Here is a 72,089-nt window from a genome sequence, read left to right as displayed (position 1 = left end):
GTAAGTGCTCACTCCAAATCCAGCTAGAAACACTTTTTTTTTTTTTTTAAACCCCTGTATCTCAATTCCTTTCCCTTAGAATGGACTATTAAGTTCTGACTGAATGGAGAGAATAAGGTACCGGCAACGGGAAGATTTAAAACTTGTAAATATGATCTTCTGTTACCTTTCTTCAGTAAACAATAAAAATGGCTAATCTTAAAAGTGATTGTGACATAACAGGGCATTAGACCACCGCCTCCTAAAAAAAGGGAATATTTTCTCATACTTGGAGTTTGTGGATTCAGGACAGTCTGTTTGGTGCTAACCTGTGAAATAACGTGGATGGCATGCATGAAATGGCTCTAGACCTCATCTGGACCAGTTTTGTACTGAGAGAAGTTAAGGGCGAGTGTTCACTTTTCTCTCTTTTAATGCAATCAATGCACAAACTATCCACATTCAGGACGAAGATTCGCTTGCATTCACTCACCACGGGAAATGACACCCACCGCTTCCCAGTTTCCATATGTGATACCTGAGTAGGTGAACGCTTTCATTTCAAGTGCTGTCATATATATGTGCCCCTGTGAGCATCTTTTAGGTTGCTGCCACCACATCGGCAAGTTGCCTTCAACGTGTGGTATTTTATCACGTTGCTTCCCCACGGTAAATTCCAATTCTTCCCTGGCTTGGCTGTGACCACCTGTTCTCCCACACCTGTTTCGATTTATAAACCATATGCTGCAGTCACAGCTGAGAACCGCTGTAGACATGATGTGATTTCTCATAAATATTTCATAAATCCAAAGTTTCCTGCACTTCAAAATAATTTGCAGGCGCTGATTTTACCGAAAACTTCACAGAGACTGGCATGCACTCTTTATTATCATCATCGTTATGTAGGCAAAGAAAGATGAAGTTTATAGCCTTATAAAATAACTTGCCTCAGTACCAGGATACCGCTACGTCGTATTTATGCTTTTCAACCAATGCAACGGCAGCCTATGGTAAAATAATTCAAGTGCAGTAATTGGTCTGAAAACTACATATGCTCAGGAAGTCTAGGGAAACAGATGTTTTCACACTGCGTTTCCTACATGGAATAAGAGACACGCTTCGCAAAACGAAGATTCACCAGAAAATCGATGTATGGTAATTGACATGATGTTTTCATTATTTTGAGAATTTAAACCAAGTGAATTTTTACAAATCATAATTTTCAAGTAACAGAAACCTAAAATCAAATGTGCTTAAATAAATTAAAAAAAAAAACAAAAAACAAGAAAATACCTGGCAAGTAACTGAACAGACAGGCGATAGATCTGTTGAATTATAAGCTTGGATTGATTCAGGAATAAAAGAATTGTGCCCAGCATTCTATTTTTTCTATCTCCACTTCTCTGCTCAGTTTCTACAGCATAGTTCTAAGTTTATACTTAGAAAATGGATGCTGTTAGTTCCTCAGAATTCACTCTTTTCCTATGCAAGTCAAGTGGAAAGCGTTTCTCATGGTAGCACCATAAAAGTAACAAACAACAATAAAAGCCAAGACAACAGCAAAGAAGAAAACTCCTTTCTCTTCAGAAGTCTCAAAAAACATTTCTTCTCCTGGGGCACCTGGGTGGCTCAGTCGGTTAAGTGTCTGACTCTTGATTTCTGCTCAGGTCATACCCTCATGGTTCCTAAGATCAAGCCCCATTTCTGACTCTGGGCCGACAGCATGGGGCCTGCTTGGGATTCTTTCTCTGCCCTCCCCAGCTCATTATCTCTCTCTCTTTCTCAAAATAAATAAACAAGCATTAAGAAAAAGAAACATTTTGTCTCATTTTATTGATTATAATCAAAATGATTACTTACAAAATAAATATTTTGAATTGAGGACTGGGGTATGTTAAGCCAATCAGGACCTAGCTCTAGGAATTAATCCCTCTGAGACTCGATTGTTGATAATAGGGAAAGTGTGAATTCCCCAGTAGAGGATTAGGATACTTTTGTAGGGAGAGAAAAGGTGGATATGAAAGAAGTCCATTTGTTTCGGGGTGCCTGGGTGGCTCAGTCGGTTGAGTGCTGGACTTTGGCTCAGGTCATGATCTCGTGGTCTGTGGGTTCGAACCCCGTATTGGCTCTGTGCTGACACCTTGGAGCCTGGAGCCTGCTTCAGGATTCTGTGTCTGCCTCTCTTTCTGCCCCTCCTCTGCTCTCTTTGTCTCTTTCTTTCAAAAACAAATACACATTAAAAAAAAAGAAGTCAATTTGTTTGTGCATCTGTCTGTCTCTATGCATAGGTATAGATATATACATATACACACACACACAATATTGAGATGATTCTGTATTATTCTTTCTTGTTCTGTAGACTTGGGATTTTACCAATGAATGCTTTTCCATGTCAATAAATAGTTTATAAAAATGTTATACTTCCATATGAAGAGAAGACCAGGTTTTATTCTAAGTTGACTGGTCTTCCATTTTATGCATAAATAATATAGAACATTTTAATCTTACCCTAGAATTTTTTGAAGAGAGCAGCCCAAGAGTTTTCTTAATGTTTCTTAATGAAAAAGGACTTGATCAGAGTCGGTGTAATGGCAATTCAGCACTTTCATTTTCCCTTTATTGTAGTATTTCTTTAGTGTATAAATTCCTCTTTTGTGGCAGAAATGTAATTGATGTTATTTCTTTCTGATTTAGTGCTCTATTTGCTTTATTTCTTTATTTGCTCACTATTTTTTTTTAACTATTGAATCAATCCAGGCCTGAAATTAGACAGCTCTGCCTCTTGTCTGTTCAATTAGTAAGGCAGGCAATTTTCTTTTATTTCAGCCAGTTGGATTTGAGGGTTCTGTTACTTGCAAATCATGATTTGTAAAACTTCACCTTATTTACATTCTCAACCATGAAAAACCTGTACTTTGAATAACGCTTATCACTCTGGCAAGGGTATGCCAGAAGCCTGGTATGCAAGCTTTGAGTCTTTTGGCAGATAAGAATCATCATGGAATATTGGTTTTGGATCGTTTCCCCAGAGATCATCTGAGGGTGGGGGGTGGGGAGCCATATCTAACTCCTTGCAGGCTATGTGTGGCCTTGCTAATTCCTTTACTCATTTACATATCACCTATGGCTGCTTTCACACTACAAAGGCAGAGTTGACTAGTTGTCACAGAGAACATATGGCTTGCAAACTCAAAAATATTTACTGACTGGTTCTTTTCAGAAAATGTGCGCCAACACCTGATCTAGACTATGGGTGGCAAATAGACTTCCTGTTGCTTGAGTACTGATGTAAACTGTTTTGTTGAGGGCTATTTGGAGAACAGGGGGGGAACCCCGTGAAGGTCTGCTCATGTCTGCTAGAAGTGTCCGAAGGGCCAGGGTTTGCACTTATGTTGCTGTTAGCAATCACCCTCCGTATAAACATAAAGGAGAAAACTTTTGCATGAAACCAATTGTGTTCTGAGATGGAGAATTTGTTTCTATCCATCACTAACTGTGCGTCTTTGGGTAAATCCTCTAACTTCTTGGTCATTGTTTTTCCTCTATGGGGCACATGTGTGGTTCAGTCAGTGAAGCGTCTGATTTTGGCTCAGGTCGTGAGCTCACGGTTCGGTTCGAGTTCCAGCCCCGCATCGGGCTCTGTGCTGACAGCTCAGAGCCTGGAGCCTGCTTCGGATTCTGTGTCTCCCTTTCTCTTTACCCCTGCCCCACTCTTGCTCTGTCTCTCTCTCTCTCTCTCAAAAATAAGCGTTAAAAAAAAAAAGGAACACAGGTCTTTAAAAATATTTCTCCTCTGTAAACGAAAAAAATGTAACGATGCTTATACATATATATGTATACATACATATTTAGAATCACAGTATATATAATACATAGGCATAGCATAATTATAGAATATGTGTGTGTGTGTGTGTGTGTGTGTGTGTGTGTGTGATTCTAGCCTAAAGGTATATATAGACATGTACATTTTAAAGCTTCTTGAATAACAACAAAAGAACAATAATAGGACATCTGTATTACCAATGACAATGATTGAATAACACTAGTCAGAATGACGCTAAAACATTCAGAATGGATAGAATTTCTCTTCTTTAAATGTATTTGCTTACGTGGGAGTATGAGGGTTGATCATCAACATTTATCAAGTACTTAATTCAGCTCAGGTAGTATGATGGGCACTTAACCTATGTTGGCAAATTCAACTTTCTTATTAGTCTGTATGTTAGGTACTATTATGGTTCTCATTTGGCCTATTTAAACCCACGTGGTCTGGTGCTAAAGCCTCGGGTCTCCACTCTGCAATTACTACCTCATGAAGAGTCGCAGCCTATCTAGGGTTTCTTTGCCGATAAAGAACGTCCAAGTGGTGCTAGACGGGACGCTGTCATTAATATACAAAACAGGCACGCCAACAAGAGCCTGTACCAAGTTTCCTCACATTTTGGGGGGGTCCAAGAAGTATGCATCTCCACGAAATACCATCTTCCCTTCCTGATTTCCCATGCCTGCATAAAGGAAATAGGCATGGGAATTTCCAACCCAGGACTTGAGATGGATCCAAGCCCAAATGCCTTAAGAGGCAGGATGATGAAACTGGCTCCTACACTGACCTGGAAAGTTTCTACTTACATTGGAACGAGGAGTTGAAAGTGATGGCGATGAGCCTAATGTACTACTTTTCACCTGATAACGTGCGATGCAGTAAGGAACGGAATTTGGAACGGGAGGAATTTGGAAGGTCCCCAGTCAGTAAGATGGTAGGAGCAGGGAGAAAATATTTTAGAGAAAAAATAATACCATAACTGTATTTCAAACATTTCATAGCTTTTCTATTTATGACACTCCCATTCCACTGTTACCCACCATGTTGTACAAAATATGTGTTTATCCCAATGTCCCCCTGCAGTCTGTACTATTATACTCCTACAAGAGCCTGCTCATTTGTCTTAAGCACTCTTGACCTTAAATTTCTTCAATTAGGGGCGCCTGGGTGGCTCAGTCGGTTAAGCATCCGACTTCGGCTCAAGTCATGATCTCACGGTCCGTGGGTTCGGGCCCCGCGTCGGGCTCTGTGCTGACAGCTCAGAGCCTGGAGCCTGTTTCAGATTCTGTGTCTCCCTCTCTCGCCGCCCCTCCCCTGTTCATGCTCTGTCTCTCTCTGTCTCAAAAATAAATAAACATTAAAAAAAAATTTTTTTTTAATTTCTTCAATTAATATTTTTCCCCTCAACTTTTTAAAAAAAATGTTTATTCAATTTTTACATTAAAATTTTTTTTCACAACATTTATTTATTTTTGAGACACAGAGAGAGAGAGAGAGAGAGAGAGCAGGGGAGGGTCAGAGAGAGAGGGAGGCACAGAATCCAAAGCAGGCTTCAGGCTCTGAGCTGTCAGCACAGAGCCCAACACAGGGCTCTAACCCACGAACCATGAGATCATGACCTGAGCCGAAGTCGGTCACTTAACCAACTGAGCCACCCAGGCGCCCCTGTTTATTCATTTTTGAAAGAGAGAAAGAGAGAGTGCTTGTAAGTGGGACAGGGGCAGAGAGAAGAGGACAGAGGATCCAAAGCAGTCTCTTCGTTGACAGCAGTGAGCCCTATGCAGGGGTTGAACTCAGGAACCACGAGATCATGACCTAAGCCGAAGTCGGGCACTCAACCGACTGAGCCACCCAGGTGCCCCTGCCCTAAACTTTTTTTTTTTTAATTTTTTTTTAACGTTTATTTATTTTTGAGACAGAGAGAGACAGAGCATGAATGGGGGAGGGTCAGAAAGAGAGGGAGACACAGAATCTGAAACAGGCTCCAGGCTCTGAGCTGTCAGCACAGAGCCCGACGCGGGGCTCGAACCCACGAATTGTGAGATCGTGACCTGAGCTGAAGTCGGGCACTCAACCGACTGAGCCACCCAGGTGCCCCTGCCCTAAACTTTTTTTTTTTTAATTTTTTTTTAACGTTTATTTATTTTTGAGACAGAGAGAGACAGAGCATGAATGGGGGAGGGTCAGAAAGAGAGGGAGACACAGAATCTGAAACAGGCTCCAGGCTCTGAGCTGTCAGCACAGAGCCCGACGCGGGGCTCGAACCCACGAATTGTGAGATCGTGACCTGAGCTGAAGTCGGATGCTTAGCCGACTGAGCCACCCAGGCGCCCGTGCCCTAAACTTTTAAAATATGCACATTAGGGAAAATTGAGAAGCACAAGAATCAAAGAACACAAAATCATCCATGATTATAAGCAGTCTATATTTTGGTATATCCTTCTAGTCTCTGCTGGTATTTCTATATTTGCAAGCAGTCATTTTGTGTGTGTGCATTTATTCAAAGGAGTATGCATTTTTTTTTAGATAGTGCAGTATCTATCTTTTTTTTTTTAACATCATGGCTATTTATAGTTCAAAGTCTCAAAGCCATGAGTAGTTTGATTATCAAGAATACACTACACTACAACAACCAGGAAATGTAATCCATCCTCTTGTGGGGCAAATACTTCTTAAAAGACAAAATGATATCAGACCTCCAGATGAATGTTGGCTGAGTCACAATTAAAATCCTGTATTCTCTTAATGCTCAACTCAAAATAAGACACAGAACAATAAAGTACAATAAACACAATTCTTCTAGACGATTCTAAAATGTATACTATTAAAATACCAGCAAAAGATACATTACCATTTAATTATCTTAAAATCTATTCCTACGAGGGGCACCTGGGTGGCTCAGTCGGTTAAGCATCTGACTCTTGATGTCGGCCCAGGTCACGATCTCACAGTTCCTGAGACAGAGTCTTGCATCGACAGCAAGGAGCCTGCTTGGGATTCTCTCCCTTCCCCTCCCTCAGCCCTGCTTGCCCTTTCTCTGTCTCAAAACAAATAAAGAAACGTTAAAAAATGTAAAAAAAAAAATCTATTCATATAGTATGGCCGGAAGACATTCACACGTACACCGATGGTTATAATCCAAAAGCAAGTGCCTTTTCCCTCGCACCTCCTTCTGCCTTCCATATCATCACAATAAGCAGCCTTGATGTATGTTGCTCAGAGATGACTTAACAATTCCACCTTCAAGATGGTTCTTTCCTCTTATACATAGCAAAGAGATATTCCCAAGTTGCTTTATTCACTATTTCTACTTTCTATTATACACCGTCATCTCAAACCACTTAAGAAGCTTAGGATATTACAAAATAAAGAGAGAAACTTGCTCACAGTAAACTCAGGCACTTTATAAAAGGTGAACATATAGAAAGAACCATGGTTATAATCTGAAGCGGTTTTCTAGATAAGGGACACACTATCAAAGAGTTCTCCTTTTCACCCTCTCTCTCCTCTTTGCCACTCAGGCCTAAGGAGGGTAAATGATCTCTGTTACGACTATCCCTGTGGTATTGTATTATTTCTTGATCGCTATCCTAAAACCTGCCTTACAACTTTTTAAATCGTTCTTTTATTAAACTCTCTTCATATTACTCAGTTGGAATGTGCCATTTATTTACTAATGCAGATTTGACTGATACCAGCTAAGGATTTCAGGTGGCAGCTGACGTCATGGAGAAAAATCCAGTAGACTGTCAACTTCCTGAGAGCAGACACCATTTATGGCTTGCTAATTAATGTGTCCTTGCGACTTAGCACAAATAGATGTAATATAGAAACACACAACAATATTATTTTTTATTTTTAATTTTTTTAAATTATTTTTGCGAGAGAGAGAGAGAGAAAGAGAGAGAGAGTGGGGGAGGGGCAGAGAGCAAGAGGGAGACACAGAATCTGAACCAGGCTCCAGGCTCTGAGCCATCGGCACAGAGCCCGATGCGGGGCTCGAACCCACAAACTGTGAGATCATGACCTGAGCTGAAGTTAGAAGCTTAACCGGCTGAGCCACCCAGGCGCCCCCACAAGAATATTTTTTAAACTAAAAGAACTATTTGAAGGAAAGAACATGGGTTGAAAAGATGTACAAGAGGATCCTTGAAGACTTGCAATTCTTCCCAGGACTTTTTGATGATGCTAAGACATGCCATTCTGAAATGATTCTGACACGGATGGAGAACCTTTCATCATTATGATCTGATGACACAAATATAGTTGCACTCGGTTGAATCATGTCCCACCTCTTCTACCAGATTGATGTCCACCCAGAACTTCAGAACCTGGAACTTATTTGGAAACAGAATTTTTGCAGTTGTGATTAAGTGGAGGCCAGACAAGATTGGGGTAAGCTTTAACCCAATAATCGCTGTACTTGTATAAGACAGAAGCATGAACACAGAGAGATGCGTAAGGGGAAGGCAATTTGAAAAAAAAAAAAAACACAGAGAACGTTGAATGAAGATGGAGGCAGTGATAAGAGAGACGTGTGTACAAAATAAGAAATACGAGGGTCTACTGGAAACCACCAGAAGCCGGGAGCGAGGTATGGGATTGATTCTTCCTCTGTCTCCTGTTGAGACCATTACTGTAGTTTTTTGACCTCCTGAACTATGAGAGAATAAATTTCTGTTGACTTCAGCTATCCAGTTGGTAGTAATTTTTATTACTTCTCGGACACAAATACAGTAGTTCGTTTATCCTGCAAATATTGATAAGCGTCTAGCACGTGCCAGGTACTAGGCTGGGTGTGGTGGTAAGACGGTGTACAAGACAGAGCAAGTCCCTGTCTTCATGGAACACATATTGGAGTGACAGTGAACAAATGACAGTAAATAAATGTACAAATAAGCAACGAATACCATGTCTGGGAGTGAGAGCAACTACAAAGGAGTAGAGCATGGTAGGATCTAGAGATCACCGAAGTGTACTGTTTTATGGGACATAATCCCAGGCCGTTTTAACTCAGTTGTATTACTTGATGAGAGATTTAATTGAAATGAAGGATCAAAACATGTGAAGACTTGGAAAGTATTCCTGACCAAGAAAACGCAAGTGCAGAAGTTCTGATGTGTGAACAAGCTTGGTGTATTTGAAAAAAAAAAAACAAAAAAACAAAACAATAAACAAAAAACAAAAAACAAGACTAGGGTGTCAATAGGATCATAAACAAGGCAGATGGAATAATGTAAACAAAATAGAATAATGTCACAGAGACCCTCTTAAGACTTAGTAAGGAGTTTTTATTTTATGCTATGAATAATTGGAAACCATTGTAGTTTGTTTGTATACCTGAGGGAGAGTATAAACCACTTAATTCATATTTTAAGAATATCATTCGGGGGGGTGCCTGGGTGGCTCAGTCAAGCGTCCGACTTCGGCTCAGGTCATGATCTCACGGTCCGTGAGTTCGAGCCCCGCGTCGGGCTCTCTGCTGACAGCTCAGAGCCTGGAGCCTGTTTCAGATTTTGTGTCTCCCTCTCTCTCTGGCCCTCCCCTGTTCATGCTCTGTCTCTCTCTGTCTCAAAAATAAATAAGTATTTAAAAAAAAAAAGAATATCATTCTTAAATCATGTGTGAATACTACCAGGCGATGTGGAAGTAGGGAGACTAGTTAGGAAGGCATTACGTTCATTGACACAGGACGACACGATAGCTTGGAAGAGAATTTTGGCGGGGGCGGGGGGGGGGTCATGAAAACAAGCCAAAGTTAAGACAAGTTTTGGTAGAAAAGAAAAGAAAATCTGCTTCTGGACATGAAGATGTGACATGTGGTGTGACAGAAAGACCAGGATCAAGGATGAATCCTAATTATTTGGCCAAAGCAGTTTGTAAGTGACGGTTGATTTACTGAAATGTGAAACAAGAGAAACCACGAGTTCAGTGGCCGAGCTGTGTTTGGAATGCCTACAGCGTATTTAATGGGAAAGGCAAATAGATGATTGGATATTGGAGTCACGATCTTGGGAGTCATTTTTCTATGAAAGCAAGCAAGAGAAATGAGGTAGCAATTACAAGGGCAAAGTGGTATTTCAGGGAGTTAATCATGTGCATATTTTTAACCTGAGAGATATTGTGGTATGTTTGTCTGATAATGGAAAAAGTCCAGGAAATAGGAATACATTTATGCTTAGGAGGGACAGGAAAGCTGTCCTGCAAAAGCGGTCACGGAGGCACGTGGGAAGAATCCAATATGCAAACAAAGGGCAGGACTAGGAGAAGGGTCAGTAGACCTACTTTAGCAGAAGGAAAAGACAGAATAGAATGATATAGACCTAGGCTATTTGGTTCATTTGCTGTTGCTAAATTAAGTAGTTTTTTCCTATTTGCTTCTATTTTCCTTGAAGCCAGGGAAACCTAGAATGAGGAGTGGGGAAGAGGGATTAGAGAGTTGAAAAGAAAACAGTCATTAAAGAACTATGTGGGAGAGTAGAGAATAAAATGCAAAATTAATAATGAAGGTGATTTCATGGTCCAGCAATGCCAGTGGGGTTCTGTGATTTTGTCTGGTTATGCAGCTGCTTAGGCACAAATGAGGAGGGGTTAGCATTGGGTTTTCTTGGATTCAGATTTTGTGAAGTCAGTACAGTGAAAGTTAGGGAATTATGTATGTGTATAAAGTGTGACTGGCTTTGCAATTTAAACTAGTAAAGAGGGGAGTAGGGACACCAGGATGGTGAAGGACAGTTAAAATATGGTATTCAAAAATGGTAGAGTTAATTATTATTATTTTTTTTACATTTATTTATTTTTCAGAGACAGAGAGAGACAGAGCACAAGTTGGGGAGGGGCAGAGAGAGTGAATGAAACACAGAATCTGAAGCAGGCTCCAGGCTCTGAGCGGTCAGCACAGAGCCTGATGCGGGGCTTGAACTCACAAACCGCGAGATCAAGACCTGAGCCGACGTCTTGATGCTTAACGTACTGAGCCAACCAGGCGCCCCTGGTATAGTTAATTATTGAAGGTCTCAGTGGATAAGAATTTTGTTAGACTCATAGATGTTAAAGTAAGTGATCTAGATTAATAAGTTCATTTCAAATCTGCAAAATAAATGTGAAACAAGACAATTAAATTGAATTCAAGCACACACACACACACAAACACACACACACACACACACACACGTTTTGATTAACTGGTAAATTAGGGAAACCTTCAGACACTATTAAAAAAATTCCTCCAAAATTTATAAGTAGAAGTTGGTTTAAAATGAATGTTATTTTCCTGAGGTCTAATTCATTATGTTTTCTTGTTCCTTCTTAATTTAAAATTGTAGCGTATTTGGGAAAAACTGTTCAGCAGCATGAAATGTTTATGTGATATTCGTAAGAAACAATCACTTCTTCACATGCAAGTGAGCTATGATTATTCTAGAATTAAAAGTCCGTATAGTTTTCAATAAATCCCTTGATTTAGTTTTTGTTTACCTGTCACAATGCAGCAGAAGGATTTAATTTTTTATGCAACAATGCTATTTGCATCATGACCAAAGTAGGTAACAAATAACTCTTCCATTCTCAGAAATAAGCCTTTATATTTTGGTTCAGATCTTTTGGAAGTTTTTTTTTCTATTTTCAGACTTATTCTTTCAGTGTTTTAAGAAGAAATTTAAATTGGAAGCCCTAGGCCATAGTGAACATTATAATAAATATTTCTCAATAGAAAGGGATGCTGATTTTCATTGCTTGATGTATATGTCATCATAATATACTATGAGAAATCACATTATTGTGTTTTATCTCTGTGCCATCAATTTTTGCCAGTTAAAGATCAATTCATTATCAAGGACAGCAGACTGGTAGGTTGTGTGTTTTATACCTTCTCTTAACCTAATAATTGATTTATTTCATTGATGGCGGTTTTCTAGACAATTGGGATATCAATATGGGTTTTAAATGCCCTTTTTCATGGTCATATTTTACTTTAGTCCACTCTTTTTTATTTTAAAACTTAAAAATGAAGTTCATAGTTTCTAGTTTTTGTTTTTGTTTTTAAATAATGTAACTCCTTTTCAAAAGGTGGTTGTTGAGGGGTGCCTGGGTGGCTCAGTCGGTTAAGTGTCCAACTCTTGATTTCAGCTCAGGTTATGATCTCATGGGTCATGAGTTTGAGCCCCATGTTGGGCTCTGTGCTGACAGTGCAGGAATTCTCTCTCTCCCTCTCTCTCCCCCACTCCACACACTCAAACTCTCTCTCAAAATAAATAAACTTAAAAAATTGTCAGTCATTGAGACTTTGCATTCTTAGGATGTAGAAAACTGAAAAATAAAAAACAATATTGCTCCCACAAGAATGAGAAAAAGAAGGATAATCTACAGAATCATGTTTTCTTAACCACATCAGAGAAGTGGAGTTGCAAAGAAAAGTACCAAAAGAGGTTAGAACTTCCAATGACAGATGGGACCACAATGATCTCACCTTTGGTAGAGCACAGAGAAAGATGTGCCCATCATACGAGTGGGTAACAAGAAGTCAGCTAAAAATTCAATGCATTCTTAAAAAGGCCAAGTGTGGGTTAGTGATGATTTGGAATAGCAGAAGGGAAGCTCATAATCATTTCCAAGCTTTGCCCCCACAGACCTCTACCAGGAAACCACATTAAAGATGAGAGACAGAGCAACGAGAGCTCTTCTCCACGGAACATGTATGGAAGAAGTGGTTGTGCCGGGCAAAAAGCTTCACCTACATGATGATATAGGCCTCTCTCCCTCTCTTCAATAAAGCAAAAAATGATAAGTCACTGGGGCAGGAGCTGCACGTGCCCCAACCCATAGGGCTTCCGCAGGAATCCAATGCTTCTTGGGTGGAATAATAGCAAAATCCATCTGCCTTTGGCGACCTGCTCCTGAAGAAGGAGGGATAGAAAACCCTAATCAAGACACCAAGATCTATTGCTATTGGGGAAGGGATAGAAACCAAAAAGTCTCTAACCCTGAAATAGAGTCAGGAATTTGTCTGATGAATTCTTACAATGATAACACATAGAAGTCTGTACATATACAGAGAGAGAGAGAGAGAGAGAGAGAGAGAGAGAAAAGAAGAAAGAAGAAGGAGAAGGAAGAGGAAGAGAGAGAATGAGAGAAAGAAAAAATGAAAAAAAAAGAACCTCAGTAGGTGTGGAAAAAGAGCTGAATAAAATCCACATCCATGTATGATAAAAACTGTTACTAAAACAAGAATGGAAGAGTATTTCTTTAACTTGATAAGCAGCATCCTTGAAAAAAACTGTAATTAGTATACTTAATAGTGAAAGAATCATTAATTGCTTCCCCACTTAGATGGGAAGCAAGGTAGAGATTTTTACTCTTGAACTCCCAGTTAGTATTGAACTGGAAGTCTTGGCCAGTGAAATGAGGCAAGATGAAGAAGTAAAAAGCATACAAATTGTTAAGGAATAAATGAAAGTGTTTTCATTCACCGATGGTATGGTTTCTACATAATAATTCCTAAAGAATATATAAATAAAACTATAGAACTCACAAATGGTTTTACCAAGATCTTAGGGTTATAGGTCAAAATTTAGAAAATGACTGGATCTATATACTACTGGAACTGGAGAAGTGGAAATTCAAATAAAAAATCAATGCCAGTTACAACAGCATTAAAATCATGAAATACTTAGTGATGCCTCAGCAGAATACATACAAGAATTGCATGGCAAAAAGTAGAAAATATTGGTGATGGAATTTAAAGAAGGCACAAAGACTTGAAAAAATATAGCATGCTCATGTTTCAACTTGTTATGATCCTAATCCTTCTAAAATGATTCTACCTAGTAAATGCATGGGCATTCAAAATACCGGCAGGCTCTTTATTCCTGGTAGAAATTGGCAAGTTGATTCTAAAGTTTACATGTTAGTGTAAAACATCTAAAACAAACAAATAACTTTTAAAAAATAAGACTGCAGATGACGGACAGACTACTTGATTTTCAAGGATTGAAGTAAGGCTACAGTAATTAAGCCAATGTGTTATTGGAGAAAGATAGACACATAGATCAATGTAACAAAATAGAAAACCCAGAAATAAACCCACACATATATGGCTAGTTAATTGTTTTTTGACTCATTGTCAAGATAATTCAATGAAAAAAGAATAGTCCTTTCTACAGAGACCAATCAGATATCCATATGTAAAAATGACCTTCAACCCATGAAAAATTAACTCAAGATGGGCCATGAATATAAAGGTAAAACTTCAAATTATAAAACTCAAAGAAAGTAATGGAGAAAAATTTTCTAATTTTAGACTAAGGAAGAGTTTACATATAAAATCACAAGCTATGAAATCATACGCTATAAAAGAAAAATGCTAAGTAGAACTTCATGAAAATTGAGTACTTGTGTTCATTGGGAAACGATGTAAAAATTATAAATAAATAAGCCACTGACATAGGTAAGTTTTTTGCAAGCAAACACATATATGATCAAGTACTTCTATCCAGATCACATAAAGAACTTTTAGAAATCAACACCAAAAAACCCCTCAAAACATCAATAGAATATTCTATTAAAGATTTGAATATGCGTTTTATTAAAAAATAGACATAGGTGCAAGCAAACACTTGAAATGATCCTCAATATCAGTATTTGTTGAGGAATTGGAAAATAAAACTGCATATGATATTGGTGTCTGCTATGGGCTGAATTATGCCTCCTTCACTGTTTTCAAAGTTTATTTTTATTTATTTTGAGAAAGAGAGAGCCAGCAGGGGAGGGGCAGAGAGAGAAGGAGACAGGATCCTAAGCAAGCTCCATGCGGTCAGCATAGAGCCTGATGCGAGGCTCGAACCCGTAAACCGTGAGATCAGGACGTAAGCCAAAATCTAGAGTCAGAAGCTTAACTGAGCCACCCAGGTGCCCCTAACCTGAAGACTTATTTTATTTATTTGAATGAATGATTTATTTATTTATTTATTTATTTATTTATTTATATTTTGAGAGAGAGAGAGAGAAAGAGAAGGGAAGGGGCAGAGAGAGAGGGAGAGAGAGAGAGAGAGAGAGAGAGAGAGAGAGAGAGAGAGAATCCCAAGCAGGCTCTGCACTGCCAGAGCAGAGCTCAGCATGTGTTTGGTGGGGGGGAGGGGGGGGGACACTGAACCCACGAACCATGAGATCATGACCTGAGCCGAAATCAAGAGTCAGACGCATAACTGACTGAGCCACCCAGGCGACCCAACCTCCTTCAAATTCCTATGTTGAAGCCTTAATCTCTTAATGCCTCAAAAAATGTATTTGGAGCTAAGGCTTTTTAAAGAGGTGGTTATGTTAAAATGAGGCTTTTAGGATGGGCTCCAGAAGAATCTGACTGGTGTCCTTATAAGAAGAGGACATTTGGACATACAGAGAGACACCTGGGACGTGCATGGACAGAGAAAAAAGCCTTATGAGATGCCAAGCAGAAGGAAGCCATCTGGAAGCTGAGCAGGGTAACCCGAGGAAGAAAACAAACCTGCTGACTCCTCGATCTGGAAACAGCTGGACTCCAGAACCATGAGAAAGTACATTTCTGTTGTTTCAGCCACCATGGTAAAATCAGGGCATTTTACCAGCCCTGGCACACTAATACCACATTTTTCCTTTAATGACAAAAGCAACTTTTAGCCAGGATGTGGAGGAATCAGTATTCACGCATATTGATGGGGGGAAAGCACAATGATACAACCAGATTGGCAATCAGTTTGTCAGTTGCTTACACTATTAAAGGTACACTTTATGGCTCACAAACCCACTTCTAGGTATTTATCCAGTGGGAATGAAAACATATGACTACACGAAGACCTATGCCTGAATCTTTATGGCGTTTTTATTTGTAATGGTCCCAACAAGAAACCATCTAAATGTCTGTTGACTGATGAGCTGATAAACCTGGGGTACGTCCATACTATGAAATACGATGGAGGTACCAAAAAGTGTGGACCATGAATACATGCAAAATCATGGACAAATCTTTTCTTTTTAATGTTTTTAATCTTTATTTATTTTTGAGAGAGAGAGACAGAGCGTGAGCAGGGGAGGGGCAGAGAGAGAGGGAGACCCAGAATCCGAAGCAGGCTCCAGGCCCCGAGCTGTCAGTGCAGAGCCCCACGCGGGGCTCGAACTCCCGAACCGGTGAGATCGTGACCTGAGCCCAAGTCGGACTCTCAACCGACGGAGTCACCCAGGTGCCCCGAAGCATGGACAAATCTTAAAAGTCTTACACGGGGTAAAAGAAGCCTGACAAGAAAGACTACATACTATATGGTTTTGTTCGTATGGCATTCTTGAAATGTAAAACCAGCGTTAGAAATAGAATTTTCAGGTGCTTGAGTTGGGTTGAGGACCTTGACTACAAAGTGGCACAAGGAGGCTTGTGTGTGGGGGGAGGGGTGTAAATATCCTGTATCTTGATTATAGTAGGGATTATGACGGTATACACTTTTCAACACTCTTAAAACTGTACATCTAAAAAAAAGAGTGGTTTTTGCTTTATATAAATTGCACCTTAATACACCTAATATATTTCTTTATTTTAATTTGAGAGAGAGGGAGAAGAGCAAAAGGAGAGAGAGAGACAGACAGACAGACAGACCGAGAATCTTAAGCAGGCTCTATGCCCAGCATGGAGCCCGACGGGGGGCTCAATTCCACAATCTTGGGATCATGACCTGGGCCAAAACCAAGAGTCAGGTGCTGAACCAGCTGAGTCACCCAGGTGCCCCACTCCTGATATGTTTCTAAAGGAAACACTAAATGTAGAGAATAAAATGGGGTAAGAAGACGGTCTGTAAACTTTGATACATTGAATTAAACAATAGCGTAACAAGAACTAACATTATGTTAGTATTAAAGAAACGGTTGTATACTTACTAAAATTCAAGTAATATGTATTTAATACATAATTAAACCTAAACCTTCCATTAGGAACATCATAGGATATAGAAAAAAATGTAAATTAGAGTTCTTGCCTTATATCCATTTATTAAAGGAAACATTCTTGACTGCAAATAGCTACAATAAAATATACTATGTTGGACCTGTTCTCTAAGTGCTATAATATCACTGAGAATAGAGCAATTAGTTCCAATTGAAGATACTGAGAAGGGCTTCATTGACATTTATATTGAACTCTGTAGTTTTCTGGTTTCTTTCTTTTTTTTCTTTTTTTCTTTTTTTTTCTTTTCTTTTTTTTTTTTTTTTTACCAATCTCTTGATATCTGGAAATCTATATTTGCATGATGCAAAATCACAACATATATCCATATAATTTTGTTCATACATAAGGTGTTTAGTGCGTTTGAATTTGCAGGACACTTGTAGCTGTCATTAAACTCTTTCTTTTCCAAAGGTCATCTGTTTCCGTAGTATAAACTGAATTTCAAAGTGAACGTCAACACTGAAATCACTCAAGTAGTGCTCATAAGACTCTGAGTTGACATGTTAGCCGAGATTGATTCTGTTTAGAAAAATGCTAATCTGTATTTTCTTCCGAAGGCTCCATCTATCCATCGATTGTCTTTTCTGTAAGAACATTTCAAGAGAAGCGACAGCATCTCTGTTGTTACAGAGATAAATGAGCAAGAAAAAAATACTTGTTTCCTCATGTACTAGTCGGGCACAGTGGTTCTTGGTCCACGTCGCCTGCACTCCACTATTTCATTTATTAATTAATTAAAGTTAATTAATTCAATACATAGTGAGAATCTACCATGTACTAGGTGTTTTATATATATATATATATATGTTAAATATATATATTTATTATATATATTATATATTATATATAATATTATATAATATATAATATATATAATATATTATATTATATATTAAATATATATTTAATATATTATATATATTTATATTTATAAATTTATAAATTTATATATTTATAAATTTATAAATATATATATTATATATAAATATATAAATATATATAAATTAAAAATAAATATATATATAGCCTTATATAAATATATATATATATATATATATATCTAGCCTTACAATTGCCTTTGAGTAGATATTATGAACTGTGTTTTATAGATGAAGAAACAGACTCACAGAAGTTATATCATCACCATGATCCCATTAATAGAGGATTTGATGAGGGATACAGTATATACTGCTCTTAGGTTGACAGGCGCTCTACTGGAGGGTAGCCTCTGACATCTCAACATCTGTCTTCTGTTTTTTAACTAGACACCAATCTATTCTGGCGAGGGTTTCCAGGTTCAGTGTGAATGCCTACTATAAATGCAGTTATCATGAAATTGGGCAACACATTTGTCCATGAAGCTGCAACTAGCTTTTAAAGATGTGAAACAGTGTAGGGAGAAATCTTGTCTTTGACGTACTGGTTATTAAAAGCGGTATTCTCCAGGGATCAAGGGTAGGGCTCCGCAGGCCCTTCTTTGACTACCTTTTGATATAAAAGCTGTGGAAGAAAGAGCACCTAATGAGATGATCAAGTTTACAGATGAAACTATGGCCTCCTGGGCTGAGAGGAGTGCCAAGCTAATGGGAATAAACTGTGGCAATTGTTGGTGAGGCTGTGTGAATGCTCAGAGCAGGGATAAAGTTGGGAGCAGGCAGGCATAAAGTTTTACTTTTAGTCAAAAAAAATTCAGACCAAAGAGATGAAATTAAGTCCTCTAAGTGGTATATATGCCCTGGGAAAACATTCTTTCATTTGCTCCTGGCCCAGGATATTTTCTCTGAATAAAAGAGAAAATTTGAGTAACCTTAGGCAAAAAACAAAAACAAAACAAAACAAAAAAACAAAAACAAAAAAAAGAAAAAGAAAAAGAAAACTACTCCTTTGCTCTAGAATTCTGCATGCAGTTTTGGGTGTTACACTTTAAGAAAGAGAAGGTCTTGCTAAAGGCAATGGATATGGAAACCAATTTGACAATAAATTATATATAAAAATAATAAAAAAGAAAAATTAAAAAAAATAAAAATAAAAAAAACCCAAAAATAAAAAATAAAGGTAATGGAAACGACCAAAAACTTAGAACAGTTTTGTACCATAAGAGTAGTTAACAAATATAAACATAGACTGTAGAGGCACACTTTTAGACTAAGAACATAATTTTTTTTTCAAGTGGCAAAGTACCATCCCCTTAGTAAAATTCAGCTCATTACTTTCGAATTAAATTCAGATTTTTAAAGTTGTGAATTTTATGTTCAAGAAACATTTGATAGAAAAACACGTAAGTTATTCCAAACATATTCTACCAACACAAGAGCCCATGAAATGGAAAGAAAACAAAACAAAACAAAACAAAAAAACAAAAACAAAAACAAAAAAACAACCAGCATCCATCCAACTTAGAGCTCTCACTTTGTTCTTATGTAGCTCTTTCAAAACAGTGGGATGTAGGATTCTTATTCCTTTTTGGGCGTTTAGGAAATTAACTTTCAGATAGCTTAGCTGTATTTCTTCTCATCAAATAGGGATCCCGGAATATAGCAAAGGCTCAGGCTCCTTCAGTTTCCAAATCCAGTGCTCTTTGTGCCTCTTGGACAGTTCATTAAGCGGAGGGAAATGGGGAGTTTTCAACGCTAAGCGTTCAGGAACCACGCCTGGTCTGTGTGTTATTCAAATAACTGTGGGTCATTTAGCTCATAATAAGGGACGGAGTCCCACACAGTTTTTAATCTGTATTTTTATCACTGCGTTGATGATAAAAGCTTTCTAACTCGAAAATTAACATACTTTTAAGTATTATTTGTATTCGATAATATAGATACCTACTTAAACGGTACTAAGAGTAATTTTTATTTTATTTAAAAAAATTTTTTTTTAACATTTTTATTTATTTTTGAGACAGGGAGAGACAGAGCATGAACAGGGGAGGGTCAGAGAGAGGGAGACACAGAATCCGAAATAGCCTCCAGGCTCCGAGCAGTCAGCACAAAGCCCCACGCGGGGCTCGAACTCACTGACCCTGAGATCGTGACCTGAGCGGAAGTCGGCCGCTTAACCGACTGAGCCACCCAGGCCCCCCAAGAGTAATTTTTATTGCCCTTCTACAAAATGCTTTCGATATATGATTCTCTTTAATCTTCACAGTAATACTATGAGCAAGATATTTTTATTAACTAAAAACCTGAGCGAATACTGTCACTGCTTCCTCTCTAATACCCATCTCTCAGATCTTTATTCTTTTTCATCCCTGCTGCCAATGCTCATCCCTGAATTACTCCCCTATGCTTAGAACACTGCTCCTGCCTGCAGTCCTGCCCCATCCAACCTTCCTCCACATGCTGTCCAGTTATTTTCTTAAATGCAAGTCTACGCTTACTAGAATACCTATTGTCTATGAAGGAAAGTCAGCATTCTTGATTACATACTTCCCCCTTCTTCTCTGCTTATTCATATCTTCATGTAGTCAGTGAATATACGTTATTCTTTGAATTAGACAGGTTGGGAAGGGAAAGGTATTGATTTAACTTTAGACTGATGGAGAGGTAGCACTAATAAAACACATTTTTGTACTTCCTGTTGTGGATTCAGGGTTAAGAATCAGTGGAGCGAGAAAGAGAATGAACATGACTGGAGGCATCAGGTTTTAGCGGATCCATTTGAAGGATGGAAGTATTTTTTTTTTATTTTTTTTATTTTTTTTTATTTATTTATTTATTTATTTATTTTTTTTTTTTTTAAATTTTTTAATATATGAAATTTACTGTCAAATTGGTTTCCATACAACACCCAGTGCTCATCCCAAAAGGTGCCCTCCTCAATACCCATCACCCACCCTGCCCTCCCTCCCACCCCCCATCAACCCTCAATTTGTTCTGAGTTTTTAACAGTCTCTTATGCTTTGGCTCTCTCCCACTCTAACCTCTTTTTTTTTTTTTTTTTTTTTTTTTCCTTCCCCTCCCCCATGGGTTTCTGTTATGTTTCTCAGGATCCACATAAGAGTGAAACCATATGGTATCTGTCTTTCTCTGTATGGCTTATTTCACTTAGCATCACACTCTCCAGTTCCATCCATGTTGCTACAAAAGGCCATATTTCATTTTTTCTCATTGCCACGTAGTATTCCATTGTGTATATAAACCACAATTTCTTTATCCATTCATCAGTTGATGGACATTTAGGCTCTTTCCATAATTTGGCTATTGTTGAGAGTGCCGCTATAAACATTGGGGTACAGGTGCCCCTATGCATCAGTACTCCTGTATCCCTTGGATAAATTCCTAGCAGTGCTATTGCTGGGTCATAGGGTAGGTCTATTTTTAATTTTCTGAGGAACCTCCACACTGCTTTCCAGAGCGGCTGCACCAATTTGCATTCCCACCAACAGTGCAAGAGGGTTCCTGTTTCTCCACATCCTCTCCAGCATCTATAGTCTCCTGATTTCTTCATTTTGGCCACTCTGACTGGCGTGAGGTGGTATCTGAGTGTGGTTTTGATTTGTATTTCCCTGATAAGGAGCGACGTTGAACATCTTTTCATGTGCCTGTTGGCCATCCGGATGTCTTCTTTAGAGAAGTGTCTATTCATGTTTTCTGCCCATTTCTTCACTGGGTTATTTGTTTTTCGGGTGTGGAGTTTGATGAGCTCTTTATAGATTTTGGATACTAGCCCTTTGTCCGATGTGTCATTTGCAAATATCTTTTCCCATTCCGTTGGTTGCCTTTTAGTTTTGTTGGTTGTTTCCTTTGCTGTGCAGAAGCTTTTTATCTTCATAAGGTCCCAGTAATTCACTTTTGCTTTTAATTCCCTTGCCTTTGGGGATGTGCCGAGTAAGAGATTGCTACGGCTGAGGTCAGAGAGGTCTTTTCCTGCTTTCTCCTCTAAGGTTTTGATGGTTTCCTGTCTCACATTCAGGTCCTTTATCCATTTTGAGTTTATTTTTGTGAATGGTGTGAGAAAGTGGTCTAGTTTCAACCTTCTGCATGTTGCTGTCCAGTTCTCCCAGCACCATTTGTTAAAGAGACTGTCTTTTTTCCATTGGATGTTCTTTCCTGCTTTGTCAAAGATGAGTTGGCCATACGTTTGTGGGTCTAGTTCTGGGGTTTCTATTCTATTCCATTGGTCTATGTGTCTGTTTTTATGCCAATACCATGCTGACTTGATGATGACAGCTTTGTAGTAGAGGCTAAAGTCTGGGATTGTGATGCCTCCTGCTTTGGTCTTCTTCTTCAAAATTACTTTGGCTATTCGGGGCCTTTTGTGGTTCCATATGAATTTTAGGATTGCTTGTTCTAGTTTCGAGAAGAATGCTGGTGCAATTTTGATTGGGATTGCATTGAATGTGTAGATAGCTTTGGGTAGTATTGACATTTTGACAATATTTATTCTTCCAATCCATGAGCAGGGAATGTCTTTCCATTTCTTTATATCTTCTTCAATTACCTGCATAAGCTTTCTATAGTTTTCAGCATACAGATCTTTTACATCTTTGGTTAGATTTATTCCTAGGTATTTTATGCTTCTTGGTGCAATTGTGAATGGGATAAGTTTCTTCATTTGTCTTTCTGTTGCTTCATTGTTAGTGTATAAGAATGCAACTGATTTCTGCACATTGATTTTGTATCCTGCAACTTTGCTGAATTCATGTATCAGTTCTAGCAGACTTTTGGTGGAGTCTATCGGATTTTCCATGTATAATATCATGTCATCTGCAAAAAGCGAAAGCTTGACTTCATCTTTGCCAATTTTGATGCCTTTGATTTCCTTTTGTTGTCTGATTGCTGATGCTAGAACTTCCAGCACTATATTAAACAGCAGCGGTGACAGTGGGCATCCCTGTCGTGTTCCTGATCTCAGGGAAAAAGCTCTCAGTTTTTCCCCGTTGAGGATGATGTTAGCTGTGGGCTTTTCATAAATGGCCTTTATGTTCTTTAAGTATGTTCCTTCTATCCCGACTTTCTCAAGGGTTTTTATTAAGAAAGGGTGCTGGATTTTGTCAAAGGCCTTTTCTGCATTGATTGACAGGATCATATGGTTCTTCTCTTTTTTTTGTTAATGTGATGTATCACGTTGATCGATTTGCGAATGTTGAACCAGCCCTGCATCCCAGGAATGAATCCCACTTGGTCATGGTGAATAATTCTTTTTATATGCTGTTGAATTCGATTTGCTAGTATCTTATTAAGAATTTTTGCATCCATATTCATCAGGGATATTGGCCTGTAGTTCTCTTTTTTCACTGGGTCTCTGTCTGGTTTAGGAATCAAAGTAATACTGGCTTCATAGAATGAGTCTGGAAGTTTTCCTTCCCTTTCTATTTCTTGGAATAGCTTGAGAAGGATAGGTATTATCTCTGCTTTAAATGTCTGGTAGAACTCCCCTGGGAAGCCATCTGGTCCTGGACTCTTATTTGTTGGGAGATTTTTGATAACCGATTCAATTTCTTCGCTGGTTATGGGTCTGTTCAAGCTTTCTATTTCCTCCTGATTGAGTTTTGGAAGAGTGTGGGTGTTTAGAAATTTGTCCATTTCTTCCAGGTTGTCCAATTTACTGGCATATAATTTTTCATAGTATTCCCTGATAATTGTTTGTATCTCTGAGGGATTGGTTGTAATCATTCCATTTTCATTCATGATTTTATCTATTTGGGTCATGTCCCTTTTCTTTTTGAGAAGCCTGGCTAGAGGTTTGTCAATTTTGTTTATTTTTTCAAAAAACCAACTCTTGGTTTCGTTGATCTGCTCTACAGTTTTTTTAGATTCTATATTGTTTATTTCTGCTCTGATCTTTATGATTTCTCTTCTTCTGCTGGGTTTAGGCTGCCTTTGCTGTTCTGCTTCTATTTCCTTTAGGTGTGCTGTTAGATTTTGTATTTGGGATTTTTCTTGTTTCTTGAGATAGGCCTGGATTGCAATGTATTTTCCTCTCAGGACTGCCTTCGCTGCATCCCAAAGCATTTGGATTGTTGTATTTTCATTTTCGTTTGTTTCCATGTATATTTTAATTTCTTCTCTAATTGCCTGGTTGACCCACTCATTCGTTAGTAGGGTGTTCTTTAACCTCCATGCTTTTGGAGGTTTTCCAGACTTTTTCCTGTGGTTGATTTCAAGCTTCATAGCATTGTGGTCTGAAAGTATGCATGGTATAATTTCAATTCTTGTAAACTTATGAAGGGCTGTTTTGTGACCCAGTATATGATCTATCTTGGAGAATGTTCCATGTGCACTCGAGAAGAAAGTATATTCTGTTGCTTTGGGATGCAGAGTTCTAAATATATCTGTCAAGTCCATCTGACCCAATGTATCATTCAGGGCCCTTGTTTCTTTATTGACTGTGTGTCTAGATGATCTATCCATTTCTGTAAGTGGGGTGTTAAAGTCCCCTGCAATGACCACATTCTTATCAATAAGGTTGCTTATGTTTATGAGTAATTGTTTTATATATCTGGGGGCTCGGGTATTTGGCGCATAGACATTTATAATAGTTAGCTCTTCCTGGTGGATAGACCCTGTGATTATTATATAATGCCCTTCTTCATCTCTTGTTACAGCCTTTAATTTAAAGTCTAGTTTGTCTGATATAAGTATGGCTACTCCAGCTTTCTTTTGGCTTCCAGGAGCATGATAAATAGTTCTCCATCCCCTCACTCTCAATCTAAAGGTGTCCTCAGATCTAAAATGAGTCTCTTGTAGACAGCAAATAGATGGGTCTTGTTTTTTTATCCATTCTGATACCCTATGTCTTTTGGTTGGCGCATTTAATCCATTTACATTCAGTGTTATTATAGAAAGATATGGGTTTAGAGTCATTGTGATGTCTGTATGTTTTATGCTTGTAGTGATGTCTCTGGTACTTTGTCTCACAGGATCCCCCTTAGGATCTCTTGTAGGGCTGGTTTCGTGGTGACAAATTCCTTCAGTTTTTGTTTGTTTGGGAAGACCTTTATCTCTCCTTCTATTCTAAATGACAGACTTGCTGGATAAAGGATTCTCGGCTGCATATTTTTTCTGTTTAGCACACTGTAGATATCGTGCCAAGCCTTTCTGGCCTGCCAAGTTTCAAAGGAGAGATCAGTCACGAGTCTTATAGGTCTCCCTTTATATGTGAGGGCACGTTTATCCCTTGCTGCTTTCAGAATTTTCTCTTTATCCTTGTATTTTGCCAGTTTCACTATGATATGTCGTGCAGAAGATCGATTCAAGTTACGTCTGAAGGGAGTTCTCTGTGCCTCTTGGATTTCAATGCCTTTTTCCTTCCCCAGTTCAGGGAAGTTCTCAGCTATAATTTGTTCAAGTACCCCTTCAGCACCCTTCCCTCTCTCTTCCTCCTCTGGGATACCAATTATGCGTATATTATTTTTTTTTAGTGTATCACTTAGTTCTCTAATTTTCCCCTCATACTCCTGGATTTTTTTATCTCTCTTTCTTTCAGCTTCCTCTTTCTCCATAACTTTATCTTCTAGTTCACCTATTCTCTCCTCTGCCTCTTCAAGTCGAGCCATCGTGGTTTCCATTTTGTTTTGCATTTCGTTTAAAGCGTTTTTCAGCTCCTCGTGACTGTTCCTTAGTCCCTCGATCTTTGTGGCAAGAGATTCTCTGCTGTCCTGTATACTGTTTTCAAGCCCAGCGATTAATTTTATGACTATTATTCTAAATTCACTTTCTGTTATATTATTTAAATCCTTTTTGATCAGTTCATTAGCTGTTGTTATTTCCTGGAGATTCTTCTGAGGGGAATTCTTCCGTTTGGTCATTTTGGAGAGTCCCTGGCGTGGTGAGGACCTGCAGGGCACTTCCCCTGTGCTGTGGTGTATAACTGGAGTTAGTGGGCGGGGCCGCAGTCCGACCCGATGTCTGCCCCCAGCCCACTGCTGGGGCCACAGTCAGACTGGTGTGTGCCTTCTCTTCCCCTCTCCTAGGGGCGGGATTCACTGTGGGGTGGCGTGTCCCGTCTGGGCTACTTGCACACTGCCAGGCTTGTGTTGCTGGGGATCTGGCGTATTAGCTGGGGTGGGTAGGCAAGGTGCACGGGGGCTGGAGGGGCAGGCTTAGCTCGCTTCTCCTTAGGTGATCCACTTCAGGAGGAGCCCTGTGGCAGCGGGAGGGAGTCAGATCCGCTGCCGGAGGTTTGGCTCCGCAGAAGCACAGAGTTGGGTGTTTGCGCGGAGCGAGCAAGTTCCCTGGCAGGAACCGGTTCCCTTTGGGATTTTGGCTGGGGGATGGGCAGGGGAGATGGCGCTGGCGCCTTTGTTCCCCGCCAAGCTGAGCTCTGCCGTCCGGGGGCTCAGCAGCTCTCCCTCCCTTTGTCCTCCAGCCTTCCCGCTTTCCGAGCAGAGCTGTTAACTTCTGACCTCCCAGACGCTAAGTCGCGCTTGCTGTCGGAACACAGTCTGTCCGGCCCCTCCGCTTTTGCCAGCCAGACTCGGGGGCTCTGCTTGGCCGGCGAGCTGCCCCTCCGCCCCGGCTCCCTCCCGCCAGTCCGTGGAGCGCGCACCGCCTCGCGGCCTGAAGGATGGAAGTATTAATGCCGATGGGTATGGGAAGGTGTAGGTGCATTTAGATGAGATTGAGTGTGTGTGTGTGTGTGTGTGTGTGTGTGTAAGCACACACACACATATAACTTATAGTGGAGGAAGGACTGTAACAATTTCTGCCTCATAAAGAGACTACATAAAATATGAATAGTGAAGACAATTGGACATATTTCATTTCAGCAATCCCCTGATAAGCTTAGTCTTTACAAGCAGTAATTCAAATTAAAGAAAAAAAAGTTGCCTCAAGCGTTTGAATCTTTTCATTATTTGTTTTCAGTCTTGGGTGGCCGATCCACGGTTTTATTAGACAATTTGAGCGCATGTGTGTGTGTTTGTGTGCAAGAGAGAAACGCAGAACTTTATTTTTAATACCTTTTATTTAATAAATAAATAAATAAATAAATACCATTTTATGTTTTTAAACATAAACATGTTTTATGTTTTGGTATTTTAATAAATACCATTTATGTTTTTAATCAAAAAAATCATTTTCCAGGGATCTAAACAATGATGCTGAAGCATCCAGATTTAGCTTTAGTCAAAATTTTTCCTGAATATAGACTATATATCCAAGTCATTTGGTTAGTGATATATATTTTTTAAATGAATAAAAAATATTCTCAGGGTGCCTGGGTGGCTCAGTCACTTAAGCCCCCAACTTCTGCTCAGGTCATGATCTCGTGGTCTGTGGGTTCGAGCCCCACATCGGGCTCTGTGCTGACAGCTCAGAGCCTGGAACCTGCTTCAGACTCTGTATCTCCCTCTCTCTCTGTGCCCCGCCCCCACGCTCTGATTCTCTCTTTCTCAAAAATAAATAAACTTTAAAAGGTTTTAAAAAAACATATATACAATTCTCATTTTCAAATTGTGTATGTACTTTAAAGGGTTAAATAATTTTGCAAAGTCTCCAATAAAAAAGAATTTGTGGTTCTGCACGTACTCCCAAGCCTAATTCTTGCTCCACAAAGGCAGCCATACTTTTAGTTTTTACTTCTAGTATTTACTTCCAGTTTTCTAATATTTCTTCAAGGCATTTTTATATTCCTGTTAAAATTATTTATTACTTATTACACCCTTAATGAGGAAGCTTTAACCCTAATAACACTTCTCATATCCGTGCATGTGCACACATGTCTCATGTGAAAATCCAACCCCCCTTCTAAATTTATTGCGTCAGAATTTTGGTTATATCATTATTCACAGTCTGCATCATCATGGATATCTAAATGGTATTCATTTCTGAGACATGTGATTTTATTTCCTTTCAGTTAATTATTTTTATTCATTTAATTGAAAAGTCATTTTCTTATCCTTAAGTCCTAGTCAAACTTTATAAATCAAGTGCAATTTCATTCTCAGTTTGTTCAACTGCATCGAGGGATCTATCAATGAGCCCCTCTGTGTTCTTCCTTAACGTGGGCTTGTTTTATCTTAGGCTTAATTTGTAGTTTTCATATTCTTACATTTACCATTTCTGCGGGGATTTTATTTGCCTCTACTGTGTAGTAAATACTTTCTGGATCCGGGTCCTTCCGCTTTGTTGGTAAAACGACCTGTTTTGGTGGAGCACATCTCTTGGGAAATTCCTGACCAAGGATGTATGGATGTTAATTTTTAAGACCATGTGTTTGGGCGAGGAAGTACCCACCCACTTAGGCTTTTGGTATTTCTTTAAAAGGACTCACAGGATTGAGAGGTAGTTTTGATCACAGTTATGGGTTATTACAGTGAACAGCAGGATCAGCACGGGACAGAACAGAGAGGCATCAGGAAGAGTCTGGAGAGGAGTCCAGACCTTCCAAAGGTCCCCATCATGGGATGACGGGAAGGGAGGTCCCGGACAGAACATTGTTCTTTCTTTAGCAGAAGAAATGAGAAAAATATATCCAAGGTTTCTGCCTCAGGAAGTCTTCTTAAAACTCAGAGTGTGGGGATTTTGCTGAAGACTTGTCATGTAGGCACTTGTTGCCTGAGCAACCAATCACTGTTACTAAAATTCCAAACTCCGAGAAGTAAAGTGAGTGTTCATGAATCATAACTTACATTGTTTGCACAAGCAATCTAGGAGACTAATATAGCAGAATTCAGTCTTCCAGTCACATAAAACTACTTATCAGTGCAGAGTCTGGCAAATTCTACAGGCCAGGTTTCCAGAAATCTTCCCAAAGGTCAGTTTCTCAAGCTGGTCCTCCTGGAGATAACAATATCAATTAGGCTAAGTTAACTCTTACACAACACCAATGTCTAAAAAATGTCCTCCTTCTACTTTTACACTTGACAGATACATTGTCTGGGCATACAGAGTACCAGATTTTCATTCATTTCTTTATGGAACTTGGAAAGTATGTGTATATTCTTTTAACTTCTATTGTTACAGTACAAAACCAGATACTACCCTTATTCTCATGCTTTGTATGTGACCAAATTTTGTTTCTTCCTTCTTTCCTTCATTCCTTCGTTCCTTCGTTCCTTCGTTCCTTCCTTCTTTCCTTTCTTCCTTCCTCTTTCTCTCTTTTCGTCTCTCTCTCTCTCTCTCTTTTTCGTCTTTCTGGAAGCTTTAGGTCTTTCTCTGTAAACTCCATTTTCTAAAATTCCAGGTTCTAACACTTTGAGAATGTTAAAGATTATTTTTGCTGGACAAGTAGCAGTTTCAATCTGGAAGTCATGTCTTTTAATTTGGGGATATAATTTGTGTGTGTGTGTGTGTGTGTGTGTGTGTGTGTGTGCGTGTGTTTAATGTTTATTACTTTTTTTTTTTTGAGAGAGAAAGAGACACAGAGCATGAGTGGGAGAGGGACAGAGAGAGGGAGACACAAATCTGAAGCAGGCTCCAGGCTCTGAACTGTCAGCACAGAGCCCAAAGTGGGGCTCAAACTCATGAACTATCAGATCATGACCTAAGCCAAAGTCAGACGCTTAACCAACTGAGCCAACCAGTCGGCCCTTTGTGTTGATTTTTAAATTGTCCTCCCCTCTTCTTTTTTTTCTGTTCTCTTCTTCTCTCTTATCCCATTATTCAGACTTTATACTTTTAGAATTAGTCAACTTATTTTCTTGAGGTTTATCTCATATTTTCCATGTCCTATATAAGGTATAAAAAAAGAATTATGAAAACTCAAACAATATAAATAAAAACTTTATCTCAGGGATATATTCTTTTGAAAATGTAAAAAAATAAGAACATTCAACTGAGAAAGTACATAAGGGAGAAAAGTATATTTTAGCATTAACTATAAAAGATAAAGCACAGATGTAATAGAGTATAAACCAAAACAAAATTATTTTTAAAGATAACTTAAATGGACAAACCTTTATCCAAAATGATCAAGAAAATTATATGGCACAAGGGAACATTAGAAATTTGAAATTATGATAATTGAGGACACGCCAGAGATTTCAAATATAGTAAGAATATAGCGCAAACCATCATACAATATTGTTCCCGGAAGAGTGAAGTAGTATAAATTCAAACCCTAAATCTATGTAAGGTACAGAGCTACAGCTATCAACTCAGAGGACAATTTTGGTTCACTCAGAGCCCATACCAAACTAGATGCGCTTCTTCCTTATCTTTATCGCACATACCCTGTCCCAAATTCTTTATTATACCTCTGTCGCCAGAGAGTGGGTTTTTCTGGAGTTCTCCAATCTTTCTCCAAGGATGCAGCCCTTCAAATGGGCCAGTCTGTAGGTCTCATCTACTTGCCCATTCTGCACAGGCATGGATTCATCTTTGCATGTAAGCTTTAAAATTTTGGCCCTCGGATGACAGAAACCGGGTGTGACCCTGCCCTCCCAGGCCAGGGTAACTGTAGCGTCAGCTAAAATCACACTGGCTCTTAGTTTGCTTTTTGTTTCTGACCCCAGGAAATGTCCCCATCCTTTCTGGCTAGGTAGGCTTACCACTCGAAAGGAGACTGGTTACATTTCATCCTAAATTTCCACGCTTGACTTGGAAGTCTGCCCGGTACTTTAGTCTGCCATATGGACAGAACTCAACGTTTCCGCAGTTTTATTCACTTCTACAAATGTTGTATTTCAGACATCGTTTTCCCTACTGGAAAATAAACGGTGTAGACGATGTCCTATTTTGTGTCTCTTAGTACACATATATGAGACATTTAATAAATACTTTCATAAGATAATTGAAAGGATCAGTGATATGTTACTTTTTTTCCTGAAACATACTGAGCCTTCCAGTAAAATGGGTTGACTGACAAAAGCATACAGGATGAGCACACACAAAGTATGATCACTGGACATCATGCAGTTTACATGATAACGACCTTCATTGAGGAGATCACCTCCAAATCAGACTTCCTGTGGAGTATTACCTTCTTGTTAGTTATTCGTTGCATGGGCTTTGGAACATTATAAATTTGAGTAATTACAACTTTTTAAAAATGCTCAACCTTGAGGAAAAATGCAAATTCAAAAATACGCAATCAATCCCTGAAGATATATTGTAATCTAGCCCCGAGTAGCTGTCCTGCAAGCTAGATAGTAACTTTCGGTAATGACATTTTATTGCCTACAATGAAAGTTTCCTATCTTGAACATGAAATTTACCAAGGAGGTATATCTGCTGCCATAATTCTAAATATCATAATCCTGAATAAAACGGTGGGAGAATAATTCGGTAAAGGATTTCAGTGTATTGGCAGAAGGTGTGAATCTTGAGTAGTAGGTAATTCACGTCCAAAATGCAATGCAGGCATGCATCCATTGTGATAAACAAGGAAAATCAAGCTGTTTGGCATTAATGACAGAGGCAAGATGAAATCCCCCTCCCAAAAAAAAGGTAGCCATGTGGAAGTCACAGCTTCAAAATTTCACACTTCTAAGGAAAATATACTAATCATACAATAGAACCATGTTGTTTTACATATGAAAAATAATAAATACGGGGGAAAATGGAACACAATTTCAAATGTATTACGTAATCATGCTGAGTGATATGTAAGAGAAGGAATCCAAGAAGCTTTTGAATACAATATTTTGAATATATATCTTCATGCTAAAGACAAAAGGAACTCCAACTAAATATTGCAATCTAGTAAGTATATTTCCTTTTCAGTGTATGAATTGGCAATTCTAAACTTTTCATTTATATCTTATGATTAAGATTCTTTCTAGATTGGAGAACACTATGGAAAATGATAGTTAAGTGAACCCATGACCCTGGAATGGACTATGAACCAGAATGAAGCAATATATTTTACTACAAATAAGAGTAGTGAGGCAACTGACAGAGTTTGAACACCCTTGGATTGGATAATATAACGGTATCAGTATTCAGTTCCAAATTTTGTTACTGTGGTTATAAATGAATAACCTTTTTGTTTTTGTTTTTTTAGTAAATACATATATAATACATACTGTATTTATAGGTAAGGAAGCTTGGTAACCTGCTCTCATCTAAGAAACGATTACCTATATCTGTCTATAAGTAAACAGATGCATGCATATATGTAAGAAATGGTAAAACAAATATGATAGAACATACGGGGTTCTGTGTGAAAGACATTAAATGATTTTTTGTACAATTTCTGAAATTTTTACCTAAGTCCAAAATTATTTCATAATAAAAGTTGAAGCAAACAATAGGCTTCATATTTATAAACAATAGCCAGATAGAAGATATAAAGACAAAACTTTATTTACAATAGAAATTTAAAAGACAAAATGCTAAGGAATGTTTAACAAGAAATATTAAATAACATTTTATGAAAAATATTTGAAACAAGGCACAGAGTATTTGAACAAATACAGTTCTTGTCTTAGATAGAATGGCAAAATATCATAAATACGTACATGCTCCCTAATTTAATTTGTAAATTTAATGCCATAGCACTAAATTTTACCAACCATTATTTTCTAGAACTTTTCCAGAACAAATTATTCTAAAATTCATATACAAAAATAAATATGAAAACATTCATAGGAAAAACTGAAAAAAGAAAAAAAAAACAATGAAGGGTGATAAATATATCCAGTATAAAACACATGAAGATGTGTTCAACTTCATTTTTTTTCAACTTCATTCATAATATCAGATATTCAGATTGAAAGTTACTGACATACTCTTTCTCACATTTTCAATTCAGGAGAAGTAAGGAAACGTCATAGGTGAACATAAATACTAAAGGGAGATTATACCAGGTAGACACTTGGATCCTTGGAAATGAATGCAGATCATCTGAAATGGTAATTTTCCTCTTAATTTGTTATAATATGTATGACTGTTTAAGGCAAAAAGTATATTATTGTGTGTCAGGATTTTCAGTATATGTGTGAACCATACATATGAAAACTCTAACCTAAGGAGAGACTGCAAAGTTAGTACACTTTATATGAGTTGGCATAATATAAAATATAAGCATGCTAGATTTGTATATTGTAATCCCTGGAGTATTCTCTCTGTCTCTCCTCTCCCCTAAAATATAGCCAAATAATCTAGAAGCCAATGGATACATTAAAATAGGACACTGAATACATTCAAATAATTTCAGAGAAAATCGGAAATGTGGAAAACGGGAAAAAAAATCCAAAAAAGACAAAAACTTACATGGTAACCTAAGTAATCAATTAATTAATTGGGTAAAATACTAATGGTCTAAGCATTCTAAAAGGTGGAGATTAGCACAACAAATTAATATAAAATGTGAACCAAATATACGTTGCCTGTAAGAGACGTACTTAACAGATACAGACACAGATGAGTTGAAAGTAAATGCCTGGAAAGAAATACAAACCAACCTTTTGCAAATAGTAAAATGGCTAGACTGGCTATGCTAATGTGACAAAATAAACCCTAAACACCTAAAGAGACAGTGGAGGATATTACATTATAGTAAAGGGGGAAACTCACCAGGAAACTACAAATACTGTAAATGTTTATACATCTGATAATAAAACCTCAAGTAACATAAAGCAAAATTTGACAGAATTAAAAACAAAATTAGACAATGCCACCATTATAAACGGACATGTTTACACATTTTCTGAGCATTTAATAGGAAATTAGACACAAAACCAATTTAAAAAATGGAATCTGAACACTCCTTGCCACCTTAATCTAATTGACATTTATGAAATATTAAGTTAACTGCATAAATTAACTTCAGAATACAAATTCTTTTAGTTGCACATGGAATATTCACCAAAATAGACCCTCTGCTGGATGATCAAACATGTCTCAATAAGTATAAAAGAATCAAAATTACATAAAGTGTGTTCTCTGACCACAATGAAATTATATTAGGTGTTAATAACAATAAAATTTCTAGAAAAGCTCCAACTTTCTGGAGATAAAACAATATATTATGACTGGGTCATGGCCCAAATAAAATAAGGAAACAGTTTGAACTGAATGACAATAAAAATAAAATATATCAAAAATTGTGGCTGGCAGCAAATGCATGAATGTTTCTTAGTACAGATCCTATGGGCAGTGAAGGGACAAGAAGAGAATATTATGAACAACTCGATGAAATCAAACTTGCGATTTGGATGAAAAGGCTAATGACGTGTGAAATAACAATTGACAAAAAAAAGAAACAGAAAACTTAAATAGCCTTGTATCTATTAAACAAATTGGACTTGTTATCAAAAAAAACTCAAAAATTCCAAGCCTAGATGGTGTCACACATGTGTTTACTCAAATATCAAGGAATAATGAATGCCAAATTTATACAAATTTTTCAGAAAACAGAGGAAAAACGCTGCACAAATCATTCATGAAGCCAGCATGACCCTAATACTAAGTTCTAACAAAGATAACGAAAATAGAAAATTAGACACCATTATCCCTCATGAACATAGATTCAAGGGCGTTAACAAAACATTAACAAATAAAATCCAACAAGATGAGAAAAAGGTAAACATTGTGCTAAAGTAGGGATTATATCAGTAATGCCAGGTTGAAAATCAATTAATGTATTTTCCCATATTATGATAATAAAAATGTTAGAACTTAGAATATATTGTTTAAATTTTTTAAACATTTATTTATCTTTGAGAGAGAGGAGACAGAGTGTGAGTGGGGGAGGGGCAGAAAGAGAGGGAGACACAGAATCCGAAGCAGGCTCCAAGCTCTGAGCTGTCAGCACAGAGCCCGACGCGGGGCTCGAACTCACAAACCGCGAGATCATGACCTGAGCCAAAGTCAGACGCTTAACATACTGAGCCACCCAGGTGCCCCAGAACTTACAATATTTTTAATAAATGCAGAAAAAAGTTCCTGACAAAATTTAACATCAGTTTTCATTAAAAACTCTTGAGCAAACTAAAGTGGGGTGCTATCACAATAAGGCAAATAAAATACAATTCATAAGATAGGCAAGAAAGAAGTAAAAAGTCTCCCTATTGGCATCTATTAGTTTATACAGCAAATCCCTGTGAATTGACTGGCTACTGGAATTAATAAGTAAATATAACAAGGCCAAAAAGTACAAGGTTGGTAAACAAAAATCTGTTGTATTAATATATATCAGTAGCACACATTTGGGGAATTAAATTTTTAAAAATGCACTTCAAATAATGCCAACAACTATAAAATATTTAAGACTGAAAGTAAGAAAATATGTACAAGACGACTGCACTGAAAAATAAAAGCATTTCTGGGAAAAAATAAAGAAGACAAAAATAAATGCAGAACTACATCCTATTTTGGAGTTGGAAGACTAAAACAAACAAACAAACAAGCAAACACAATCAACTTTGGCATGCTTCCAGATGTAATGAGCAGAGCAAAGGAAGAGGAAGGGAGAGGCTATCGCCGGACCTCAAGTTCTCAACTGTAACACATCAAGGTGGGAAACTGTGGAATGAAATCTGCAGATCAACTAGATGAAAGGAATATAACCCTAAGTCCCATTGACAGGCAAGGCACTACTCACTTGTCATGGAGAGAAAAATACGATTTTGTAAGAAAGCAGAGAATATGTCACTTATAAACCTAATCTGAAGATATCACCAAACTGTGTAACAAACTAAAATGGAGACTTCAGAGTAAAGATGTCTTAAACAATAAGGAAAAGAGATTTGAGAAATGAGTTTGGCCTATAGGAATTCGATGCTAAACCATCGTTAGAATCCATCTTTTTGAAATAAATGTACCAGCCAATAAGGGCAGATTAACTAAAATACTCATAGTATAATAGTCATAACTGACAACAGTGAATCTCCATTAGTAAGAGAATGTAAAGCCTGTGACAATCCATACCATGAAATTGTATGCAACAATTACTAAAAGAAAGAATTTGATCTATAAGACAATTGGGAAAGATTTCTACAACGTACAATACTGGGAACATCAAAAACAAGACCTAAAGGTGTAAAACATAGTGTTGCATTTTTGTAAAACACCACAAAAATTAATAGCCCAACTATTATGCATACATGATTGTAAGAACATTGAGAAGGGTGCAAAATAGTACACACCGCCTTATTATTAGTTAAGTTTGAGGGAATGTGGGTGAATTTATGACCTAAGTCCACTATGATTTGTCATCTCATAATTCTGTAGGCTGGTAATTTAAACAGTGCTTAGCTGGGTAGTTCTTGTTTTTCCTGACCTTAGTCAAATATTCTAAGAGAATTGTAATGCAAAATGTACGTCACTTCTTATCAAAACCAGTATAATAAAGCTGGGCTAGATTCAGAGTGGAGAAATAGATTCCTAGCGTTTTTCTTTTCTTTTTTTTCTTCGTGAGTGGCAAAGTCACACTGCAAAGGATGCATCTAGGAATCAGAGACATTCTCGCAACCATCTTTGCAAAACAATCTATCACAATGGAGAAATGGGGGGATGATTGGGAAAGGAGGAGGGTGACAACAGATTCAAAATTTAAGGCCAGGGTTTGAGCAATTGCACTAATGAAAATAGAATCTCAACTTTGAAACATGAAGGAGACACACAGCACAAATGGCATGTGACAAGCTCAGAATGGGACACACACAAATAATTCGCTTACTTAAAAACTCTGGATAAGGGTTTCCTGGAAAGTAGAAATTGAAGACTGTCATCCCAACTCAGTATGGTTTTAAAACATTTTGTACATGTGTACACTGTATATTTTATAAAAATAATTTTTAAAGTTCGTTCTCTCCAAATTAATCTACGCAGTCATTGCAATTCCAACAAAAATTGTAATAGGGTTTTTAGTGAGAGTGGACTAGATAATCCTCATATAAATGCTGAAAAATAAATTATTCAAGAATAACCAAGCTATCCTAATGAATAAAAATGAGGAGAAAACCCATCTTACAATATACTGATTTATTATAAAAGTAATTAAAATGTTATCATATTGCTTCAGGGGTAAAGATATTAATGGATAAGAATATGACCTCAGAATGAAACTTACACATATATGAGGACTTAGTGTATGATAAAAATGGCATTAGTACTAAATGAGGAAAAGGAAAAAGCTCTTTACAAGAAGTTATAACAGGTAGTTAATATAAGAGGAATCTTGAATCTGTTAAACATGTGACAGATACTTAAACACACTAGTAATCATAGATAAGAATAGATACCATTTTTTCCCGTTCGACTGGTAAAAATTAAAATGCTTGAAGATACCAAATTTGGCTAACATCAGGTAAAGTTGACTCCTCATTCACTTGACATAGAAGACTAAATTGATAATTCATTTCAATAGCAGTTGACTAATGTAGTAAAGTTGATAACGTATGGGATGTATGGAAAAGTAATTTAACTGCTTATACGTCCGTAAGAATTTCTTGCATGTTTTTACAGTGAAACGTGGCTGAGCATGTTTATTGCTGCACCTTATTTTTCAAGGTGAAAAAAATTATAAATTATTCACAGGGTTACAGGTGAACTATAGTGTGCTCATATGAGAAAATAATACATAAAATTAAAATGAATGAATTATATCAAAAGTAGATCTCAAGCGATAATTCTGAGTGAGAAAAGTAACCTTAACAATAATGTTTGGGATAACATTTATATTAACAATAAAAAACACGCAGAGAGTATGTTGTTTTTATATATTAAAATTCTGGGTGATGCGAAAAAGGATATTTGTTATATTATTCTTCACTTGTCTGTAGATAACATAAAAAACATTGAATTGTAGTCATTTAAACTGTTTTAGCTATGCAAATAAAAACTGATCCAAGAAAAGTTTGGTATTAAGAACAAATATTCACTGGATGTATGCTGTATTCGACAGCATATAAAATGTTATCTCAGCTAATCCTCAGAATAACGTTATGTAGTGGATGACGGTTGTGTTCCCATTTTATAGGTTAAAAAACTGAGCTGCAACGAGATTAGGTTTATTGTCTAAAGTCATGGATGTAGTTAATGGTAGAATTGGAATTAGAAGCAAGACACTAAGACTCCAGCATCTGGGTATTATTTGAGATTCATTCTTGGACTTTAAGTTCATTGTCCCATGAAAAATAAGTGAGGAGATTTTATTATACAAGTTGGAAGGCATGACATGAATGTACTGGAAGAATTTGGGCTCTATTAGGCAGGGTTTGGAAATTCTAAGGTTGCTTATACAGGGCTGGAGATGAAAAGAGTTTGGGAATTTGCCAATTGGTCCAGAGGGAGGGTGGTATTATTGGCAAAATAGAGCTCAACCTCTATCCTGTCTACTCATAGGAGGATAGATAGAATGATTCTTGCAGGATGAAATGACAGGCTGCTGTTGATATCAAGTGTCAGACACACTAGGTCATGGATAGATGGAAATCAATGGCTAAAATACAGTTACTGGACAGAACAGAGAGAACAGGCAAGATATTCAGAAACTTTGAGGAATAAATTTAAAGAAGAGTCACGATTTAGTCAAGATAGGAAACTCAACTGTCAGCAATACTCTTCTAACGTTGATGGGATCATTCCTGCACCAAAGATTTTACATTACTCCTGTCTAGAACTTGGGACGTTGATGATAAAGAGGAAGGATAGCAATATAGTTTTGGATTAGGGACGATATAACTGACTTTTGGAAAAACAAAACAAACATAAGAGAGAACCAGGTGATTTCCTCTTCATGAAGGGAAAGAATGTCCTCTCAAAACACATCTCTTTGTAACATCTCCCAAAGTTGAATTCTTGGCGGAAAAGATGATCTAGGTATTAAACCATTGGCAAGGTGGGTCTTGAGAAGGACTGTCCAATCACCTTCTGTTCCCCGGAGTTTTATATCATTCGGAGAAAGAATTATCAATCACATGAGACTCAGGGGATCAGTTTTAGGACTTATAAGGATAAATTGAAAAAAAAAATTAATTGAGCTTATTTCTCTAGACATAGGCAGATTTGGGCGTCATTGGGCCTTCCTCAAAGAGAGAGGCCTTTTTAACCTGGCGGAGAGAGGAAAATCTCTACATGTCAAGGATAAGCCAGTCTTCTCTGCAAGAAAGAAAGTTGCTGAGCCTTCTCTATTTCTTCTTCCAACTTAACCCACAAATAGGAGCGGAGACAAGGAGGTAGAAAGTAGTTTTCCCTTCTTTCTCTTCGCCTGAGAAGTGGATATTCTTTCTCTCCATGGGAACAGGACGAGGTAAAAGCATGTCTCACTAAAATATTTCTTACATTGACAGGGAGGTGAACATAAGAAAGAGATTCTTCTCTCCCTCACCCATTCAAGGAACACAGCCCAGCAAAATAATTGAGTGCATTGTATTTCCTTGGCTTTGTTTACTATCCAATGCCAGAGTAAATGATAACAAGCAATCTTCTAACAAAGCAACTGTTTGAGTTCAACTAATCCATTAAAGAAAGTTGTGCTGTATTTCATTACTTCATGTATCGCTTTGTGAGAATGAAGGCAGATTTCATGACATTTGCACTGCATTTTGTAAATCGTAGTTTTAGGCAAATCAAACTGTTAAAGCTTTTAAATTAGAAACTGTAAGGATTCTTATTTTATTCTTAAAAACTAAAACCGTTAATGATTGCTAAGGTGTTGAATTTCACAGGATGATGGTTATAAGCATCAGGCTTGAAATCTGATATTTTTTTTAATGACTGATAATATTACATGACTTACTGCCACATAATCTTTATGACGTTTTCTCCAATGAGCTCACCTACGTCCCACAAAATAAGCTTTTTAAGGTAGTGTGAATTATGAAAAAAAAGTGAACTTTGGTAAAGAGATACTGTTTGAGACATATTGAAACTTACCTTATGTGTGGTTTAATTATGCTGTGTGGAAAATGCTGGCAATTGGACTTTTCATTGGTTTGTGACTTGAAAAAGCAGGTCAGCGATAGGAAAAGAAGAAGCCAGAGGGTAAAATATACTTAAAATGGTTTTTAGGAAAGTTTAAAGATCAAGTTGAAAATTTTCTGATATATTCTCCTCATTTGAACCTCCATTATGTTTCTTTAATCTTATTTAAAAGTATAATATCCTAACTTTTATAGTTTTTCATTGTGTTCTTTTTATAACCCATGTAGACCAAGTCATTTGAGTTCAAGAACTATATCATACACTGTTGACTTTCCCACCTACAACTGAGTAGAAGTCTTTTCTTCCTGATACAAGCTTAATAGGTATTCTTTAAAATTATTAAAGAAAATATGATCCTAAGTTTCTTTAGGATAAATATGAGAGCATTGTCTACAAACTATTCTTATGCCGTATGGACACAAAGGAAAATTGAAACGTGTCTTATCACAACACAGAGCCTCATGGGCCATGCCAATACTCCCAGCCCATCTTGACCAGACCATCTTTATTCTACATTGAGGTCACAGATGGCATACCTAGCCTAGCTAGGTTTATTATGAGTATCAACTGTTGGTATCTAGAGTGAAGAGGAAGATTGAATATTACAAAATAATAGTCCTTACTACAAACTAGAAGTTTTTAAAAATTATGATGATTTGGTGTCTCCTCAGTATAAAGACACCACATCATTATTAAATTTATAACAGACACAAAAATGAGAACTCTCATTAGTAGGGAGCTAGCTTAGGAGAATATAGACTAGCAATGTCCAATAGAACTTTCTGTGGTGATAGAAATGTCCTACATCTGTGCTGTGCCATATGGTAGCCATTATACACATGTGGCTATTGAGCTCTTGAAAAATAGCTAGTGTGACATAGAAACTACGTTTTTAATTTTACTTACTTTTAATTAATTTAGATGTAGATAGCCACCTGTGGCTGGTGCCTACGTATTGAATATGCCAGTGGGACAATTTTGCAATTCAAATTCCATATTCTAAGTTACTTTGACTCTGAACCCTGGGGGCATAAACTTTAATGCCATTGTGAAGCAGTAGAAAGAAAACATTATTTAAAGGTTAGGCATGGAGGTTTTGAAGAATGTACTATAAACCAGAGCTGTAAGAGACTCTTAAAAACAGAGAACAAACTGAGGGTTCCTGGAGGGGTGTTGGGTGATGTGATGGGCTAAATGGGTGATGGCCACTAACGAGGACACTTGTTAGGATGAGCACTGGGTGTTACATGTAAGTGAAGAATCACTAAATTCTACTCCTGAAATAATTATTACACTACATGTTAACTAACTTGGACTTAAATTAAAAAACAAAACAAAACAAAACCCCTGTAAACCCAAGGGAGAAAAAAAAAAACAGGGCTATGATAATAGTTAATATTAACTGGAAATGCTTTCTACATGCCAGATGTTGATTAAAAGGTTTTACAAGGGTTAACTCTTTTTTTTTTTTTTTAAATCTCATAACACCTTTTGAAATTAGTACTATTATTTACCCTTTTATTGATGAAGAACATAAGGCACAGAGAAGTTAAGTCACTTGTCCAGGGCATAAGTGTTGGGAGTCTGGATGCAAACAGACTGCCTTACCCAGAATAGAACCTCCAAGTATAGTTTTCAGCTTTCCTGGGATATATGTAATAATTTACCAAATCTAAAACACTGTGAATTTAAGATCTTCCATTATTTTTTTCACCTCTAAGAAAAGAAAAACAACCACAAATATTGCCAATTAACTGACAGGCCACTAATCACAAATGCAATCAGAAATGTTACGACATGGAAAAAAAAATATGACTTAGCATAAGGAAATATTTTAGTGCTGCTGATAAGATTCAGGTCTTTTTAGTTATAAGTAATCATCTACTTCTTTTTCAGAGTCAGAATGTTTGATGTTTGAATGAAGGTGACCTGTGACTGATAGAAAGTTCTAATTTTTCAGAGCACCCGGCTGGCTCAGTTGGTGGTGAATGTGACTCTTGAAGCAGGGAAGAATATCCAATGGAAAAAAAGATGGTCTCTTCAGCAAATAGTACAGGGAAAACTGGACAGTGACATACAGAAGAATGAAACTAGACCACTTTCTTACACCAACACAAAAATAAATTCAAAATGGGTGAAAGACCTAAAGGTGAGGCAGGAAACCATCAAAATCCTACAGTAGAAAAAGGCAGCAACCTCTTTGACCTCAGCTGCAGCCACTTCTTCCTACACACGTCTCTGGAGGTAAGGGAAACAAAAGCAAAAATGAACTGTTGGGACCTCATCAGGATAAAAAGTTTCTGCACAGTGAAGGAAGCAATCAATAAAACTAAAAGGCAGCCTACGGAATGGGAGAAGATATTTGAAAACGACATATTGTATAAAGGGTTAGTATCCAAAATCTAGGAAGAAATTATCAAACTCAACACCCCAAAAAACCAGATAATCCAGTGAAAGAATGAGCAGAGGATGTGAATAGACATTTTTCCAAGAAGACATCCAGATGGCTAACAGACACATGAAAATATGTTTCACATCACTCATCATCAGTAGTCATCTACTTTTGAGTACAATACACGAAGCTGGGGTTGTTACCATGGCCTGAAGATAAGAGACTAGAACAAGTAATAAGATTGGATTTTAATAAAACTTTTTCAGGGCTACATCTTTTACTAGAAATAAGGACAGGAGGGGATACATTTAAAGTTGATATTTGTCAACTATGATTTTTCACTATGGAATCCATGTGTGCAGCAACTCTCCGTACTTAGCAAAGGAGGAATACAGATGCCTCAACTGCATTTTTAGGGATAAACCAGGATCTCCTTGATTTTGATGGGACCGCATTCTAATATGTATCTGCCTCATCATAGACTTGCCAAAAACAAGGACTGGAACAACCACGAGGCAGGTCTCTACAACAGTGAATCCACTGTGGCTGCTTGAGCGTGAAATATTTAGAGAAGAAGAAAACGTTGGAAAAATTTCTTTAATTTAGTACACTGTCGCAATGTCTTCTTAATGATACCCATGTACTTCACCTGGAAAATCTTCCTTGTCTCCCTAGGCAGGTGTGTACTTTATCCTAAGCTCCAATGGGTCTTTATGTAAAAATGATGTCATGGTGCTGTAATTATGTGTTTTCAAGTCTATCTCTCTTTTACCCAATGTACTTTTTATATTGTATCTTCTCATCTTAAGACTTCAGCATACAGAAAACTCCTGGAAGATATTAGAAAATGATTTTTACTTAATAAACAAAGAGTTATCCAACCATGGGCACTTAAGGACTATCAGGCAAAGAAGAAAAATTAAGCACTCTTAGGTGTCTTATGACACTGCCTGAATATATTTGGACACTACAGAACTTCACTAACAATCACTATTACAATAGCTAATGTGGCATAGTGGATATATGTTGTGTGGTCTGGTCAGAATCCGTTCTCCCTTCTAGGATGAAAGGCTCCCTTTTGGGGTGTGTGTGGGCGGGTTGTTGATGTGGTAAGGGATGGGTCTAGAGTTTCTTATAGCCTTTTGGCTTCCATGTGGGGAGAGTCTGCATGAAAACGGAACCATCACAAAGGAAAAGAGATAAGGAACAGAAACATAGAGTTCCCGTAGCCTCATTTGAGCACCTATGTCTAATAGGAAGTGGACTTTTCAAATATTTAAGCCAATAATTCCTTCTTTTCTCCAAGCTACAATGAATATTAGGTAACTCACTCGTTGACTTGGAAGGTAGCCTTTTCAAGGATGCTGTATTGAAACAAAATACTTCATGTGCCTTTCTTCAAGTACCATTAAACAACCATCATGCGCCAGCACTTATGTTGTTTAAAATGGAAGATTTTATTTATTGGTCCCCACGTTTAAGCCTTTAACATGTATCGGCTACTACTCGGTGCTCAGTCACTCTCTGTAAAAAGTGGCATTCCCTTGACAGGGTTTGGTAGAGCAGCTGTAGGTAGAAGTGTAAATATCACAAGAATCTCCTGAAGTACATTTCATGCCATGGACCATGTCTGTCCTACAGAAGAATACTGCTGCTTATCTCTTTCAGCCAATATTTAATTTGCATTTTTGTCGAAACATTACGATAGACACTAATTTTTGAAAACTAAATAGGAGCCCATGATCTAATAAACATTGTTTAGCTCTATGGCTTTTAAGAAGACAAGACCATAATTTTTAACCTACCAAATAGCTAATTAAGATATATGTGCACACTAGAAATAATGGCAGAGTGGGGTAAACACTTGAATTTTGGCCTAAACTTGAGATTATCATCAGCAACAACAACAACAAAATTGAGGGTTATTTGCTTAATCTTTCTGATTCATGTTTAAGAACAAGTATATAGGATTAGATTATGCCTAAGATTTCTTTAACCTCATATAATCAAAAAATGTGGAATGAGGTCCTTAAGAGGTCATCTGTGAGAGTTCTCTGATTCTGAATAGAATTATAAGGACTCTCATATTTCATTTTACTTCATAAATCTTCTCTCTGACTAATGTATTCCATGTTCACTAAATGAGAACACCTCCCTAGTGTTGTTAGAATATACTTTCTGAACCAGTGCTAACCAATTTTTAATTGACATTGATAGCTATGCTAGTAACCTGGCTCATGGAACTAAATTAAATAATACTAGAAATAGGATTTAGAAAAAGCTCTATGTAATTTACTTCTGAAATGTTCTATTCCCAACATGAATACATTTTTACCGTTGAAAGACTAAGAACAATTCTTAAGTAGGTATTATTAAGATAAATTAGGTATTGGGACGCCTGGGTGGCTCAGTCGATTTTGCGTCTGACTCTTGATTTTGGCTCGGGTCATGGGATCAAGCCCCATGTGGTTCTGCCCAGCATGGAGCCTCCTTAAGATTCTCTCTCTCTTTCTCTCTCTCTATCTCTCTCAAATAAAAATTTAAAAAAAAGATAAATTAGATATTTTTAGGTAATGAGGATCGATCTATATCTCAGGAACTGTGCAAACTGCATTATGTGACTCATGTCATTTCATTTTCATTCTAATTGTTGATAAACATAATGCTTAATGGGTGAAAACACGGGCTGGTTAGTGTTTGTGCCAGAATTCAATATTTGGTCCATTTGCCCAAATTTAAACATAAGTTTCCAAACCAAAGCTAGATCCTATTAAAATATTTTCCTTGTTCTCACAATTTACATAGATTTAAAGAATACAGTATTTTCTATTTTATTCGTAACCCCAGAGAAAACCACAGAATTGAGAAGCGTACAATTTAAGGTAATTTCCAATCAAAACAGTAGAAATTATCCTTTTGGGGTGTACTGAAAAGGTTCCTCTATCTTAGAGTGCCTTGAATGTTTTATTCAAGGTGGCTTAGATTTTGCTGTGGTAATGAATAACCTCAAAAATGTCGGCAGTGTTAGATAACAAAGGTTCATCTTTCATGTAAAGTCCACTGAAAATCTGAGCAACTCTCCAGGGCAAGCTGTCTCCATGGTCCAGGCTGAAGAAGCCTCCAATATCCTGTAACTACACCATCTCATTGGTCCCCCTTGGTCAGGAAAGTGGACCACTGGCGATTAATTTTTTTCAGTCTAGAAATAAAAAAGTGTCACTTTTACTTTAAACTCATTGGCTACAACTGGAAAAGGGGGTTTTGTAAATAATCTTCTATGTGATTAGAGAAGCAGAAACTGGATATGGGGGACACTAGCAATGTCCTCCACAAGCATCCTTAACACAGGATCTCCAAAGCCATTTCGCAAGTCTGTTACCAAGTTGGCAGAGAGTGAAGGAATGGAAAGGATCACGCGTGAAACATTAATTTGCCTTAGGTTCAGGAGTAGCACTTCAGCTAGAATCTGGTCATACCTAACTTCAAGGAAGGCCAGGAAATATAATCTGGATATGTGGTCAGAGGTGAAAGAAAATATGAAAGAAAATGAATTTGGAAATGGTCCAGCATATCCCATCACATGGCTTTGTCCTATCTTGGGATCACTCTCCACCCAAATCTTAATTTTAATGTTTTCTTCTCTTCCAGCTAGTATAAATATTTAGCACAGATATCTCTCCCACGTTCTCACTCATACCGAATTGCATATATCGAAATCATGTCCACAACTGAATACTTGGCTTATCTTAGCACACCAACCTACTCCACCCAGTTCGTATCCCGTCAGCCTATTTTCTTAGATCTACCTTCCAGTATATCCAGAATTGGAGTGCTCCTCATCACTTTCTTTGCTGGTGTCTCAGCCAAGCCACCACCTTCTACTGGGATGATTGCAAAACCTTCTTAACTGGTCCATCAGTTTTTATCCTTGCCCTTACGTTCAGTCTCGTTACCGGAGCCAGAATAACCGTAACACATGAATTGGATTTTGCTACACTGCATTTTCACACTTTGGCTGGCGACATCCCTTTCTATGAATTGTTCCATGCACCTCAGGCAATAAAAACATCTGCTGCTTTGAAGGGGGAATAATTAAAATGTGCTCACTCACGGTCAAGATTTGTAGACCAACCTGATTGCTCCTTATTTTTTTTTTTTTTTCTGTGACGTTCTGTTTCCCGCTTTCACTCCCAAAATAATTGACAGTGATTGCATAGAATAGGAATTTTTTCTTTCTTCTTTGTGAGTTTGGGGATTAGCTGTCCTCTGTTCTCTGATAGGGATATTATAAATTATAAGGTATGTAATACTTTTAAGACGTTAAACAAGCCACAGAAACTGAGAAACATGCCACGCTTTGTTCCAACCTTTACTATAATTTGTTTAAGTCATATATTGAGAAAGCAATAGTTCAAGTCTTACAGTACTGTTTTCCTAAAGGCAGTTTATGTCTTCCATATGACAGAAGACATCGTAGGAAAAGTGGTTAGTATTTGTCTTTGAACTCAGGCACACATTCAAACATACACATATACCTGCACATACATGAAATCTTCTATTTACATTATATGTGTGTATATCTCCAACAGCTTTTATTACATGATATTGCTAGCTTTTAGTATTTCCCATGATGCACATATCTTATTTTAATATATGCAGATATTATTTCACCACGTTCCTTAGAAATGATTTAATCATGGGATGAGATATCCTTGTCTGTATGTGTTGGGGAGTATTTTGCTGTATTTTTGTCTTTTCAATGCATTTTATTTTCAATTTTATTTTATTACATTTATCAAAGTGAAGTTTCAAAGACCATGATGCTTTATTGCAATGGTAGAGAGATCAAATAAAATTCTCCACAGCATCGAATATTGTTTACTTTTATTTTTCCGGCTTTTGAATTTGCCAATACATTTTTATATTTGTCCATTTCACTTGGTCTTTGCTACTTTATATAAGCATGACTGATTTTTTTTTCTTTAAAAGTCAATGTAAGCCTTGTACATGATTTTTAAAACCACACAGTATGCGAGGAGTTATAAGAAACACTATTATTTAACTTGCCTGATTGGAAAGATAGACACGGATTAGGCAACTGTCACTTTTTGTCGTCACATTCTTGAGGAGCCAGTAGGGAACACTTTCCTAACTGTGGAGCAATTTTCTTTTAATATGCATACAGCCGTGTTGAAGAGCATGTAATACACGTCGGAAGACTGTGCTTCTACCAAAACGATTGGAGTTGCATGCAAATCGTAGTGACCGTCTAGTTTATGCAGTTATTTAGCAGACGTGTGCAGTGTTACCATGAGTAACACTTTGTGTGGGGCCTTGCTGAACGATCAAATGGAAAGTCCATCTCGGAGTTTGTCCTCAACAGGTTTGGAGTCCAGAAGGGAAACAAGAAAGGAAGCGAAGCACACACAGGACATCTTGCCCGCTCCACCCCTTGTGTGTGTGTGTGTGTGTGTGTGTTTGTTGTTGTTGTTTTAATTGAAGTATAGTGGACAAACCATGTTACATAGCGATTTGACAAGTTTATATGGTATGCTGTGCTGATCACAAAAGTGTAGCTACCATCTGTCACCATACAATGACATTACAATACCATTGACTATATTCCCTATGCTGTGCCTTTATCCCCCTGACTTATTTATTTCATAACTGGAAGCCTATATCTCCCATTCCTCTTCACCTACCTTGCTCATCGCCTCGACACCTTCCCCGCTGGCAACCATCAGTTTGTTCTCTGTATTCATGAGTTTCTTTCTGCTTTTTGTTTGCTTATTCATATGTTTCATATATCAGATTCCACCTATAAGTGAAATCATATAGTATTTGTCTTTGTCTGGCTTATTTCACTTAGCGTAATACCTTCTAGGTCATCTATTTTGTTGCAAAAGGCAAGATCTCATTCTTTTTTATGGTTGAGTAATATTCCATTGTGTTTATACGTGTGTGTGTGTGTGTGTGTGTGTGTGTGTGTGTGTCTATCACATCTTTATCTATACATCTATCAGTGGACACTTGGGTTGCTTCCATATCTGGGTTATTTCAAATAATGCTGCTGTAAACATAGGCATGCATATATCTTTATGAACTAGTATTTTCATTTTCTTTGGGTAAATAGGTAAATACTCAGGAGTGGAATTATTAGATCATATGGTATTTTCATTTTTTTTTTAAATTCTTTAAGGAGCCTCCATACTCTTTTCCACACTGGCTGCACCAATTTCCATTCCGACTAATAGTGCACAACTGTTCCTTTTTCTCCACATCCTCACCAACACTTGTTATTTTTTGTCTTTTTGAGTCTAGCCGTTCTGACAGGTGTGACGTGATATCTCATTGTGTTTTTGATTTGCATTTCCCCGATCAGTGATGTTGCGCATGTTTTCACGTGTCTGTTACCCACCTGCATATCTTCCTTGGGAAAATGTCCAGTCGGGTGGGACTAACAAGGAGCTTTTGATGAATAGGTTATGTGTGCCTATACACTTCACGGAAAAAGTGTTTCGGTACAACAATCTGTTTTCCTATGTTAATGCTTTTCAGACGGATGCTCAACGTGAAGAGGTAGCCAGATAACCGCCATCATGACAGTAGCCATTTGAACTAATTTAGACTTTGTATAATTGGTGACAGGTGTTATACTATTTAAAAATTAAATACAATGGGAAATGTGAATTCAACGGGACACTTGAATTTTCTACCATTATCAGTTACTCCTTTGAAAAAATATTGACCTCTCACGAGTGAGGTCTTCCAACATAATAATTAACATTATGGACCTTGGATTTAGACATCTTTGTCTGTACTTTAGTTTCTTGTCATTGTAACAGGAATCGTACTATCTTATAGGATTATGTGATGATTAATGACTACATTTTTGAAAACCACTTAAAACAGAGAACTGCCCAAGTTGTTAAACTTGTCATAGTTACCATGTTTCTCACTGTTATTATTATTATACACTTTTAAACATGCTATTTACTTTTTCTAAATCTCAGTGTCCTTACCTGGATGAATGGACTATGTCGTTTACACTAAAGGGGTTTTATGTAAGTATAGATTAGCTATTATTAATTCATACACAGCATTATATAAATCATAGCCAATGTTTTGTTTCATTATTATGACTATTACTATTTCAGTATACTTTATTTACTTACCAGCTATGTGAATCTTTGGCAAAATTATTTAATCTCTCTCTGCCTTAGTCTCTTCATTTGGAAAACTGGGACAACATTATTTTTTTTAAATTTTTTTAAATGTCTATTTATCTTTGAGATGGAGGCAGAGTGCGAGTGGGCAGAGGGGCAGAGAGAGAGGGAGACACAGAATCAGAAACAGGCTCCAGGCTCTGAGTTGTCAGCACAGAGCCCGAAGCGGGGCTCAAACCCACAAACCCTGAGATCATGACCTGAGCTGAAGTCGGACGCTTAACTGACTGAGCCACACAGGCGCCTCTGGGACAACATTACTGTACCTTAGGGACTTTTTTATAAAGGCAAAAAGAGTTTATAGTAAGCATTCAACAAATAATGACTACAATTATTTTCATTTGTTGTTGCTATTAATGTAGGTTATTGTGATGATGTAGTGTGGAGTAACCACTCATAATACAAAACAATCTGCTTTTCAGTCAACTCAATGAAATTCTATCCATCAGCTAGAGAGATTCAGTGATTAAAAATACCAGATATGCTGTTTCCCATAACCAGACTGTTTTAATATTCTATCAAATATATTTTGTTACACATATATTTGCAAATGGATGAGACGAGACGAAAATATTTTTCTTTTATTTGCTATCTTGTTTTGTTGTTGTTGTTGTTTGTCACTGTTTTCAAATTAAATGTCATATCCAATGGGAAAATGAAAGCTGAAATTTTCAGATATCATAATTGCCAGAAAAGTCATAACACATTATTTAAAAATTAGGGGCGCCTGGGTGGCTCAGTTGGTTAAGCATCCGACTTCAGCTCAGGGCATGATCTCACAGCTCGTGAGTTCGAGCCCCACATCAGGCTTTGTGCTGACAGCTCAGAACCCGGAACCTGCTTTGGACTGTGTGTCTCCCGCTCTCTTTGTCCCTCCCCTACTCGTGCTCTGTCTCTGTCTCTCTTTGTCAAAAATAAATAAACATTAAATTAAAAAAAATTCATAGATGTGCCAAAAGATAAGAGAGATCTTATTATCTCATTAACGAAGAGAGACTTTCATTATCTCATGAGGAATTAAGCTTGCTAACACATAGTACATGCCTATTGGACAAATAAATGGCTGTTCAGTCTCCTTTATGTCACCTGCCAAGCATAGTTTTCTCTAGCCAAGCACACTAAAGAGCTATTTTGAAATGTCCAGGAGAACTTAATCCATTTTTAGAATAAATGATTCTTTATGATCAAATATCTAATATTAAGGATTGATAATGAAGAACAAATTCAGAAGAAGATACATTTATCTTATATTTTACTTTTCAATCATTTGTATTAGTAAAATGAGCATTTGTTCTTATACACAGGATTTACAGAGTCCTTGTTCAATAATTCCCAAACTGTGAAGAATGTACAATCAAAATGAATGTAAGCTACATTTTTTTTCTCTACAAATGAAAAGTTGTATAAAAGTTTAAAAAATTACCACTTTGAGCAGATCTGTATAGAACCAGAGTAAAATGATGGACAGTTACAAATAAGCTAATTTGTAAAGGTTTATGCAGATAAATAAAGATAAAGGTTTATTCAGGAAGCAGAACTCAGGTAATTAAGGTACTTACAAATAAGCTATAGGGCTGAGAAGAATGTCATTAATGGCACCCTCCCCTTGAGTTCGCCTGGGATGTTTCTGGCTAAACATCTTATATGTTATATGACTGTTAACAACACATCCTTCCTTCTTCAAATTGTCTTGCTTTTAATGACATATTCTGTGATCACCATGCTTAGACAAAATCTGAGCTGCATCCTGAAAGATGAGTAGAAGTTAGATAAAGAAGGTTATGGAACTGGGAAGAATACACAAGAGGGGATCACATGTTCCAAGATCCCTAGGAATGGATACTTTTGAGGAGCTTAAGTTCACTGTGAGTGGAGTGTAGCATTTGAGGCATATGAAGTGTTGTGAGGTAAGTCTAAACATGAAGGCAAGAACCATTCCAACCCCCCGCTTTTTTAATGGAAGATTTTAATGGTTCTCTTTAACATTCCTTTTCTTTAATAATTTTCTTTTATTTCATTTTACATTTAGAGTTGCTCTGGTCTTCCAGCAACACTGTCCTCGTCATTCAGCCGGTTGCCAATGACAGATATCTTATAAAGACACCAATTCGGTTATAAAATAGGCTTGCTTTCTTTATCTCTTCGTCCTTTGCCCATGACCTCTATACAACCATGAATCTGCACCTTGCTATAGACTGAATGTGTTCCCCTAAGATGCATATGTTCAAATTTTAACCCCCAATGTGATGGTATCTGGAGGCGGGGCCTTTGATGGGTGATTGGGTCATAAGGGTGGAGCCCTCATGAACGATTAGCACTCTTATAAAAGAGAGCTCCCTTGCCACGTCCACCGTGTGAAGGCGCAGGGAAAAGACAGCCATCTATTAGCCAGGAAGTGGACTCTTACTAGACAGCAAATCTGCAGTTACCTTGATCTTGGACTTCCCTGAAGTGTGAGAAATGTAAGAGAAATAAATGTTCGTTAGAGCAATCTGGACAAACTACAATACACCTGAAATACGGTTTTTGAGTGTTTTTCCTTCAATGCCTACTACCCATTACTAATTAATGTGTTTCTTTTGTGGACCTTACAGGAAGTACAGATGTCCTGTGGTCCACTGGCACAGTTCTCCTTAGTATTTGAAATCCACTTTTAGTAAGAATGGATTTAAGTTGGTTGCTGGGTGCCCTAGAAAGGACCTTGTAAATGGAAGAGAATGAGTTAGAAGTTAAATAGGGCTTTACGATTATTTTGTTATTTATGGATCCTCTGCCTATGAACTATGCTTGTATGTCCCACCGATTTCCATAAAAATCACCTCTTTTTAAAATGGGCCTGTATCGCAATGCATTTTGAAATGGGGAATCCAAAATGAAGGCTCTGCTCAAGACTTCTTCCAGGAGTTAGCTATGTGACCTTGACTAATACTGTACTTTTCATAGTTTTAAATTTTTTTTCATAATAAAAGAGTTGAATATATGACTCTAAATTTCTACAAGATTGAAAAATCTCTTAAAATGTCCTTGTACCCTAGGAAGAGTCTCAAGCATGCAGACAGTATTTGAACTGCTAAATCAAGCACAAATCACCGCTTATGGCTTTTGGATCTGGACACAGTGTGCTTCGCAGACAGCATTCATGATACATCATGTGGCAGTCTCAAACTTTAGGCTATCATGTTAGCCTGTACTATGGACAAGAAATCTATCCTACTCAGCCTCGCAAAGTAACCACTGCTGCTCTCGCATTAAAGGCATAGTTTGAGGCCAAATTCACAGCACAAATTACTTGGATCCAAGATTCTTACATGGAAAAATTCTGCACCAACTAGTGAGACAATAATCTTGTCAATGTTAGGAATCGACTATTTTTTTAAGCTTCCATGATAGACAGAGACTGAAAAATCTTATTAAATTATTTTCTTTCCTGAGGATCAAATCAGCCAGGACCTTCTGAAGACTTCAAGAGACTTACTAATCCATCTTTGTGCATTTTGTGGATTGTTACTGAGTGACCAATGTGTATTCTCTTGGTGGGCAAATTTTCCACATAACTCATGTTAATTCTTTCTTTGTTTCAAGTTTTATTTAAATTTCAGTTAACACATAGTGTATTATTAGTTTCAGGAGTAGAATTCCATGAATCATCACTTACATACAACACCCAGTGCTCATCACAACAAATGCCCTTCTTAGCACCCGTCTAGCTCATCCCCCACCTACCTCCCTCCATCAACCCTGGGTTTGTTCTCTATAGTTAAAGGTCTTTTTCTTGGTTTGCCTCTCTCTGTTTTTTTCCCCATATTTTTATCTGTTTTGTTTCTTAAACTCCACATATGAGTTAAATCATATGGTATTTGTCTTTCTCGACTGACTTATTTCACTTAGCATAATACACGCTAGTTCCATCCATGTCATTGCAAATGGCAAGATTGCATTATTTTTGAAGACTGAGTAATATTCTAATATATATATATATATATGTATATATATATATGTGTATATATATATATATATACACACACACCACATCTTCTTTATCCATTCTTTAGTATATTATGGATATTTGGGCTCTTTCCATAATTTGACTATTGTTGATAATGCTACTCTAAACATCGGGGTGCTTGTAACATGCAAATTTTTTTTTAAAAAGAAAGATGGTGTTTGGACCTTTTGTTTCCTGAGCCTTTCACTGTTTAACAAATAGAGTAGAAAGAAAATATTCTACGTAGTATCAACCATTTTCATTTATTTCTTTTTTTTAATTTTGATCTTGGAGACTCTGTGTTTCAGTTTTTGAGCAACTTTTATATATAAGCCAGGACTCTCATAAATGATTTCATTAAGTATATTCTAGCATTTAACCTCAGATTCCAAAACAACTATATAAGGTATCATCTCTATATCATGATGTCCCATAGATATGTAATAGTTAAGACTAGTGGATAATGAAATATTTTTTGTAGCTAATTTAAATTTACTGTTAAATAATATCATGCAAATATTGAAACTTTTAATAAGGGGCTGAAATCTTTGTTTCCTCAAAAATAAAAATGATATGTGCCTATACAACGTAAGGAAACAGTAGCTAATGATGGCGATGTCAGAAGGCATGGGGTATGGCTGAAAATTAAGAAGGGTACCTAATATTCCTTACAGCAAGCTCTTTTTTCAAACAGACTTTTAACTGTTGGAGTCTTTGCTTCTTTCTTTCACAGTTGCCCTGACGTCAGGTCTAAAGTTTTATTCCATAGTTGCTCTCTCTCTGCTAATTTCTCTTAAAGCTGCTTACTTGGAGCTGGCAATTTATGGAAATATTCAGTCACGTTAAAACACTGGAAATAATTTCATTCATTCATTCATTCGCTCATTCATTCAACATATATTAATTCCCCTCCAACCAACTAACACTAAAGAGCTATACATGGCCCACGGGATGCCCAGTTAAGTCTATCAGAGCCCACGCACCCACAGAGCTCACAGTAGTTCACGTTTTTTCTGCTACCCATGCTACAGGTTTGTATCACAGGTTTGTGTCAACTCCCACTTTTAGTGTAGTGCTTAGCACATAGCACTGTGCCGAATACTTACCCGTTAAAGTTGAATCCTGCTGACTATTCCCCAGTGCCCAGCTTCACCAAATCACAAAATGCTAAAGTTAAAAATGACTTCATTGTTTACCTACCTACCCAGATGCTCTAATTCTACACCAGAAAAAGTTATCTTAGAATAAATAAACACAGGAAAACTTGCTCTATCCAAGGTCACACAGATCGAGAGCAGAGTTGGGACAGATGCATTCATATTTTTTGTCCCCTGCTTTTCATGATAGCTTCCTCACAATATAGTCAGCTTTCTAAACTAAAGATCAAATACAGCATAAAATTAATAATGATAAATATTTACAACTCCAAGTGCGTTATAAAACATATTTACTAAAAAGCTGATACAATTTGATGCTAGGCTTTCATATCCTAAAATTTTATTTGATGCCTATAACAAGTATAATATTTATTTGATGCCTATAACATGTATAATATTTATTTGATGCCTATAACAGGTATAATATTTATTTGATGCCTATAACAGGTATAATATTTATTTGATGCCTATAACAGGTATAATAAATACTTATTTGATGCCTATAACAGATAGGAACTTGGTTATAATTCTGTAGGTGTCAACTCACACCTGTCACTAATATCCCTGCAAAATGACCATCCCTAGATCCTGAGAGAAAAACACTGAATTTCATGATTAATCTCTTTATCAACAGTAAAATAAATGACTCCCTCAGATACCCTCTCTGAAAATGTAGCTTGGGAACATATTCACAGCTTAGATCAAAATGAAGCATTTACAGTAAAGAAGAATATGATTTTCTGGAGGCCAAAGCAGAGCACTAGTGTTCAAAGGCAAATACATTGAACCAGTGAATTAGATCGATTAACAAAGAACAATATTAACCATGTTCTTAAAAGGTTACCATTATGGCTACCTGCCACTTTTACTTTGTTTTGTTTCTGTCAAGGAAGATTCTGTGTCATATTTCCATTTCAGAATCTCACTCTGGGCCTGGTTTGTTCTCACTTAGCAAAAGCCATCCTGGGTTATTTCTAAGTGCAAATGGCTCTAGAAAGGTCTTTTCAATCTATAAGACCATAAAAAGTCTAGTGCGCTAGGGGTGCCTGGGTGGCTCAGTCGGTTAAGCATCTGACTTTGGATCAGGTCATGATCTCACGGTCCATGAGTTCGAGCCCCGCGTCGGGCTCTGTGCTGACAGCTCAGAGCCTGGAACCTGCTTCAGATTCTGTGGCTCCCTCTCTCTCTGCCCTTCCCCTGCTCATGCTCTGTCTCTCTCTGTCTCAAAAATAAACAAACATAAAAAAAATCTAGCGTGCTGGATTTTCACAATCATGTTAATAAAAAGAAAATCTCACATTTATCAAGGATTTACTCTGATCCAGATTTTATGCTAAAAACCTAATGTCGATTGATATATCTAATCCTCACAACTCTGTAAGGTGGGTTATATTATCATTTGCACTGCACATGCAAGGGAAATTATATTAAAAATCAGAGCTAAAGCACATTATTTACTTGGATAGGCAGCAATATGCAATAATCACAAACGTTTATCATATGTACTGATTTACACATTCAACCACAATGATCCCATGGAGTAGGTGCTATTATTATTTCAACTATAATAAATTGACAAATAATGCAACTTGCCGAATCTTACGACTCGTAAGAAGTTGGGGTGTTGATATTTTGAGCCATGCCATCTATTATTTCATTGTGCATTTGACATAATGCAGATATGGGCTGAATATAGTGTCACTGCAAATATTGCATGAACTGCTGCATAAATTATCTCTAATACAGTAAATAAAATATAAATAGATGTACACTAAAGTTTTTTTCATAAAATGTTTAGTATGGTTTTTAAATGTAAAGGGCTGGATTACAGATGTGAAATGGAAATGAGTTGTGATTATTATTCGAATACTCAAGTAATTTTCTTCAATCACTGGTGTAGGTTAATATGTACTTATCCTATTATTCACAATTGTTTCATTATCTCATTACAGTAGAAAACATGTGATGTGACTTAAACTTGCCTTTAAATAAACTTTGAAACTTTTAATAGACAGTGGTTTAAAGGAAACACCACATAAATTATATATTACTTTGTGATAATCTTTTGTTTACCTAACAGGCATTTCTAAATTCTTGTCCGTAATCTTATTCCTAGAAATCCTAGATATTCCAGGTGAAGACTCTTATAGGAAGCCTGTTTCCCTTTATTTCAAGTGCACTTCAAATGCATTATAATGCATTTAAACATCAACCCAAACCTCAGTCAATGCCCTGAAATGTAACGAAAACACAAGAAACCAACACATATATAATAACAAACCGTTGTCCTAAGATCCAAAATTCTTAAAATATCGCTTTCTGATCACCAATTAAAATAGTTGGTTAACTCTTTTTGTTTTTTTTTTTCTGTCTTTGCTTCCTTTTCCACAGTTTCCTTTAGCACCTCCTCAATCTTTTTAGGGACCCATAAAACGCTAGGCAAAAACAAGGGTTATGTAATAAAGGCCTTAGGGAAATAAACTAAGGATGAACACAGGACGACTGAGAATTGTTCCCACTGATTATGAAACTATGATACCTCAGACTTACTAATATCCAAGAGGCGCATATACTTTTTTGGCACTTAGGGATATTTTCAAAATATCTAGATAAATTGTGTATTATGACCATCGGTGTTTGGAATAGTACTTTATGGTTTACCACAATCATTTTGTGATAAATATTGTATTGAATTTGGGAGATGTAAATACAAAATGTTCCTATACAAACCCTAGCTAAATAACATTTTGTTAAGATATAGGAATGTTCTGGAACACTGGTTATTAAATCCTAAAAGGCATCCTACCAGCGAGATGTGTATTTGGAAGAAGTTCTCCAGAGTATGGCTGTATTTCATTTTGAAAATTAATTGGCAGGTATTAACATATGTTTATGCAAAGTGTATTTCTATCTAGCTAACTAGCTGTTTGGCAGTGAGATAGAGCCAGAGAATGGCAGTCATACATTTTTGGTTGTGTTCTCTTAGCTTTTTGTCCCAATAGAGAAACGTTTTCTCAGTGCACACTAAATCTCAGAATTGCTTTGAAAGATTTTCACTTGCTTCACCAGTTTTGAGTAAAATTCTCTTTGCCCTTGTGTAAGTTCACATGAGAAAAATAGTCTAAGATGGTCCATAAAAGAGTGTGCACCGTATTTAATTCCGAGCCTAAAAAGAAGAATGCCAAATTCCCTCATGTTTAGTGAGGTCACAGTTTCCACATTTTGAGAATTACGTATGTTTAGAACCGTGTACTGATGGTGTGATAGAATAAACTAGATTTTCAGGGCGATTTGTATTTGTCTATATAATCTTTACACGGTGCGATCTTACAGCAAGAAACTCATTTACCCTTTAAGATCAGCAAAGAGGCAAGCCTCATAGTAACAGGTCTGCAATAATTACAATTGACCTTGCTTTCGAGGAGTCCAGAAAGTATTATTGTACCATAGGTGGCAAATTATTAGAAAATAATCAGTTTTCATGCTAATTACAACGTATACTTTAGATCACAGGTTAACACATTTTATGGAATAAAGCAAGCTATAGTCTACTCTTTGTAACTCAGTGTTTGTTCTGTCCCAAAGCTAACAGCAGCCCAAAGCCACACCCACTGACTTTAGACCTAAGGAAAAGTCAGACTCATACATTCCTTATTATTGCATGAACTGTGCTCCTTAGTGAATCATCATAGTAGGTGATTGTGGGTTTAAGGTTTAGAAATAACATCAGCAATCAAAATGAGGTCTTTAATGAAGTCTTAATGAAGTCTTAATAAAGTCTTTTTGGTGACAATGCATTACTCCAATTTGATAAAAGTCAACTCCTTAGGCACATAACTTTGAGTTAGTTCATCAGTTTTGTAGCATTAAGTAGTATAACAGTTCTCAAACATGATATAAAGTCACAATGATGGGAAAAGAAGAAACGAGGTAGAATTATGGTTAGGTTCCTGAGAATTTTATATAACATGATGCTTATCTATGTACCACCCTAGAATGAAAAGTAGCAAATTTAGCTCCCATAGGTGAATAGTATCTATCCCTGTGGTATCCCACATAAGGAGGAAAAAGGTTGAGAACCACTTGTTTAGTAGAAAAATCTCTCTCTCAAAGGTGTTATGTTTTTTTTTTTTCATCCACACATCCATCATGTGTATTTATTATGGAATACCTATTATTTCCATGGATTACATCACAGACCCAATTCTGCATGAAACTAACTACAAGATCCTTAATGCCTTGTAATCCCTCTGCACCTGTTTCCTTACCTGGGTAATGACAGAATGCACTCGAATGATCAAGATTCTCTGGCTGGAAAGACCTTCATTTTCTTTTTCTTTTTTTTTTTTTAAATTTTTTTTAACATTTATTTATCTTTTGAGACAGAGAGAGACAGAGCATGAATGGGAGAGGGTCAGAGAGAGGGAGACACAGAATCCGAAACAGGCTCCAGGCTCCGAGCCGTCAGCACAGGGCCCGATGCGGGGCTCGAACTCACGGACCGCGAGATCATGACTTGAGCCGAAGTCAGCCGCTTAACAGACTGAGCCACCCAGGCGCCCCAAGACCTTCATTTTCTAAGTGACCCAACCGGCTGCTTCAGCACTGTGAAAGCCTCCTTTATTTTCCTATTCTTGCTATTATATATTGTTTGTTGCCCTGAAAAAAGCTGGATTTACAATTTTCACTGAAAAATTAACTCCTGCGCTTTACTACACAACAGCATTTCTAGGCTTAGTAAATGTGTATTCTGTGAGTTTAGAAGAGAGTCATCCTCAGATGCCATCAGAAGCAACAAGGTGGAGAAGGCTGAGAAGTTCCTGTATATCACATCCTTATGTCAATGCTTATAAATTATGAGCAAGATATATTCAAAGTAGTCAACAACCAAAAGAGTAACACATTGACCAGTCGGTATGGAAACCTAACCAATGCAAGCGCCCAAGGGCCAGTGTGCTATTTGGGTGCCCAATGACCAAGGACCAGCCTTGATCTCAAAAAATCTAATATTAATCTTTTAAAAAGTGCAAAGCATGTGGATGTTTACAATTTACTTTATATTTCCTGCTAAGCAGTCATATATCTTTTGCTCTAAGTTTGAATTAGGCAGAAACTCCATGACAATCAAGTTACTCTGAATATATATATATATATATATATATATATATATATATATATATATAATGTATATATATCCCTAATTGTTTTACATTGTAATTTTTTGGTTGTGAGTATGGCTTCACCCATGGGTACTTTCGACTGGAGCAAGATGCTAAACAGAAAACTAAATAGAAAAACTGCCATGAACTTTGCAAATACCATCAATGGCAATTTAATGTTTATTTATTTATTTATTTATTTATTTATTTATTTTTAAATTTTTTTTTTAACGTTTATTTATTTTTGAGACAGGGAGAGACAGCATGAACGGGGGAGGGTCAGAGAGAGAGGGAGACACAGAATCAAAAACAGGCTCCAGGCTCTGAGCTGTCAGCACAGAGCCCGATGCGGGGCTCGAACTCACGGACCGCGAGATCATGACCTGAGCCGAAGTCGGATGCTTAACCGACTGAGCCACCCAGGCGCCCCTAATATGTTTTTTAAGTAGAACATACTACATGATAATTTGTATGCTCCAGAATATTTTTTTTTCAGTTTCAAGTTTTTATTTAAATTCCAGTGTAGTTAACATACAGTGTAATATTCCCTTCAGGTGTAGACTTCAGTGATTCATCACTGACATACAATGCCCAGTGCAAAATATTCATTTTTTTTAAAAATTTTAATGTTTATTTTTAAGAGCAAGAGAGACAGAGCATGAGTGGGCGAAGGACAGGGAGAGAAGAGACACAGAATCCGAAGAAGGCTCCAGGCTCTGAGCTGTTAGCACAGAGCCCAAGGCCGGGCTCAAACTCACAAACCACGAGACCATGACCTGAGCCGAAGTCAGACGCTTAACCGACTGAGCCACCTGGGTGCCCCAGAATATTCATTTTTTTTTAAATTAGATGGCTGCTTGTGTTAATGGTTAAAGCTCTTAAGGACTTTGTGCATACTCTGTTAATAATTATTCAAAAATAGGTTTAATAACATAGGATCGTTAATGTTCTCAGGTTCCAGAGAAAATGAACACTAATATATATTACTATAAGATGCTATGTTTTTAAATCCTATTTTACCTTATTTTCACTTTTAGTTTTAAGATTTATGCCCTTTATGATGATCTCAGATACATAGTCTTATTTCATGTTATATAAAAATCAATACACAATTTAGAAATTGTCTTTTAATTTATTCATCAGGCTCTCATGCATACTGGAAGCACATTGCTATGCATTGAGAAGAAGAGAAAAAGAATTTTTCCTTCTGCATTGATTCATATTTTCTCATTTTATAATGATATTCAGCCTCTTAAGAAACTAATTCAGACATGAGAAAATAAAGCTCATGGCGGTAGCCAGGGCATAAGAGAAAAATCCTAATGAAGCTTGAGTCAGAAGGTGTTTGAGGGTGAACGCTTAAAAGTGATTTAAAGTTTAAAATATAGAAACTGCAATTGATGTTGCAATTTTCAAACATGCTAGGTTTCACAGATTTTTCACAACTTGAGAGTTTGAGCAAATGACCAATTCAAAGACATAAAGTATTGAATTCCTATTATGGGCAATGAAGCCAAACAGTGTGAGCACTGTGTCTCTGTACTTTTCCAGAGATTATTTACCGGGTCATCTAGACCAGTGGTTTTCAAAAGCCAGCCCTCAGGCTGGAGGCAGAAGAATCATCTGGGTTATTTCTTAAAGATATGGATTTCTGGTCCCCATTCAAAATTGACTGCCTCAAAATCATCAGGAGCAGGTGCTAGACATTAGTATTTCTAAGCTCTCCCCATGACGCTGTTCTAGATGCATTGCAGCATCATTTTCACAAAGTTCCACATGATGTATTTCAGCTTTGTTCTGATATTTGGTAAGAGAAAGAGGGGTAGAGAATGACAAACTTGCTTTCCCCTAATGGGCGCACAATGCATAGACACGATGCACCAAGCTTCCTGCCAAATGCAATCTCTCAAGCCCTGTGCCATTTGTTCCGGGCCCATTACTCTTCTCAGCCATCATTTGTTACCTTTCGGTGAACTCACTCTGTGATTTGAGGGGACATACATGCCCCAAATCTGTGTGAATAACAGCTTTAGAAGTTTCGAGCTGCTTTTCTATTTGTTGGGAGCAGCAGAATTTCTCAGACCCCTTGACTACTCTTTACTTGACAAAATGACACAATAAAGAAGATTGATACCAAGGTCTTTTAGATAATTGTGTGGGGAGAAGCTTCAGGGGCTATACATTAGCTCCACTATATTTGTCAACAGTTGAGTTAAGTGATCCACAAGAAGTCATTTAAAACAAATGACTCTAAATTTATTTTCACACCAGTGTTGATAACAGCATTAAGCACCGGCTTAGCTTAGCACCATGAATGGACTTTAAATCTTACATAGTACATGACTGTTAATCACAGCAAAGAATTTGGAAAAGAGGTAAAGAGCAAAGGATTCAATAATTCTGACTCTAATATATGCGTACCGAGAGTCAGAGAATAGAATAAGGTGTTTTAAGAGAAAAAACCCAATCATAAGGCTTCAATTGTGCTCCATTGAACTCCTCTGAAACTATAAATCCATTTTCTTTTGGAGATCCCATCTAAAATGTTTGCCATTTTTTTCTTGTATGACTTAGCTTTGTAGGCCAATATTCTACGTGAGGATTAGGTGAAATTTAATGGACTAGTGACTATTGTTTTATTTTTATCATCCTGGAAGATAATTGGGAAAAAAGTAAAATGTTTTTACTTTCAACTGATATTTTTGTCTTTTAAGTCTATGCACTGAATTTAAACTTCAAGTTTACTTATGTTTTTAGTGCTACAGCTGCAAATTGTACATATCTGAAGATGTACATATTATCAAGACTATAGTGAGAAAGTTGGAAAAGATGATATTTGCTTATTACCTGTCCCCTGATGTGGATTACTTTGGCATAACCTGAAAGCATATTACTCTTTTAAAGTGCAAGCTTAAGTTTGACTACTGCAAGGAAACCTAGACTGGAAAATACATTAAAATAGTTACCTTTTGCAGCGCTTGGAAGGCTCAGTTATTTAAGTGCCCGACTCTTGATTTTGGCTCAGGTCATGGTCTCACTGTCTTTAGATCAAGCCCCATATCAGGGGCTGTGTTGACAGCGTGGACGGTAAGAAACCTACTTGAGATTCTCTCTCTCTCTCTCTCTCTGACCCTCCTCTACTTTCTCTCTCAAAATAAATAAATAAACTTAAAAAATAATTACCTTTTAAAAAAAATAATTACCTTTTAAGAATTTACAGACTAGAGTACTTTTATTTGAACAATTCAACATATATTTTAGATCTTTTATGAATAAGGCTTTATATTCCTAAGATTATAAAATGCTAGTAAGAGTGAATACCAGACCTGACAAGACAAGGTTACTTCATCTTTTACATTCAATGTTTACAGGTTCTGAAAGATCATATGACTTTCTCTTAACATTTTAGGAGTAGGAGGAAGACAAGGGTAAACTTGGAGGTAAAAATAGTTAAAAATTAGAAGTCATATTTAAGTGTTTGAACAGAATTTCTTCTTTCTTCTTACCTTGAAAAAATATCTTTATAATAATCTCACAGTGTAGGTATGAACTTAGCCTTCTTTGACTTTATGGGCGTGTTCACCATTTTCCCAGCTCTTGCTGGCATCCACAGGCATATTGTTGATGTTCAAGAACTTATGTCCAACTTAAGTGAAGGCTACCCCTCCGCCATTCCTGGATCTAGCATTGCAGACACACAGTCTATCAATAGGCCTTGAGAAATAAGGGTGTGTGTGTGTGTGTATGGTGTTAAATTAACATTAAAAAGATAAGGAAGGACAGAAACCAGTTTTCCAATTTTGGTTTGATCTCAGACAAGAAAGGTAAGGTAATACAAAGGAATGATACAAAATGACTGATTAAATATGAACCATCCATCACAGAAGATCCAAAAATGTGATATAACTAATTTATTTATCTATTTCTGTGCATGCAAATACATAAAGAAGAGCACAAAAGGAAACCATCAACATTGAAGTGGATTGTTTCAGAATTGTAAGATTTTATGTTATTTTTTTTAACCTCCTTCTGTACACAAATACATTGTTTTTTTAATGCAATGAGCATAAATTATAATAGATACTGTCATTGGTGGAAAAGAGTTGATTCTTTAGAATAAAATATATGTGGGTCCCACACGTACAAACTCTAAATTTAGACCAATAGTAAATCTTTGTCAGCCTTTGTTACCTACTGTAGAGTAGGTATACTGTTAGTATCTTTCTCATAGACTTGTGTGGGTTATCTAAATTAAGGCTTAGCACAGAATCTGGCAGATGATAAGCAGCAATGAAAAGTGTGCTGGTATCATCAACAATGCCATCATAATCATCACATTAATTAAATTACAAGAATTTAGATTCTATCCCTGGATATCAACATATCTCAGCAAGATTAGTGATGGCAGAACAATTTTCTTGTTTGAATCTATTCACCTGAAGTTAGGTCTAAATTGGGAACCAGAGTCGCCTGGCGGAACCATAGCTGTGCCATGAACTAGCTTGATGATCTTGGGCATGATATCAACTCGCTGGGCTTTCATTTCCACGTAGCTATAAAACGCAATAATTAGAAAAGATGAATCCCAAGCCTTTATCAATTATGATACCAACTGAAGTTGTTCTATAAGTGTTTTACACATGTCTTCTCTAATTGCACTCTGGTCAACACACTCAGTTCAATATCATTTCTTCCCTGGACTCTTATAGGAGCTTTCTGCCTGGTTTCCTTGTTTTGCCTTGGTGTCTCATTAACCCACTTTCTACATAGCAGCTCAAGTGATGTTTTAAAAATGAAAATCTTATTGTACTATTCCACCGCTTACATCCAGCCATGTACTGGGATAAAATCCAAATGTCTTATCGTAGCCTATAGTATTCTGATAAACTTAACCCCTAAGTTTGACCACCATCTTATCTAGAATCACTGTCCCATTTTTATCCATCTTCCAAACACATGGATGTTCTCCCCCTTGCCCAAATCGTCCAATAGTCTTTTCCAACTCAAGGTCTTTGAATAGTAAACTCCTTCTAACTAAATGTTCTTTTCCTGACCCATTGTCTGGCTGGTTCTTTTTTACTCATGAGATATTATCTTAAATGTCATCTCTTTAAAGGGGCATTCCCAACCACTTATCAAAAGAACTGCCTTCTGCTGCTACTGACTGCCCCAATTTGTTTGATTTTTTTCCCCTTGTTAGGTTCCTACATAATGCTTGGACCAATTTTAAATATTTTATTGGTTTGTTTCTTTATTTTTGTCTTATTTTATCTAGATTTCTTAGTTTCAGGAGAAAAGGGATTGTTTTAATCCAGATATCTTTGCTGTCTCCACTGTGGTGGCAGATGATAGAAAATGCTGAATAATACTTGCTAATTAGAGGAGTACAAAGAAGAGACTGGCTAAATAAACAAGTAAATAAATAAACAGCGAATGAATAAGTGCATGTGTGCATAGACATGCCTACTCTGCAATTTGATAATATCCAACGCTATCATTTAACTTCGTTCTGACAGGCTTTTTCCTTCAACATAAACACAGATTTCTAAGCTACAAGGGGGCCTGGGGACAAAAACAGGGCTCCAGCTGCACCGTATTTTCCAGATGGTGGATGTCAACAGTATTATAATTGCTTATTACTCGAATGGGAATTTTCCAATAAATACCAACATTTTGGAGGAAGAAAGGACTAGTGACCTTACTAGGGTTTTGGATTCATCAAACATATCAAACGATCTCAAAAGTTTGGGGTTTGATATAACACAAAATGCATTTGGCCAGCTATTGTCAACTGTCATTTAAAAATCCATTTCAGGTCACAAACTTTGTTGTGTCCTTTCCTCTTGGGCCAACTACTACATGGCCCAACCTTACATTTGTAATTGCAGCTGGCCTTCTGTGACCACCCTGTTGCACATTGCTGCCCTCTGTTGTTTACAGTTTTACTGGTAGAGCTAAATCTTCCCCTGATTTTGTAGGTCAGACAGGAGTTCCAAACTGTGATTGATCTTACATAACCTTTACTCATGTAAAGAACATTATTTCTGCCCTTAAAAAAATGTCCTGTCAGATGGCAGGACTATTGGCCATACTAAGATTTTGTAATGTCCTGTTTTCTAACAATGTCCTTCACGTCCCTGAAGAGGGGAATGTATATTCATTTGTTCCTCTAAAATTTTAACGCAAAGCACGCTTATATGTGCGACCTCTTGTGTGTTATAATTAGCAATTACAAACTGGCAAAGTTATGCCCAGTTTGTTCATTCCAAAGAAGTCCAAGAATAACCAAGTATACCTCGAGGAATGGCTTGCGTGGCAGTAACAGGAGAAGAAATGTTGAGTTCTGAGCTTCTACTGCAAGCAAGGCATTTTGGGATATTCTTTAGCTATGTTGTAATTCTGAATCTCCTATTAGAATTTAAGTCCCACATGGGTGAGATGTATTTTTAGTACCTGAGAAAATGTACGACACAATTACAGAATGTAGATGTGTCCATCTAACTTTACAGATGGGAGAACTGAGTTTTACAAGTTTAGTAATGTGTTCAAGATCAACATTCTGAAAGTTGTGAAGCCTGGCCTTTCGTCTGACTGAATCAGAAGCTCATTCTTCTTTCGGTGTGTTACGTGATGGCAAAACCTAGAACTTTTGTTTGAAAATATTTATGGAATGTAAAATTTAAAAAGTCACTGTTGACTCGGCATCAGGTTGACTGCAAAATCATCTTAAATAATATCTGCAGCTGATAATTTCAAGCAGACATATCATAATCTTGTTTTTTGAATGTCAATAATCCTCTCAATAATTAGCTATTAGTCCTTGAGGTATAGCGGACATACAGTTCTTTATAAATAATGCAACTTAATAAGTGTCCCTATCCTCACATAACTCCCAATTCTGCTTTTCTTTTCTTTTTTGTGTGTCTAACATGCGTATGGAGAATCTTCTTAATTAATTAATCCAAAAACTCAAATCATGTTGAGTTTTCAACATCTGTACAGCTAATTTAATTTTTACCGTAATTTGTATGGTGACAATTTTTTAAAAAGTAGAGTTTCTATCCCCCGAAATAAAAAGAAATTGTGTATCACAGCTCTGGATGGGCTTAAAAATTTCTATTAAGGCACTGGCAGAGAGAAATATGTGGTTGATAGGTAGTCCTAATATATGTAAATATGGTCGTTAGGTAGTCCAAATAGGCCAGATGAGATATTAGTCACAATTGTCTCTAAATGCTCTTCGTTTTAAGTAAAATTGGTAGGTGATTTCATAGTTAACAAGTGATTCAGTGATTAATGCATACTTTCGATTGCTTTCCACTGATCCATTATAATTGTTAAAGTATGATGGTAATACGTATACACTATATCATTTCTGTCCTGAATATTATTACTTTTTAAGACTATCTTTCACATGGTGACATCTTTCTATTCTTCTAGCAGTTCTGCTCATGAAAATAGAAGCATTTGCTGTCACTCTGCCTCCCATTAATGTTGAGTTAGATGCTAGAATGTCATGACTTACATTGCATGATGGAAAAAAGGAAAAAAAAATAGCTAATTGATCTCAAATCACTGCAAGTGTAATTGCCAAAGGTCTATTTGAATAATGCTTGTATAATATCACATCCAGAATTTGGCACATAGTAGATACATGGCCCATATGGTACTTCTTTGTCCTTAACACACCTCAAAGTAAGTATGAATTTTACTTATTTTACACCCCTATCGTACCACTTACTAGCTATGCGATCTTGGGTAGTTGAGTCACCATCTCTGAATATACATTTCTTATGGATTTCAATGGATTATTATCTGCCTTGGTGACCTCAGAGGATTGTTTTGGGAATTACAAGGAAGTTGTATTTGTAAAAATGATTCATAAGCTCTGATAGCACATATGAATAGATGCTATTTTGCCTGTAACTCTGAGAAGAAAACATGATGTAGTATAAATATCACGAGTCTAGAAGTATTCTCATTAACTATGACACCTCCAATCAGCTATTCATCTCTTGATTTTCCGTTCCTACGCTCTGGGTGGGACCTACTTCTCCAGTAATATCCAGCGCCATCGTATGTATCTCACTGAGATTTGGCTACTCTGTCCTTGGTCTCGTTCACTCAATATGTTGAGCCACTTCTTGCCCGAGACCTTTTTCACATGTTCTTCACTGGCCTGGAAGACTGTTTTCCTACTATTCCCATTCTTGGGGTTTTAGCTGAAATTTTAACAGAGTAGCATTCAGTGGCTATCCAATTTAAAGTACATCTCCCTCTCCCAGGATTCCACCATTATATACTCTTCCTACCTTGTTCTAGGAGTGATCATTTCAAAGTTTTTAGCTTAGAGGCACCTAACTGTAAACATGATGACTGCCGATTATCTGGTTCTTATTATGTGATTTATTTCTCACTCATGAACGTCCCACCGGACTGTGTGGGATGTTCATGAGTGAGAAATAAAATTTTATGTGTCAATCCATTGAGATCTCAGTGTGTGTGTGTGTGTGTGTGTGTATGTGTGTGTGTGTGTGTGTGTGTGTGGCAGTTATTACTTCCCTAGACCAGGACAACTACAGAAGCTGTATTTTGAACTATTCCATTATATTGTGTCCTTCAGGAAATTAGAAGTTGGGACATGGTCTTCAGTTCATTAAAGGTGTTTTCTACTGCAGAAATACTTGTGATGTCATCTTATTTTCAATATTTTATTAGGGTTCAGAAAACATTCGCTGTTGCCAACAAGCATATTTTGTTTGAGTAAAATGATATACTTTATATAACTCCAAGTTTTTCAATAGTGTTGAATGGTAGACCAAAGGTAATCCATATTCCATTTTCATCCTCCCCCCCTCTTTTTTATATAGAAAGGATGGGAGGTGCCTAAAGAAGAGTCTAGCTCACACATTTGCTGTGTTTCACAAGGCTCTTTTTTCCTTAAGAGACAAGACTAAATTCCTTCTACAACTATAGAGACATTTTTAGAAAGGAAAAGAAAATGGGGAACACAAATTTATGTTTAGATTTTGGTTATCAGAGATAGATTAAGTAAAATCAGAAGGATATCTAATTAAAAATTAACTTTGTGCCACATAACAGCACATGCCCCTTTTAATTCTACAATTCTTGTGGAGTGTTGCAATAAATATAATTTGTCACATTGTTTTCCCAAATGAAAGCCCTGAGAGGTTGACTCGCTTTCTAAGGGGAGCAGAGTCAATTAGTGGCACAAGTATGGCGAAGCTCAAGGAAATGACAAATGCTTCTGGAAAATTCTGGAACCTCTGTTGTCTTACAAACTGAGTCCCAAATGAGCCATGTGCTTATAAAGTAAAACTGACTGCTCAGGATATTGTTAATGCTATACCCCAATTAATGTTCCTTTTTTTTTTCTTTTCTCTTGGAAAGTGTGAATATTAAATGAGATAACACACTCTGTCTAGCAGAATGCCTGCCTCTGTGGAGATAGACAGCTAATGATAGTGCTTTTTCCTTATACTCTCTCAATTTTTTTTTATTTCTTTTTTTTTTTAGAAAAAAATGTAGGGGCACCTTGGTGGCTCAGTTGGTTGAGCATCCAACTCTTGATTTCCTATCAGGCCATGATACCAGGGTTGTGAGATTGAGCCCCAAATTGGGCTCCATGCTAAGCATGGAGCCCTGCTTGGGATTCTCTCTCTCTCTCTCTCTCTCTCTCTCTCTCACCCTCCCTCTGTCTCTTCTTCCTGTTCACTAGCTCTCTTTCTCTCTAAAATAAAAAAAGAAAAGAAAACAACTATAATTCTTTTCTATCTTGAGTTTCCAACAATATCAAGTGCAATTTTTTTCATACTTTAGGTATTTGGGGCTCTTCATTTCTTTACACAGAGCAATTGTGATACATTCTTCTAATTACCTCCACCTATATCATTTTATTTTCTCTTTATAACTTGTAACTAAGTATTTTACTGATTCCATTTAGAGAGGAGAAAAAAGACCTAAAGAAGTAAAATGACTGCTCTAGGTCATAAAATAAGTGGCTAAGCTAGGAATAAAATCCAGACATTAAGATTTTGATTCTTGGGGTGCCTGGATGGCTCAGTCCATTGAGCATCTGACTCTTGCTTTTGGCTCAGGTCATGATCTTACAGTTCGTGGGATCGAGCTCTGAGTTGGACCCTGCACCTACAGCATGGAGCCTGCTTGTGATACTCTCTCTCTCTCTGCACCTCCCATTCTCTCTCTCCCTTTCTCAAACAAACAACAAAAAAAAACAAATAAATAAAATAAAATTATGAAAATAAAAAGATTTTGATTCTTTTGAATTCTAACAAGCTAACTATGTTAAGGAGCTCCTCGGCCGATACCATCCATTGAAAACACACTGAGGGGGCTTCTGCATTCAAATACATGAATACATCAGTGGAGTCTTGACATGTGCTTGTGTGATTGGTCTTGCTCTCTTGTGACTCTTCATCATAAGACTTTTTTTTTTTATAGGAAACTAATTGTCCCTTTAGTCTGGGCCCTACAGAGAGCAGGCATAGAACAGACGTGTACTAACTGTTAGGAAGAAACCAAGCCCAGCTCAAATACCTTCATATTAAAGCAGACTCATTCACTTGTAGACACTTGGACCACCCATCCTGTTGAACTACATATGGGTGAACAACAATAGATGGTTGCTGTTTGAAGCCACTGAGTTTTGACTGATTTACAACCTAGTATTTGTTGACCACACGCGCGTGCACGCACACACACACACACACACACACACCACTCACACACACAAAAGTCACTGTCCTGGCAAGTGTCAACAGTTGATAAGCTCTGAATAATTAGAGACAAAGGCTGCAATGCTATCAGACCAGGAATGTTAAATTCAGGATCTTCAATATCATCTGATATATAATACATTTAAGAGTGTCTGTAACGATAAATTTAGGAGTGTCTGTATCTCAGGATTATCTCAGTTTTAAGCCATGGAAAGCCTAAAACAATCTGGTTTAGTAAATACAGTACATAAAACAGAGCGGCTCAGAAGGATACCTAGTTCCCAAGAGAACTTCATCGGCGACTCAGAGATGCCAACCAAATTAATCTTCCAGCTCTGCTTCCTCTGATAGCATCTAATTGTCAGGCTGGGCATAATGATCCCTTGGAATTTCCAAGCTCTTGCTTCTGGAATACAGCAGTTTTGAGTCTCACAAACCTGAATCACCAGCTCCAGGGGAGATGTGAGAGTCTTTTCCCAACCCTCTCAGGAAAAATCTAAGATTCAGTCTGATTAGATAGACCTGAATCGCATGCCCCTATCTCGAAAGCTGTAAACTGAGCTATGTGACTTAATCCCAAAGCCACTGCCTGCTTTCTGCCTCCTGACGGAGTGGCTCAAAGAGGAAGGAGAGTTTGGTTGAGATCACCCTGGGTTTGCACAGGCTTGAGTGTTTCCTAGTTCGAACAAGTTCCATGGTACTTTGCAAACACTGGATATAATTGAAGACCACGGGGCAGACTTTTCAGGAAGTCCAGACCATTGTTTTGACCATTATTCTCATTTGGAAAGATAAAATATCCATGCCACCCCAGAGGCTGCCAAGCTAAAGCTGAATTGTTTTCTGGATGATTTACACCTGGGTAACAGTCAGTCAAACAATGTGACATGCTACTCACGGAAGGCGTGCCAAAAGCTGAGTGGTCTCTTCCTGTGGGTGCTGTGGAAATTAAACATAAAAATCGAATGCGAAGCACATACTTGGCAATAATTATTTAAAAAAAGAGGAAACAAGGCCAGACTTTTATTTTCGTCATAATATCATACATATGAAAACTTTAAATAAAAACACCAATATCCATTGATACAACTGAAGCGACCCCAGACTATATGTTCGAATATGTACTAAGTGCTTTACATGGTTACATCCTCATAACCATAATATTTTCCATAAACATTTACATTTTCCATGAACAACTGGTCAAGCCATGTGGCCGGTGAGCCATAGAATCAAGATTGAATCCCTGTTGTCTCATATAAGTCTGAATGTCCCCACCATAAGTTAGATTGCCCAATAGGCACAGAATATTATCACAAAGTAAAGTAATAAGCCATGTGGAGTGAGTTTAATCTCTAAATGCTTCTAAACAGCATATTTTGATCTGAGTTCTGAAAAGAGAAACTGATAGGGATTGGGTGAGGAGGAGATGGGAACTATAATAGGCCGTTTTAATTCCCTGAAACTATCAATTTCTCCAAATTCTCTAATATCTTTATTAAAACATAATCCACCTAGGCGTACGTTTGGCATAGTCAGGCTTGTACACTATTGCTTAATACTTGTTGAATAAAAGTGACATTCAAAATGAGCTAAACCATTTATTAGAAACTTATGTTTATTGTAATGTACCTGGTATGGGATTGGCCTAAGTCTTAAAATTTACCTAAAGGAACTCTGAGTTTTTTTGTGTGAAATTTAAATTTTGATGAGTTCATGTTATTTAAAATGATTAGCAACTTAAAATTACCCACGAGCTTTTGTTAAACGAAGCTATTTGACTGTCGAAACCTCGACACCATGTATTTATAATTTTGGGTACAAAAAAAGTTTTCTTAAATAAGATGGCAATATAAATATATTTTAGTCATAAATAATTTTGAAATAATCGTTGTTATT

At 37.1% G+C, this 72,089-nt stretch overlaps 1 long non-coding RNA gene across 2 annotated transcripts; it reads left to right on the top strand.

Moving 5' to 3' along the window:
* Positions 1–28,143: 28,143 nt before the first annotated feature.
* On the top strand, positions 28,144–41,535 carry LOC122217196. 2 transcript variants are annotated; one of them, XR_006201337.1, is made up of 4 exons: positions 28,144–28,460; positions 31,418–31,577; positions 32,400–32,499; positions 41,414–41,535. It is a non-coding gene; the product is annotated as an uncharacterized LOC122217196 (long non-coding RNA). The 2 variants fall into 2 exon arrangements; XR_006201338.1 differs by having other exon boundaries at positions 41,478–41,517.
* Positions 41,536–72,089: the final 30,554 nt, after the last annotated feature.

Source organism: Panthera leo, chromosome B1 (assembly GCF_018350215.1).
Source record: "Panthera leo isolate Ple1 chromosome B1, P.leo_Ple1_pat1.1, whole genome shotgun sequence".
Classification (NCBI taxonomy): Eukaryota; Metazoa; Chordata; class Mammalia; order Carnivora; family Felidae; genus Panthera; species Panthera leo.
This window is presented reverse-complemented; position numbering and strand designations above follow the sequence as displayed.